The sequence below is a fragment of the Nyctereutes procyonoides genome, unplaced genomic scaffold (assembly GCF_905146905.1).
Source record: "Nyctereutes procyonoides isolate TBG_1078 unplaced genomic scaffold, NYPRO_anot_genome, whole genome shotgun sequence".
Lineage (NCBI taxonomy): Eukaryota > Metazoa > Chordata > Mammalia > Carnivora > Canidae > Nyctereutes > Nyctereutes procyonoides.
In genome coordinates this window covers 63,106,298-63,178,386 of record NW_026575133.1, presented here as the reverse complement: position 1 = coordinate 63,178,386, position 72,089 = coordinate 63,106,298, and the positions used below count along the sequence as shown (strand labels likewise).

Sequence of the window (72,089 nt, the reverse complement as noted above, 5' to 3'; positions counted from 1 at the left end):
ATACTGTCCACATCCAGGCATTTCTTGGAACTTGGAACAAAATGCTAAATGAGTCACAGTCTTTACCTAAAGAAACTGTCAACTATTGGGAAGAAACAGACATACAGACATAAACAGAAAAATGCAGTGCCATGTGTTAGTTTCTAGTTTAGAGATGTATGTGGTAAGCTCTCACAAGGTTGAGGTACCAGGCGTTGATTAGAACCTGAAGGATAAATGGGAATTAAAGGTAAGAATGGGTCAGAGAATATACCAGGATGAGGGATTACATTTGCAAAAGACAAAATGTGAAAGAAAACATATATGCACCTAGGTGAAATAAGATACATATTATTTCAGGGCATGAAGTGTTAAGATTTGAGTGGGAGGAGATAAGGCTAGTGAGGCAGAATAAAATAATGGTCTCAAAAATGCCAGTGAGGCTACACTTTCTTCTAAGAACGGGTGACTCTGACAACTGGAGGATGACATGATTAAATTTGTACTTCAGCAGGATCACTGATTGAAGAACTCGAAATAAGTGAGAGAAAGGTAAAGTATGTTTTGATAATTCAGGTTCATGAAGAAAGTATACAGAAATCCAAAATGGAATTAGGTCCACAACAAAAATACTAAAATATAGAAGAAAAGAGGGGAATTCTGTTAAATTTCTAGGAAAATTATTGTTAACCCACTATTATATACCAAGCTAAAATTGCAATTAGGTTTTGGATAGGAACATGATTTTTCAAAAGTGGAATACCTAAAAAATTACCTTTCATACATAGGAAAGCTATCATGGAATGTGATCCGAAAATGGAAGATGAGGAAGGAAGAGAGGGAGGGGGATGAGAGAAGAGTGGAAGAAGGAAGAAATAAGATAAGCAGAGGATCTAGGAAAAGGAGATATAAAGAGAGAAATAAAGAAATTTCTACTGTTAACAATGAAGAGAATGTCCAAGATGAGAGGAGGACAACTCATAAAACTCATATAATTAGGGTAAGAAGGTAAAGGGCTCCTCAAGATTGTTCTGAGAAAAAGAAAGCAATGGATCAATTACCTTTTGTGCCTGACCATGTTAGGTGAGTCCTGTAATTATTGATTGATACTTATGTAAAACAAAACAAAACAAAACAAACAAAAAACTAAATTAAAAGTTGAAGTAGTTACTAACTTCAGGGAAAAAAAATGATGGACAAGAAGTAAAATGTAATCATATTGTAAAAATAAGTTGTTATTGAATAAAATTTACTAGTAAAATAATGCAAATATTGAAATTTGATATAACCATACATTTTAAACTAACATGAGTAGAGGAACAGAAGGGTGATGGGTTTTGGAGAAAAGGGGACAATGATATGAAAGAACAGAATTTGCGTCCTTTATATTTTGAAGATATTAGATAGTATATAATATTAGAATATCAAATACCATTTATTACTTAGCATCAAGAAGTAAATAACAGGAGAAACACCAGAGAATGCAGAGCGGTTGACTATGGATAGTAGACTTTGCATGTGGAAATTGGGGGGTTGGGGTAAGGTATTGATAATTATTAAATTTTAGATGTGTGGAACTATTCGACTTTTTGAACCATGTATTTCAATGCTAAAATGAAAAATGAACAGATTTTAAAAGATAAAGGACTTCTAAAGAAAAAATAAAGGACTTATAGGCTTACTTGATAACTTTCCTTTTGAAAGTCTTAGCAGTAAAGGATCAGAAATGGAAAAAAATAGCTTGAAATGATTACAAGTTATTTTAAAATTTTTTTCAGGTTTTGAATATCTGAGCATATGTGGAGAGGCAGAGGGAAAGGAAACAACGGTGTTGGAAATATTAAGACAGAAAAGAGATCCCGCTAATTGAACCACATCCCCTGGAAAGCATTTAAGACTATAATATGCATACACATCCTCTTAATTAGTTCTCTTTGTTTGCTTCAACTATTGTTTAATAGCAATAAGGAAAAATCTGCCACCCTCCTCTTTATTTTTCCGTTTTACTTTGTTTGTAAATAATAAGCTTAAACATGCCATTGGGTTAAACGGTCTATATCTAGCAAAAGAAAAGTTACCGATTAAAGTGAGAATAATGATAAGACCCCCAAGTATCATTTGATGTGTGTAAAAGATTTAAAAGATAAATCTAAAGGCAGTGTGTAGGGTGAATATGAAAGAGAAAGTAGTTCAAAAGGATGTTTCTGACTCCTGGGGAGAAGCCCCCCTCCCCCCTAAAGTCATTGAGGAAAGACTTGGGAGAAACTAAGGAGGACAGATACTGCCTGCATATTAAAGGACAAATGTAATAGATTGTAGAAGAAGAGATTACTTTTCCAAAGGAAGTTTATGCTGTATTTTTTCCCCAGGAACTTTAGTGTCCCTGTAAAGGCTTCACATTTCAGTTACAAGAAAGGGGGTTCTCTTGAGATTCAGCTTTTCAGTTTTCTTTCAGAAGCTCTTCATTTTCTGATACTCAGTAAGATCGGAGGTTTTGCATATCCTTTCTTTTATTACTTCCCTTGAGGAAACTATCTTTTACCCTCTGTTTTTCTCCAGAAATACTGAAAGAGTCTATAGTTTGGCATGTCTTGTGATTTCCTTCTTTCAAAGTAAAATTGTTCCAACATCATCCTCAAAACAAACTGTATATACTTTTAAGTCAAAACAAATCTCACGTATTTTCTTCAGAATCTCCACTGCTAATTAATCTTATCTATTTTTCACAAGCCCACACTGCATATTAGAACAAAACTTTCATTACTTCCTGTTACCTAAGTATTAAGTTAAAAGTTGTCTTCTTTTCTCTCAGAAGATAAACCAGAGCAGATTCATCTGTTCACCTGTTTCTCTAGGGTGCAGGAAGATAACTTGCAAAACTCAGGTTTGCTAACACCAATAGATGTGGGTTCCCAATATGGCCTTCCCATTTATTAAATGTGGCCACAGGAATGTCACTTATTTTCTGTGAAGACATAATATTACTTGTCTCAACGGAGTATTGTGAAGACTGTGTTCTTCTTGAGAGCTGGTACAAGCATCTTTTATTTTTATTTTTATTTTTATTTTTATTATTTTTGTTTCTACACCTAACATGAGACCTCACAACTACTAGGTAACTCAACAAATGGCTTTTCCCCCTAACTGAATGATCATGACTGTAATGCATGAAGCTGGTATCTAGCACAAGTTGGAGGTTCCATGAGAACTATGCTTTCTTTTCCTTCTAGAATTATCTATAAAAAGACTAATGGCTAATTTACTCTGTTTTACTCCTTTGAAAAACTGTGTTATCCCTTTGTGGCCTAGCCTGACAAACTTTTGAGATATATTCTTTATACCAAGGAGTAAAAATAAGGATTTTCACTTATTGTTTAAAAAAACATGCAATTCTGTTTGTAAACTGGAGACTGTCTCAATTATGAATAAATAACCAGAGATACATTCTTTTCCTTTGACTTTTTAGATTACATATATGTAAGACAATATTACACTGAAAGGAGATTCAAAGTCATGCTTTTGAAGCTCTGTGAAAGGAAACCAATCTCCCTTCTGGTGTCCAAACTCAAGCTAATGCTGAAGAACTAGACAGTAAGAATGAAGGAGAAAGTTTGTACAAACTTGAGAAATCTCAAATCTTAGCCTTTGAAAGCTGGATTGTTGTGATATTTATGTCTGATGTGCTAAACTAGAAGCAACCAAAGGCCAAGAGACATGGGGAGAATATGGCATATTTGTAAGGTTAGGATAAGGTTGTCTGAGAGGGCAAATGAAAAGCATAACATAAGGATGAGGAATATTGATGTAATTTATTTTAAGCACCTTGAATACTTGGCAATGTGCCAGGTGCTATGCTGATTATTAGACAAAAGGGCAATCCTTGATTCAGTAAGCTTACATTTAATTAGGAGACAATGCATTACAATGAGTACTTCTATAGAGAAATCTGTTTTCAAAAAGTTCCATTTGAGGAAATCACAAGTCTTAAAGAAATAATATTTCACTGGGTAACAAGAATTGCTGGAAGTTGAAGAAAGAGCACTTAAAACTATATAGGGGTATCAAAAGGCAAAGCAAGAAATACAAGCAGTGCTCAGCTGACAACCCTAGATGCCATAAAGGAATCTAAACTTGAATTTATTGAAAATAGGATGAGGGAAGAAATCACTATGTTCTTTTTCCTTTTACAACTAACACTGGCAAAAAAGTGGTGTATGGATCTGAAGGTGTTAAGACTAGAGTCATGAAGATAAACTACTCTGCTTTAGTGTTATCAATCATTTCTTTTGTCAAATAGTTATTGATTGCTTACATTGTGCCAGGCATCAGGTAAGCTGAATTTCTTTTTACAAAAGACTTTAATAAAGGCAGTTACTGTAGATCACAGAGTTGCTGAATATTTAGAAGGTCGAATTAATAAGACTCTGTCATCATTTTTGTAGAAGGAAGATCAAATTTTCAGAGGTCTGAGGCTGGCCAGTTAGGATGGTGATAGTGGTCATGGTGAGATCGAGAAGTTGTCACCTGAAATCTTAAGTTAATTGAGAGAAAGAGGAAACTGGTACAGTCTGAGTAGGTAAGCCAAGATAGAGAGGTGAAGAATACAACTAGGAAATGCAATCAGAATAACATATGGTACAAGTTTTCACTCTGAGATCAGCCCTAATAGAGCCTGAGTGAGCTGAGTATTATAAATAGAACTGAAGTCCTGCTATCTGATAAAAGAAGTACTTCAACACTGTGTCTATGATAAGGAGCCATTTAGAGATCAGAGCAGAGAGGAAGTCAGGCAAAAGCATGTTAGGATTCCGGTGCTATAGGACCACCACATGCTAGAACCTAGCTTTCTCTTTAAGCCTCCTTTCTTAACTGGATGGGAGATGACATGTCTAGGGGTTTAGCATGTTTGTGTGTGTGTGTGTGTGTGTGTGTGTGTGTGTGTGTGTGTGATGATTACAGCACAGACAAAATGCTAAACCATCTAAAGTGTTCTTGTCATTCTTGTGCCAGATGTCCACAGTGGTGCAGTGCTCAAAGTAATGCTCAGAAGATTAAAAGAGAAAATTCTGGCCAGGGCATTCCTTCAGTGTGCACAGCGAGCCTTAGCTCTCAGCTGTCAGCTGTTCCATTAATGCCTGTTGTGGGATGGAGGCTAGAATTTCTGGTGCTAGCCATCTGTTTGTGTTTCGATTGTGAGGAGAATTTGAAAAATGCAGAGGGTGACTTTCTTTACCTTTGAGGGCAGAAGAATGTTTTATGTAACCTTATTCCATGAAAATATCAAAAGATTTAAAAATGTGTGTGAATGAGGTAGCCACACATAGAGATTATATCAGTGACCATGGAGCATTTATCGGGAAGATTATAGAGTTTAGTTTTTTACTTTCTCTCCTTCCTTCCTGCCTTCCTGCCTTCTTAGCTCACTTCCTTCCTCCATTCCTTCTTTTTTTTTTATCAAGAAATGCATTATTCCTATAAGTTAGCATAATATTGATGATATAAGGATAAATGTGTTATGGCCTCAGGAAGTTCTCAGACTTGTGGCAAAATGGCATGTGAGCCCCACAGAGGAGACTTACATAATGTGAGATCTACCAGTGGCATAAGTCTGTTCCTATGACGGTTCCTAAAGAAATAAGAAAATACTTCACAAAGTGACTTTTAACCTGGATTCTTTAGCTGTGTTTTTCACCCTCCAAAGAGAGAGAAAAACATCCTGGGCAGTGAATGACAAGGAAGAGAAGTTTGAAACTATATGATGTTTTCAAAAAGGATTTGCCCATTTTGTGGTGTTAGAACATAGGGTGTTGCAATATGATTTAGATAGGTTATCTCCAGGTTGTGAATGGGCTCATTTATCATACCAAGTACTATAAATAGGAAGGACCATACAGACTGTTTTACGGAAGTGTGACACGATCCAATTCTGTGTATATGATTTTTTCCCTTTTTTGTTTTGTTTTTGTTTTTGTTTGTGAACCTAATATTTAGATTTGTTCTCAAATCCAAACAGCATGGGAGGGAGTGTACTTCAAGGTGATAAAAGGAAGAAGATTGACTGGGCAGGTATTTCTTAAGCATAATGGCTAGAAATGGAAGAATATAAGAGAAGAATATTTTAGATACCTAGGATGAAGATCAGTGGCTTCACTTGTGTGTTCTTTCAAGACTTAATTGTCTTCCAAGTCCCAAAAACTAGAAGACACTAAGGATAATATGCTGAATAAGAAACTGTACTACTCTATTAACCAAGCAACCTAGAAAACCTTGATAAATTATAAATGCAACCATAAAAGGCCATTCCTAATTAATTGAATGCCTCTGGTGCTCTCTCACACATACACCATTTGACCTTAACCTCTAATTTCAGATCTGGCTCCAGGGGATAGTTTTTAAGCATCTCACTTCAAGCATATGTTACTTGTAACTTCACCTTTTCTACTGAGATTTCTCATATGGTATGATACAGAAACTTGCTGGATTTCTCTCATCAGACATGTGTGACCAAAGGTGAGGAAAATCCAGAATAAGTGGTAGAAGATAGAAATGATGAATATCAAAGCCTTAGGACCAGTTACAGTCAGATTATTTCATAAACTTTTCATTACTAAATCTTTTAAGGAATCTCATATCTCTCCTGTACTTTTGTTCTGTACATGTGTGTTTGAGTTAACACCTCTGGAGGAAAATCTCAACTAGAGGGAAGAAGCTCTGGTGGATAAATACTTGTCAAGGTCAATCTTTAGGTTGATAATTCTGAGAGAGATGCATCTTACTTTCTGAAGCTCTCAAAGAGGAATTAAGCAACAGTTGTCTTCAGTGTTGACTTCAGTTATCACTCGTATAGTTGCTTTTCATTATTTATCTCTTTTTTTTCTTCATTTGTTCTCAGGCTCTGGTTTCATATGAGTCCCTAAAAAACTCAAATATAAAAAGCAATATTTATATTGAACTCTAAAATCCTACAAAGGCTATAGACAATGTTGAAAAGAGGGAATTTTATGAGCAAGTGAGCTAACAGTGAGTGTTTTGCAACCCAGAGCAGATTATTCAGATGAATTTATCTCTAGACACATTCCAATTTAGAATGTTTATACTTCCAGTTTAACTCTATTCCTAATTAAATATCATCAAAAGTTATCCTTGCTAAAAAGAAAGATTCTACACAAACTATTTAATTGACAGCCACTTGCAAATCATCTTCTTATGACTTTGGATCACATAAATGTCAAGATTTTTATCAGACTGGTTGAACTGGGAAAAGCAGTTTTGTTGTCAAAAAGGTGACATTAACAGTAGGGCTTTTCCCACCCTGAATTACATGACAACAACTTTATAGAGAATCTGGGAGATATGGAAATTCCTTTGGAACTTTGTCAGAAATATGAGTATCAAAAAAGTATTGAGATATATATCCCTACATATTTAGCCTCCTTAATAATCCTATAACATTAAAAGTAAACAAATAAAACATAGTATAGTGAAATTGAGAGTGCAAATAGTAAAGCTATTCAGCAAATTTTAAATCATTTGGTTGTATTTGCCTTTTATCTCTGAGAATTTCAGAGATTAGAAGAAGAAAGGAAAATTGATATTTTCACACATTTTCTGTTATTGAAGAAAATAATGGTATTATAGACCATGAAAATGATTTTCATATGGATGATTTTTATGGTGATACTTGATAAGATTTGAGGGCTTAATGCTGAGTTATAACACAGTAAATTCCATGGAAAATGCATTGAATTGTGAGACTATAAATGGACCATATTTAGCAGGCAAGGCAATCATCACATCCACTTATTTTCATACTGTGCATATTCCATCATGCTTTGGAAGCTACATTTAAAATGCAGAGCAGAAATGAGATATAATATTTGGAAGCAGTAAAAGACCTTTATACATTTTAGTCATTAGATTTCTGGTCCTATTTAAGGGAACATGACTATATTTTATAACAAGAATTACTACTTCCAGTAGAATTTATGGTAATAAAATCTGTGCCAATTGTAGAGTCAAAATTCTATCAATTCAAATAGAAGCAAAATCTATAAAAGCACTAAAATCTATACGGATATGAAAATATTAACGTTTGCCTAGCTGTTGTGTCATCAAGTATATTTCGGGGGGAAATTGAGTATGTTTTTCTATGTTGACTTGTGTCATACTGAATGCCACTAAAATGGCAAAAATATAGTTTAAAATATTTAAAAAAATGGTTTTCCAGCTAAGTTGTTCAAAAATACAGTTAGTCTGATATTTATATTGAAATATATTCAAAACAAATACCACCGTGGGGAATTTCATACCAACATTAGAGAAGAGATTATTTACAAAATGCTATCCTCACTCTTATTAAGAACTCTGATGAATTTATCTATCTGTATATTTGCCATTTCTAATGTTATGTTATAGACATATTGAAATTAACCTGGCCAATACAGAACTTTATTATTCCATAATCTACCAGTCCCACAGTCACCACGTTAGTAAATAGTGCCACTGGCCAGTCTCCTAAATCAAAAACAGATGGGTTATCTTTGATTAAATTATTTTATTAGCTTATATTCATTCCATTTTCAAACCTTCATGATAAAAACTCTTAACAAATGGGTATGGGAGGAAAGTATCTCAACATAATAAAGTCCATATATGATACGTCCATAACTGATATCATACTCCATGGGGAAAAGCTTTCACTTTTTCCTCTAAGACCAAGAGTAAGACAAGGACATTCATTCTTACTGCTTTCATTCCAACATAGTACTGGAAGTGCTAGCCCGAGCAATTAGACAAGGAAAAGAAATAAAGGCATCCAAATCAGAAAGGAAGAAATACAATTGTCTATGTTTACAGCTGACATGGTATTCTATATAGAAAACCCTAAAGTGTCCACCAAAAAGACTGTTAGAACTAATAAATTCAGTAAAGTTGCAGGGTACAAAACCAATATAAAAAAATCTGTTGTTTTTCTATATAATAACAATGATCTATCAGAAAGAGAAATTAAGTGGGCAATCTCATTTATGATAGCATCAAAAATTTATATAACCAATAATCTAATATTTAACTGAGGTGAAAGTCCTGTACACTGAAAACTATGACGTTAATGGAAGATATTGAAGAAGACAAAAATAAATGGAAAGATATTTCATGCTCATGGATAAAAGAATTAATATTTTTAAAATGTCCATACTATTCAAAGCAATCTACAGATCCAGTGAAATCCCTGCCAAAATTCCAAATAGCATTTTTCTCAGAAATAGAGCAGACAATCTTAAAATTCGAATGCAATAGCTAAAGCAGTCCTGATAAAGAACTAAGCTGGGAGCATCACACTCCCTTATACCCAAGTGTATTGCAAAGGTGTAGTAATTAAAACAGTCTGGTATTGGTATAAAAACAGACACAGAGATCAATGGAACAGAATAAAGAACCCAGAAATAAACCCACAGATATGGTTATTTAATTTATGACAAAGGAGCCAAGAATATACAATGGAGAAAGGACATTTTCTTCAATAAATGGTGTTGAGAAAACTGGACAGCCACATTAAAAGGAATGAAATTGGACCCCATCATATACCACAGACAAAAATAAATCAAAAGTGGACTAAAGACCTGAACATAAGACATGAAATCATAAAACTTGTAGAAGAAAACATGGGTAAACTATTTGACATCAGTCTTGAAAATGATTTTTTGGATTTGACACCAAAAGCAAAGGCAACAAAAGCAAAAGTAATAAGAAGGACTCTATCAAACTGAAAAGTTTCTGCACAGCAAAGAAAGCTATCAACAAAATGAAAAAGCAATCTACAAAATGAGAGAAAATACTTGCAAACCATATGCCTGATAAGGGGTCAATGTCCAAAATACATAAAGAACTCATACAACTCAATAGCAAAAAAACCAATGTGATTGAAAAAATGTAGAGGAGGAATTAACTCTTTTTTTAAAAGATGTACAAATGGTCACCAGGTACATGGAAAGGTTCTCAATACCAGCAATCATCAGGTAAATGCAAGCCAAAACCCCGAGTAAAATATCTCATTCTACTGGAATGGCTTTCAAAAAAGGCAAGAGATAGCAAGTGTGGGTGAGGATGTTGAAAAAAAGGGCAGCCTTATGAGCTGTTGATGGGAATGTAAATTGGGGCAGTTACTGTGAGGCAGTACAGAGAATCCTCAAAAAACAAAGTAAAATTACCATATAATCTAGCAATGCCATTTCTGGGTAGCAATCCAGAGGAAATGGAAACAGGATCTCAGAGAGATATTTGAACTCCCATGTTCATTCCAGCATTGTTCACAATACCAAAATACAGAAACAACCTAAGTTTCCATCAGTGGATGGAAATGGAATGTAGAAAGTGGAATGTAGAAAGAAGATATGGAATACATATACATATATATACATATGTATATATATTCATAATGGAATATTGATCAGGCATGAAAACTAAGGAAATCCAGTCATTTGTGACATGGATGAACTTTGAGGGTATTATGCTAAGAGAAATAGGTAAAGCATAGAAAAACAAATACTGTACGATATCACTTATAAGTGAAATCTAAAAAAGCTGAACTCATAGAAACAGAGACTAGAATGGTAGTTACCAGGGGTTGGGGAATGGGGGACATGGGGCAATGTTGGCCAAAGAGCACAAACTTCCAGTTTAAGATGAATTAGTTCTGGGATCTTATGTACAATAGGGTGAGTATATCTAATAATACTGTATTCTATACTTGAAAGTTGTTAAAGAGAGTGGATTTTAAATTATCTCACCATAAAAAAATGATATTATGACATGATGGAGGTGTTAGCTAGTGTTATGGTCATTTGCAATCTGTAAGAGTATCTAATCAACATATAAATCTTAGGCTAACAGAATGTTAAATTTCAATTATATCTCAATAAAGCTAGGAAAAAATACTTTATGATATATTAGTCTTTATTAAGTTGCCGCATCCCAATTTTTACAGCCTAATATGACCTATTTTATCTATTAATTAAGGAAGCACCTTGAGAAAGGAAACTTATGTGTATTACATACCACTGTATCCCTAGTACATAATAGGTGTGTACAAATATTTGTAGATAGAATTTATGAATACATTTTCATATAGCTCTTGTCATCATTAAAGTATTTTTTTCATACAAAATAAAACACTTCTATTATGTCTCCTCATCTGGAAAACTATTCATTAAGAAATTCTAAATTTCTTTGTATTCCTAGTACTCAAAATGATACTCAGTATATTGAAGGACAAAATACATTTTTTAAATTAATTAAATTTAAAACCTGTTATTCTAGTTTAATAAAGATGATCAAAATACCGCTAGTGTATCATTGCTTTCATTTGTTTACACCCCTGAGAAATGAAACTATTTTTTTGAGATACAAAAGGTACAATTGTCTTACAAGATTCATGAGTTAATTAAGCTGGCATAAAATTCAAATACAGATCTATATCCATAAAATTCCAATTAATAATTCATATATGAAAGTTAAATATTAATTCAAATTCATAAATTGATATAGTTATAATATTTAATAGAATTTTTTTCTAATTCAGACAAAATTCTGTCTCCAATATTAGATATGACCGTAGACAGTGGGAAACTGAATTTTGTCTCAGTAGTAACAGAGATAACACTTGCCCAGCCCCTGCTTTCATTAGGGAGATGGTAAATATTCTTTGTCCATGTTGCAGAGTTTGACATAGATTAGGTTATACATGACATTATCTGAAAATTCATAATATGAATTAATTTTTGGGAAGAATAGCTTGAAGATAAAGCTAAATTAATATTTGTTTTAGAGTTTATATAAGATATATATGGTTACCTATATAAATACACACATATATATAAGATACTTTGATAAGGTATTGGTATATGTCTTTTACATATCATCAACCATATTAAGACTTTTGTGTTCTGTTTCTTAGCATAGATTGCCATGTTAACCGTAGCGTCCTGCCCCCAAATGTATAACTTCATTATATAGGGATGGAATGTTGTTGATTCAACATAAATCCTACCATGACTGGAAATCTTTCCAATAGGAAGAAAAAACAAGGTCAAAAATGAAGAATTAAAGACTGTAATAGGACAGAAGCAGAATCCCTTACATTTTAATGTAGTTGTTAAAATCAGATTTCTTTAGGAATGGTTTTATAAGCAAAATAGTTTGTATGAAGTTGGAATTCCACAAAATGTTAAAGCTATTTAATCTCCAAATCAATTATTTGTTATTAACAAGTCATATGCCGTTCATTACTTGCACAGTAATGAGTGCTTTTGAAGTAAGATGCTTAAAACACCAAAAAGAGAGAGACAGTTTGAAATTTGGATATGAAGAGAGGTCAAAAGAGGACAAAGCAATCAAGGCATAAAACCTCATTCAGGGATCAAACTCTTTGGGGAAATGAGTAACAGCCAAACATAAGAAGACTGTGAAATGGGAACTGTTAATGTCTTTTCTCACTTAGCATGTTTTCTTTCCTCTAAACCCAGGATCTCTCAACTTCTAGTGGAAGCCTTTCAATCTTATGACATTAGAGAAACACATATTATGGCACTCTTTGACTTCAGATAGATCATTACTTAGCATTATGAAGCAAATGACAATGGATATGCCATAATCCATAAAAGTATGCTCTCTTTAATTTTCTGCCTCTAAATTTTAAATAAGCAAATAAAAGGAGAGTCCCTTCAAATACTATCTTGTATGTGTTATTTATTAATTATTTTATCACTCCTAAAGTAGACTTTCCATATTTGTACCAGGTTAGTACTTAGTCTACTTCTTTGACAAATATCTTTCTTTTGTATTTATTTATTTATGTAATTCTCTCATTTCACAATTAGAAAACAAGTTCCTTAAGGTCTTAGTTTTAAGACTTAGTTTTAAGTCTCCCTTCCTTTTATATCCTATGTTTATTTTTTTAAAGATTTTATTTATTTATTCATGAGAGACACAGAGAAAGAGGGAGAGAGGCAGAGAAATAGGCAGAGGGAGAAGCAGACTCCAGGCAGGGAGCCTGACATGGGACTCGATTCTGGGACTCCAGGACCACGCCCTGGGCCAAAGGCAGTAGCTAAACCGCTGAGCCATCCAGGGATCCCCTATATCTTATGTTTAGCAATTGCTCAGTAAATATATTTGTTCAATCATATTGGTTAAATAATATTTAAGCTCTAAGAGTTTTAAACAATATAAATATATTAATATTTTCAGTATTTAACTTGCCTTAATACTGATGAATACCAGAAAAGAAAAATTTATCATAATTACAACTGTTTCCTTTTTTTTTCATTAAAGATTTTATTTATTTATTCTTGAGAGACAGAGAGGGAGAGAGGCCAAAACACAGGCAAAGGGAGAAGCAGCCTCCCTGCAGGGAGCCCGATGCAGGAGTGGATCTGAGATCCTGGAATCATGCTCTCAGCCAAAGGCAGATGCTCAACTGCTGAGCCACCCAGGTGTCCCTTACAACTGTTTTCTAAACAACTATCATTCTGATTTTAATTAGTATGATAAAGGTAAGCAGCAAATATATCATTTGTCATATAACATTATTATTTACATATTTTATAATTAAAGTAGATGAGACAAGATAGAGTCAGGTTTATATTTTTTATTTAAATATCAAAATGGCATCAATCTTATTTAATTTATAGACTATTAAAGGCATTTATGCTCTCTTTTGGTTGTATGAGTTAACAGAATCTTAATGTCATGTTGGCTTAGTGTTTGCTGTTTGAGAGAGGAACATGCAAATACTTAATTTTTGCAAAATATAGAATAATTGCTTGTCAAATGAGCAAAGTATTTTAAAGGATAGAATTTATTTCTAAATAAATTAGTTAAATTCAACCATCATATTGATTTTCATCTTACCTCAATATTTAACAGGCATAGAGGAAGACACAGATATATTAAGTATTTTTTTTATTTTTAACTAAATTTTTATCAAAGAACACTGTTTTATCATTTCCATTAGCTCAAGTATTTTATGTCCTCTTGCACTAAAGTGCCATGCTACTCAAAGCAATTTCATCTTCACTGAAGATGGTTTTAAATCTTTACCTTGTTCAGCTGCACTTTAAAATGTCTAAATATAAGGGAGGCAATTTAGCAGTAATTTATGGAACACATATGTGTATGTGAGCAGAAAATCTAGAAGCCACAAAGTTTGATCTCATCGATTTAAATAATTTGAAAAATTAGAAATGTCCAAACAAGGTAGCAGAGTAACTTAGCTTCTTGGGACATTTTTTAATCCTGAAATATTATTCAGTTGGTTACATAGGAAACCATTGTATGGGAATATCAATATCAGTAGTTTATGTGATTGCAACTTCTACGTGTAATGAAGATCTACCACATTTTATTTATCCATTTATCAGTTGATGAGCATTTGGGTTGTTTCCATCTTTTAGCTATTGTGAACAGCACTGCAAAAAACATTCTTGTACCGATTTTTATGTGGTTCTATGTTTTAACTTGTTTCAAGGAGTGAGTTTGTAGGCTAATATGTTAATTCTGTTTAACATCTTGAGAAATTGTCAGATTATTTTTAAAGTAGCTGCACAATTATATATCCCATCAACATTGTATGAGGGTCTCAATTTCCACACATCATCATCAACACTTGTTATTGTATTTTGATTATTGTCATCCTACTAGGTGGGAAGTGGCCTATTCTTCTTGTTTTTACTTGGATTTCCCTGATGACAGATGTTGAGCATATTTCACATTATGAAATATATTATTATCTCTTCGTATATCATCTTTGGAGAGGTGTCTATTCAATTTTTTTGTCTATTTTAAATTAGGTTGTCTTTTTATTTTTAAGTTGTAGGAGTATTGTTTTTATATTATAGGTAAAAGTCACATAGTTTACAAATATTTTCTTCTGTTCTATGACTTGTATTTTCACTTTCTTGACAGTATTGTTTGCAGCAAAAAATTTTAAAAATTTTGATGTAGTCCCCTTTATCTATATATGTGTCATTTCTGCTTTCCTCATTGTATTTAAAAAAGGCTTTGCCTAATACAAGATCACAAAGATTTGTTCCTATATTTTCTTCTAAAAGTTTTCTGGTTCTTACATATAGTCTATACTATTTTGAATAAGTTTTTGTGTATGGTGTAAGGAAGGGGGACACCTTTATTTGACATTTTGGCATACAGTTGTCCCTGCAACATTTCTTTCTTTCTTTTTTTTTTTTATTTATGATAGTCACAGAGAGAAAGAGAGAGAGACAGAGACAGAGACAGAGACAGAGACAGAGATACAGGCAGAGGGAGAAGCAGGCTCCATACACCGGGAGCCCGACGTGGGATTCGATCCCGGGTCTCCAGGATCGCGCCCTGGGCCAAAGGCAGGCGCCAAACCGCTGCGCCACCCAGGGGTCCCCCCTGCAACATTTCTTGAAAAGACTATCCTTTCTCATTAAAATTTCCTGACATCCCTGTCAAAAATCAGTTGACCAAAAATGTATAGGTTTATTTCTAGGCACACAATTCAACACTTTATTGTAGAAAATAAGTAATGATGGAGTACTGGGGTGGCTCAGTCAGTTAAACATCATCCCACTCTTGGTATCACTTCAGGTCATGATCTCAGGGTCCTAAGATCAAGCGCTGTTTGGGGCCTGCTGGAAATTCTTTTCTTCTCCCTCTGCTCTTCCCCACCCACTAGCATTCAAGCATGCACATGCGCTCTCTCTCTCTCTCTCTCTCAAATAAATTTACAGATCAATAAAGTCTTGAAAATCAATAATGGTAGAACATTCAAAATAGCATATTTGATTGAATATACTACATAAAGTGCTATAGAAAATACATCACTTAAAAATCTATCAATTGAGGTTAATGACATAGATTGCCTACATAGTTGGGCAAGCTGGACTGGATTTATTTGTAATGAAAATTTCCAAAATGTCTTTAGTTGCCTAGGTCTTCAGTCTTTGAAAAAAACTAACCATTTAGCCCTGCCTCATCTTGGCTAATAGCAGAATACTGTGCTAAAGTATTCAGCCGCATTAAAACCTTAGATTTCATGTTCCCCCACTGTAAGAACGAAAACCCCAAATAAAACCATTAAAGAAAACAGTACTTAGAAATTTGATTATTTTCTCTTAATTTGCTAGCTCACATCTCTGCCACTTTCTTAGGCCTTCCTAAATCTGCTGAACCTTTGGACTCAATTTGACTATTCTGGACACAGAACCCATTAGGAGTAATCTTAAAGCCAATTTTCATTCCTTCTTTAGTAAGGTAAAGAATGTCCCTTGGACTTTTATAAAATCAAGTAGGGCACATTTAAGCTATAAGAGAATTCTATTCAGGAAAATGCATTATCCTAGCCTCTCATGGCCCACTTTGCTCTGCATTGTTCAGTATTCCAGTGAATTCCTTGATTATCCTATCATTAGCCAAACATTCCATCTTTCTCAAAATCTCAAATAGCTCTGAATCTTCTGTTTCCCCCAGCTTCTAGTATCTCTCACCTTGAATATCTTAAAAGGATCCCCAAAATCCATCAGCATCTCAGTGTACTCTGAAAACCCTTGAATTTGTATTTACTTATAAGTTTACTTATTTATTTAGTGTTCTCCTTTATGGAATTTTCCAGTATTGGCCAAAAAAATTCCTCTAACATCTACATAAAGTACATGATTTGAAATTCCTTTTCAGTATTTTTAGTAGATGTATTATATTTAAAGACAATTTGTTTTCTTCTCCCACCTTCACACCTTACTGCCAAAATCAAAATCAGATCACTTAAATATAAAAATTACTAAAGGAAGAAAATCAAAAAAGAATACATTCACATTTAGCGAAGAGAAGCAAAGGAAATTGGAATACAAATTCATTATTTTCTATACATTATGGGATATTTCTTGAGGAGTATGTGAAAGTAAAATTGTAAGATGACAGTTTATCCGCATTATGCTGTAGGACCCAACCTTTCATCATTCCTTTAAAAAAAATGAAGGCTAATATTAAGAAATATTGAGAGAGTATCCTTGAGAAATAAGAATCTAAAGTTGATACCAAAAACTGTCAGCCACTAAACTATGATTAAATATATTAGGTCAAGCACTGTTTTATTAGCTATATTACAAGGGAGATGACATATTGAAAATCTTTAACACTGGTTTCCTGTCAGTAGTGAAAAATCTTATTTTAACATGAAATCTACCTCTCCATTCCAAGAATTATTTATCACATAAAATAGATTGAAGTTGGTGACCAGATGACCAGTAAAATAGATTGATTTTGACAGAAAACCACCTGGATAAAAAATGAATCAAACAAGCAGGTGAATTTTCACCTAGGCTGAAGCCTGGTTTTAGTAACTGAAAATGTTTAGCCAGCAAAGGAAGTGGAGTATGAGGATTTTCATTGTACAGTTTGATCAGCACACAAATACAGCCTGCTACAGGGATAGGGAGGAGTCTGAAGTGCTGAAATCCTTGATACTCATCCTAGGCACAAACAACCAGTCCAGAAACCTGGGTTCATCCATCTGTCAGTAGAGAGAGTAGATGCTTCTGGTATCATGTTTGTTCAGAAAGGTTCCTTAGGGATCCCTGGGTGGCACAGCGGTTTAGCACCTGCCTTTGGCCCATGGTGCGATCCTGGAGACCCGGGATCGAATCCCACGTCGGGCTCCCGGTGCATGGAGCCTGCTTCTCCCTCTGCCTGTGTCGCTGCCTCTCTCTCTCTCTGTGTGACTATCATAAATAAATAAATTAATTTAAAAAATATTTAGAAAGGTTTCTTAGTGACCTTTTTATTCAGAGATATGGCCATTATTAATTGGTTTGCTTAGAAGATTTTTATATTTGTGACCAAGTGTCCCAGATCATTTATTAGCAACACAGGCATGTTGCTTTTCATTACTGGAACAGATTATTGTTTTTCTTGGTGTATACATGTCACGTCTTTCTCATGTTACATTGACCTGAAACCTCAAACCTCGGTTCTACTTCTTAGACAGAAGACACCAGATTTGCACTCATTTGACACTTATGCAGTGATCCTTTTCTCTTCTTCAGTTTCAATGGATATAGAGTCTGTTTTCTAAGACTGATCTTTTTATTTGTGCTTTGTGCAGAATACTCTTCTATCCTTAAAGATTGTTCTCCACCTTTCCTTTCTTCCCCCATGTATTCATCATCCACCTCTTTATAGGCCATTTATAGCCCCCATTTAAAAAAAAGGTATACAAACCTCTTAAATCTGTAAAATATATTAAAAATAGAAAAATTGTTTCCTCCCACTCCTGGTACTACACTAATTTTGCTTAACAAAATTTATCAAAAGGAATTACCTAGAATTAGAGGCTTGATTTCTTTATTTTCCATACATTTCTCAACCTATGTCTGTCTGCCTTCTATCTCTCACCCAAACCTGTTGGAAACTGCTCTTTCCAAAGTCACCAAGATTTATTTTTATTTAATTTTCAGATACGTTTGATACCTATTTCTCACTCCTCACCTTTTACTGACTTTTTCCAACATTTTAATTTATGATTTTACCATGTTTCAGAAGTTTCTCATCCTTTGGTACCCACTCTTTGGCTTACTACATTCTAGCTAAATGACTACTGTCCTCATTTTTTCACTTATATTTTTGTTTCTCTTGATGTTCTGACTCAGGCATCTCACTTTCCCCACTTACCATTCACATAATTATAAAGATGTTCTTAAACTTCTATGACTGTAGTTGCTATCTCCTCACCGTTGATTTCCTACCTCAATCTCTAATTAAGATTCCACTTAGTAACATATGTGCATATGTGACTGCCTTTAGAACATATCCACTAGGATATCCTAGAGGTATCCCCAATGCATATTTAAAAGCAAAATCATAGACAAGTGTTATTCAAATCTCCTCTTCCTATCACCATGAACAGTATACCACAATAGCTAACATTAAGTGAACATCACCTACCAGGCACTGCGTTAAGTACTATAAAGTGCTGTAAACACGTTAGCATATTTAATCATTTAATTTTTGAGAGAGGCTCAGTTATTATCCTCCTTTGTTGGGTAATATAATTGATGTACAGGCAACACTTGATCCAAGTCACATATCTGATAAGTAGGGAGGCCTTGACTCACACACCCAGACAGTCTGGTTTCACAATCCATCATTATCACTACTTTCTTCTGCATTGCTCAGGTCAGAAAGTCAGTCAAATACCTGATGCTATTATGTTTTAACCAAAATAAATAAATCACCAGTCATATAGAGCTACTTATAGATAACTAAAAGTCATATGTTTTTCCTTTTATATGCTTATTCTTTTTCTCTTCCTCTTTCTCTTTTTTTAACTGGAACATGCTTTTATTTTTATCCTTTAAATTAATCTTTCAAATCCAGTTGGTTTCCTCCAACTGTCATTGTTAGGAATCTACTTCCTGTGTCTTAAATCTCATTACTGAGTTTACTCTATCAGCCTCTTAACTCTGGTCTCTGTATTTATTTCCCATGCCAATCTGGGATTTTCTATTCTTTAGTTAGAATGAGTTTTTTTTTTTTTTTTAAAAAAAAGTACATCTCATTTTACTACACATTTGTATAAAAGAATTCAATTAAATTTTGAGCAAAATTTGAAATCTTAACACTTTATACTACTAGTCATGACATGTCCCCTATAGGCAGAGTAAAGCCTATATAAGTCAAAATATGATCTGGAAAATTAATTTCACAAAAAGTGATTTTTATTTTTAAATTATTCATTACAATTAATTTTAGATGATTAACTATTGTAATTTAATTAAGTTAATGCATTTTAAAACTACATTTAATCCATTTTTATTCTATAGAATAAAGGATTTTTATTTGTTTAGAGACTATTTAAATGAATGATAATTTCATAATTGTGTATTTTTTTGGTATTTAAAGTAGAATTCTCTTAGGACAGTATCTCTGATTGAGTTCCTCAGTTAGGAATCTGCCTTTCTTAGAAGTCTAAAGGTATTGGTATTGATAAACAAAGTGCTTAAAATATATTCTCTTGCTTTTCAATTTCCTGGTTAATTCAGTTTAGAAATTTATATTAATATTTCAAACCATAAATTGATAAACTTTAAAGTTAGAACAACGCTTTAATAAAAGCAATTATTAAAGAACTGAGAATTTGAAATGGTGGTAATAATTAAATCGAAAGTAAAATTTTAAGTCACAAGAAACATAGTTGATTTTTAATATGATAAATCACGATATTTGTTTCCTATAGTTATCAATAAGATTTAATACTTAAATACTTAAAATCACCATTTCCGCTTTGTGTGTGTGTTGGTATGTGTTTCTTTAGCTAAATAAATATGGAAATAAAATGGAAGTTCTGAGAGAAGAAATATTTTCTGGCTTCAATCTCCTTTTACAATATAGCTGAGGCTTACTTACAAAACATATTCTTTGTCCCATCATATCTGTTATGGACATAATTTATCAAAAATGCAAGAAGGAATTGTATTACTGAATAGTTCTGTTTTCTGAGTCTAGTGAGTTTCGAAATACAGTTTCCAAATGACAAATGTATACTATAAACTCCGAACACTTTTTATTTAGGATTTTTAAAGCTGTATTTGATGATATATTTGAAGTTTAGAACTAATAATTCTGTGGATATGTTTAGATTTTTATACTTTGAATAGAACATGAAAGTGTTTTTAGAGATCAGTTATAGGACCCTGTCAGAATTCCTTTGCCAAAAGGTAACTTATAAGGTTGAAATTACCAAGATTTTGGATATTATGCACTAAGGATTGTGTACTTGATTGTGACAGTCACCAAACAAAAGCTGGTTATTTTGTAAAGCTCCAGTTGTTAACTATCTTATTAGCCTTCTTAGTATTCTGAAACAGCTCTATTTAGTCTGGAAATGTTCTTCATTTATTACGCTAGATCTTAATGTCTCAAATTTCAGCATGCTATTTTGAGATATAAGTAGATGTGTGTCTTAATCCATTTAGGTTGCCATAACAAAGCACCATAGACTGGGTGTCTTATACAAAACAGAAATTCATTCCACACAGTTCTGGAGGGTGGGAAGTCCAAGATCTTAGCCCCAGTAAATGCAGTGTCTGATGAGAGCCTATTTCCTGCTTCTTGAACCAATCCGCGTCTTCCCAGTGTCCTCATGTCTCAGAAGCACAAGGGAGCACTCTGGGCCTTTTTATAAGGGCACTAATCTAGTTCAAGAGGGCTTTCTCTTCATGACTTAATCATCTCCCAAAGGCTCCACCTCCCAAGACCATCACATTGTAGATTATATTCTATGACATAATGATTTATAAGAAATATATATTTGGTCGTTTGGATTATTATATTTATATAAATTATAATTTGATCATTCAAATATATATTTCTCAGATATATTTGTTCTTCATTCACAGTTAGGGCTTCAAATTATGTATTTCTTCATCTGGTTGTTGATTCATTTCCTTCATGATATCCTGTAATAAACTGATAAACATGTTTCCCTGCATTCTATGAGCCTCTCTAGCAAATTAAAAGACGCTAAAGCGGAGGCCATTAGAACCTCTGTCTGTAGCAGATTGGTCAAAGCACAGATAACAGCCTAAGGCTTGAGACTGGTATCTGAAGTGGGGGTGGATAGTTTTGTAGGACTGAGCTCTTATGTGGAATTTGATGCTATCTCCAGATATATAATGTCAAAATTGAGTTAAATTCCCAAACATCCTGTTCGTGCCTGAGAATTGCATTGTGTTGTGTATGGGGAACACCCCCCTATCTCTCTCTCTCTCTCTCTCTCACACACACACACACACACACACATTGTTGGAGTTAGTGAAAGAATGCCAAAAGAAATTTCAACATAGGAATTTTGGGAACATAAACATTTAGTCCATTACAAAAAGGATAGTTTTACACACACACACACCTACGTGTATGTGTATTAATCTACTCAGGCTGGCATAACCAAATGCTGTTGACTCAATTGCATAAACCGCAGAAATTAATTTCTCTCAGTTCTGGAGGTTGGGAAGTCCAAGATCAGGATGCCATAATAGTTCTGGTGAGAGCTATCCTTCTGGCTTGTAGACAACTGCCTACTCACTGTGTTTTCATATAGCAGAGAAAACAAGCTCTCTGGTCTGCTCAGGTATACTAATCCCATCATGAAAGCTCTACCCCTTAGGACTTCATCTAAACATAATTATTTCCCAAAAGCTTCATCTCCGAAAACATCACCCTGGGGTTTTAGGCTTCAACATACAAATTTAGACTATTTTAGTCTATAGTAATATATATGGGTATCTACATGTGTGAGTATGAACATACATAGTCATGTTTTTTAGGTAGTTCCTTCACTGGATGGAGGGGAAAATGTATCTTTTCAGCTTTTCATTTTTTTTTAAAGTTTAAGAACAGTGAAAAGGAAGAAGTAAACCTGTCTTTATTACAAGTTACAATCGACATGGTTCTTTGCACAGAGAATCTTATGTAATCTACAAAAAAGCTATTAGAAATAACAGGATACAAGATCAGTGCAAAAATAAATTATAGCTTTATATGCTAGCAACAAATAATTAAAAGTTAAAAATAATATTTACAACTTTAAAAATGTGAAATAGAGATAAGTCTAACAAAAAATGTGCAACTTCTGTACACTGCACACTACAAATATTGCTAAGATAAATTAAATAAGACCTAAATAAATGGAGGGTTGGAGAAGTTGATATTATAATGATATTGCTCCCCAAATGTATTTATAGATTCAGTGCAATTCTAGTTGAATTCTAGCAGCCTCTTTTTATATAATTGACAAACTGATTTTACAATTCACATAGAAATGCAAATAAACCAGAATAGCCAAAACAATTTTGAAAAATAACTATTTTGGAGGATTTAAAGTATCTAATTTCAAAGTTATAAGACCACAGAAATCAAGACAAATAATATACGAAGAGTAAACAAAATACAGAGTCCAGAAATAGACCCATATATATGTGGTCAATTGATTTTCAGCAAAACTGCAAAAGTAAATCAGTCGACAAAGGATAGACTATAGTCAATGGCTTTAGAAATGTTAGATACCTGCACGCAAAAAATAAACTGTTTCATACCTTACACTATTCAACTAAAAAAATGGATCATAGATCTAAATGTAAAACCTATAAAACCTGTAAAAACTATAAAACTTCCAGAAGAAAACCTAAGGGACAATCTTTGTGACCTTGGGCTAAGTGATGTTTCTTTGCGTATAATACCAATAGCACAATCCATTAAAATAAACCATAAATTAGGCTTAAGACATCTTAAAAGAATAAAAAGACAAGCCACTGACTAGATGAAAATAATGACAAGTCACATACCTGATAAAAGACTTCTATTTAGGACTTATATCTAAAGTACTCTCAAAACTCAGTAATTTGTAAACTATGCAATTTTAAAAAGTGGGCAAACAAGATAGGGAAATATCCTAGATATGCATGGACAGATGAATGGATAAATAAAATGTGATACACAGACACATACACAGTGGATATTATTCTGCCATAAAAAGGAAATCCTGCTATTTGCAACAACATGAATGGACCCAGAGGGCATTATATGCTAGTGAAATAAGTCAGAGAAAGACAAAACCTGTATGATCTCACTAATATGTGGAAGCAAAAAATATAGAACTTTTAGAGTAGTTGCCAAGAGGGGAGGGTTGGGAGAAATGGGGAGATGTTGGTCAAAGGATACAAACTTACAAAGTTTGTATATATATCATTATCCAAAATTATATAATGAGTAAGCTCCATGGGCTAAGGTGCAGATGGTAGCTATAGATAATATTGTATTGTACACTTTAAAGTTGCTGTGAGAGTAGAACTTTTTAAATGCTCTCACCAGAAGAACAAAAACAAAATTGCAATTATGTAAGGTGAAGACTAGTTTAACTAACATTATATGGTAAACATTCTGCAATATATCTGTGTATCGAATCATCACATTGAATACAAACTTGCACAATGCTATGCTGATTATATTTCAATAAATCGGGGAAAAAAACTAAAAATTGAAAATAGGCAAAAAATATAAACAGGCACTTTACCAAAGAAGATATATGAATGTCAGATAAGCCCATGAAAATATGCTTGACATGATTAGACAATAGGGAATGCAAATAAAACCATAACGAGATACCACTTCACCTATAAGAATAGCTAAAATGAAAAATGATTAACCCTACCGAGTATTGGTAAAGGTGCTGAGCAATTGGATCATACACTGCTGATGAGAACGCAAAAGAGTACAAATACTTTGGAAAACAGTTTATCAATTTCTTAAATAGTTAAACACATACCTTCTGTTTGAATCAGCCATTTAACTCCTAGGTGTTTATCCCAAAGAAACAAAAGCATATACAAGTATACAAAGACTTGTACATTAATGTAGACTTATTTTTAAGAGTCAAAAATAGGAAACACCCCAAATATCCCTTACCAGGTGAATGGATATGCATACTATGGTTAGCTGTACAATTGAGTATGACTCAGAGTTAAAAAAATAATGCACTATTAATTCATGCAATATGGATCTATGCCAGGATACTTATATTGAATGAAAGAAGCCATGCTCTATCCCCCTCAGAAAATAATGCATGCTGTATGATTCTATTTAAATAAAGTTCTAGAAAATACAAACTAAAGAAGGCAGATCATGATCACCTGAGGTTTGGATGTGTCAGTGTGGAAGGTGCTGTTAATTGAAAGGAGTAGAGAAGAACAGAGTAAGAGATTATATAGGGTGCAAAGAAACTCGGTGGTGATTAATTATCATAGTTGTGGTGAAAGTTCCATATATGTCAAAACTTACCAAAGGATAGTATTGAAAAATAGCAGTGTGCATTTCAGTTAAATTTTGGTAAAGTTGTTACACAAAACTTTTAAAAAGATCTTAATGTATTCAGTTAAGGAAAATCTAAATTATGTCTATATCCTATATTAAAAAAATTAAAGAGGACATATTTTCAGAAATGGATTTTGTTATTGTTGTTACTTTCTGGGACAAAGTCTGTGGTAGTGTAGATTTTGTCCAAGGAGCTGAGCTGCAAAACTTTTTGTTTATTTCACAACTTAAGAAAAATTTAACAATAAATTGTGTGTGTGTATGTGTTCTAAGTTTCTTTACTTCAAAACGACTTATTATGGCATTTTGTTTAAAATGACCTTTAGATTATTTCAAAAACATTGCTGTAGAAGCATTTTTCATGATAACTAAGGTGATAGTAAAGAACTATAAAAAAGAAAATCTGGCCTATTCTGATTTCCTTTGGAACCAAGGATATTTCAGGTTAGAAAAGAAATGAAGGAAGCAATTTCTCTGTGCTGGGATCAGATTAAGTTCATATTCAAGCCTGTAATCCTTTCTTAATTGTTCCAGAAATACCTTATAAAAATGTAGTCATTTAGAAGAAGTGGTTTCATATGAATTATTTCCCTTGTACCCAGGCTTTTGTTTTCCTTATATACATATATACATATATATATATTAAGATTTTATTTATTTGTTTATTTATTTATTTATTTGTTTGTTTATTTATTTATGAGAGACATAGAGAGAGAGGCAGAGACACAGGCAGAGGGACGAGAAGCAGGCTCTATGAAGGGAGCCTGATGTGGGACTAGATCCTAGGACTCCAGGATCACACCCTGGGCAGGAAGGTAGGTGCTAAACCACTAAGCCACCCAGGGATCCCATTTGTTTTCCTTTTAAAAGTAGTTCCTACTTCACCCTTAATTTAAGTCAGAAATAAAAACTAGCTGAAAGTTTCATTGGAGTGGTGATGACACTCCCTCATAGATAATTTGAATGTGAATAATGAGCTGCTGTAATACACGTTCATGGCTTCAGTAGACTGTCTAAATTCCCTTTAAATAGTGAAGTATGTTGGCTGCTTGACTGCTGTCTGTTCTCTAGCAGTTTCCTAGACAGGCTATCTCTCAGTGAAGTCAGACTCTATCTTCATAGTGTGGGTCACATGTATATCAGCCAACTGTTAAAGCTCAAAGTGAGGGGATGGCTGCCAACTTTACTAAGTGCAGATTTCATTTTCATTATCTGTAGGTTAACTGCTCCCTGAGTCTCTTATTAACATCCATCTGATTCAATAGCCTGCACCTTTCTTGAAGCCAATCTGCCTTCTCTGTTTTTCTCTCTTTTTTTTTATTATTTTTATTGCTATTGTCTGTTAACCAGGTGAATGCCATAAACAGACTTTGTTCAGGGGCAGATATCAGAATTTAGTCCTAATATTTCCTATGTATTATTTCCATACATTTTCAAATTAAAGTTGTGCTGATAATAATCATTTGGGGATTTTCTGGGTTATTTAGATCATTTATAGACAGTTTTTTTAAATAATTCAGACACGTTAAATGAAATAGCAAGTGTATATTTTCCAAATCAATTCTATTTCCTTCTATTATCAGAATTGATATTCTGTGTAGAAATAACTAGGGTCTGTAGTTAGTTGCAGTCTCTTCTTCTAATATCTCGTTTATGGAGATCAAGGTTTAAGGAAAGGGAGAGGAAGCTCATGTCTTGGAAAGTCATAGGGCAGTAGAGTGGAAATAGAGTGGAAAGCGGTAAAGCACGTGGAGTTTAGGAAAATGTACAATGCAGAATCTATTATGGTAATTTTCGTTATATAAATATGGCATTCAACTTCTGTTTGACTTTCACTTGGTCTTCTTTTCTCCACACCATCCAAAAAGAAGAGATACAGCTTATCAGTGAATGAAGGAATTTGCCACAAGGAAAGGAGACAGGGGAATTCTTTTGAAGGGACAGAAGGAACAAATAAAATATTTCATTTAGTTTTATCACTTAAATTGAAGTACTTGCTAATTGTGTGGTTAATTTTAGTAATCTCTGTAGATAGAATCATGTGTTCCTTTTGTCCAGCTACCAGTACTCTGACCACAATAAATACCTCAATAAATACTAACCTCCTGTTGAGGATAGGAAGCCTCCTTTTCTGTTACTAAGAATCAAAGTTCAACTCCATTCTGAGTGATGAGGAAAACTTGAAGTCATCTTAGGACATTTCATACTGTGAATCTATTGTCTACTTGCTATTGCTGTTGTTTTTATTTATGCAGTTCTAGAAATCTATAGTGGTTCAACCTAATCTTTATTGACTGTCATTTTACCATACAGTGCACCTATTTTAAAAATTAAAAAAAAAAAAGAAAAAGGATTCCACATATGTGGAGAAGACATAGACTTCACATTGAAGTAGAGAAGCAAAATGAATTTAGTGGTAAAGAGTGCATGTTTTAGAGTAAGATAAAACTGGATTCAAAGCCTTATTAATTCCTTATAATCTTGGGAAGACAGATTATATAAAATCGCTGTTATGTAATTTCTTGATGTGGAAAATTAAAGAAAAAAAAAAGACTGCGAGATCCGTGGGTGGCTCAGCGGTTGGCACCTGCCTTTGGCCCCGTGGCGTGATCCGGGAGACCCTGGATCAAGTCCCACTTCGGACTCCCTGCATGGAGCCTGCTTCTCCCTCTGCCTGTGTCTCTGCCTCTCTCTCTGTCTCAGTGTGTCTCATGAATAAATTAAAAAATAATAAAAAATCTTTAAAAAAAGACTGCCATTTAGTACTGTGGCAAAGACTAAGATAATTTTATTAATATTCAATTTTAGCCTTAATTTTAGCCACCACTGCCAGTTATTGTTTTGAATTTAGTTATAGTTTGTTCTCAAGTTCCCAACTCATTTGAAATGTAACATTTGTAGATGTGGTGCAAGGGGAAAATGTTAATATATCAAGAGCTTGCATTTATTTATTTATTTATTTATTTATTTATTTATTTATTTATTTACTTACTTACTTACTTACTTACTTACTTTCTTACTTACTTATTTGAGACCGAGAGAGAGAGACTTATTTATTTGAGACTCGATCCCTGGTCCCCAGGATCAGGTCCTGGGCTGAAGACGGCGCTAAACCGCTGAGCCACCCGGGCTGCCCAAGAGCTATTTAAATTGAGATGTTTATTTGCCTGGTTTGACTGAAAGAAAAAAAAAATGTTGTTTTGGGGGAATCAAATGTTTTATTTTTGCTTGAAGAATGCTATAAAGTAAAAATAAAATAAAATAAAGAATGCTATAATGTGAAAAAAAAATTACCATTTATTCAACCTCTGAGCCCTGCCAGCATCCCTGCCTTTCTGAAGCTACATGGATTCTTCATACAGCTACAGTCATAATGCAATGCATCTGAAGAGAATGCAGATTTGTTTCAATAGTTATATTCAGGGGCAGCCGGGTGGCTCTGTTGGTTAAACACCTGCCTTAGGCTCAGGGTCCTGGGATGGAGCCCCACATCAGGCTCCTGACTCAGTGGGGAGTCTGCTCCTCCCTCTCCCTCTGCTCCTCCCCCTGTTCCTGTGCACCTGAGCACACACTCTCTCTCTCCCTCTCAAATAAATAAAAAATCTTAAAACAAATTTTTAAAAAGTCATATTCAAAACCGGTTCTTCTGAGAACAAGCATCAGTTTCTTCTTTAAACTTTGGAGATTCCCATCTTGAATGTTTTACAGATAATATTATGGTAACATGAGTAGTATATTTACACATTATTAATGATTTTTATTGTGCCATCCAGTAAACAAACATCTCTAGTCATGTCTTTATTTTCTTAAATTTCATTTCAGAAAGCATCTTTTTTCTGTATTTGCATAATATGAAAGGTAGCTTAATCAGTAGTCCCATATTTACTAAGTAAATCTTATATTTTCAGAATTGTCTTTTATTATTTCCCACTGATAAGTTCCTTTTTAGAATGCAAAAAAAGTTCTCAGAGAAAGATGAACATTCTGAATTAAAATTATAAAAGGATTATTTAAAGAGTAAAATTTGATAAACAAGAAAATCTGTTCATATTTGGAATATCTACAAAGGAAATCCTGTGAATCTAAAATTAATCAAAGTGGTAAAATGACAGGATAATAAGAGTCTGTCATACAGTAAAGATGCTACCAGAGAAGTGATATTTAGTGCTCAGTAGAGTTTGGGAATTCATTTTTCTTCTTTTTCCTTTTGTTTAAAGGAAACAAGCCCTTATAGAATAATTTTGGGGAGGAATGGGAAAAGTAAATTTGTTTTACAGGAGAATATCTTTTGCTTGTCACTTCTAATTAGCTGAGAGTTTAAATATATCTTTAGTTAATGGAAGCATTAAGAAGAAGAAATCAATATACATAACATAAAATTAAAATATTAGCAGTTCAGGAAAATCATTAGAATAATAGGATCAATGAAATGATAAAACAAATAAACATACTGATCATAGGTCTTTAAAATTCCATGTCTAACTATTTCAAAATTCTGTCATTTCTGAATCTGATTCTTGCTTTGTCTCTTCAGAGTGTATTTTTCTTACTTGTTTGAAGTGTCTTGTTATTTCAGTGAAATCTGAACATGACGTATCAGGTAACAGAAACTGAGGTATGAGACCTTTAGTGTGACGATTTATGTTAACCTAGATAGAAATTGAGTCCTGCTGTATTGTCCTTGTTTTCATCTTCTCCTTTGATTTTGAGCTTTTGTAGGTACTCCTTCAAAGAGAGACTACATGTTACAGCTCTTTTAGCTATGTACCATTGCTTTTATACAAAGGTCTTTTTTTATGTGGTGGTCAGGTGTGGGTGAGGGAAAGTTTTCTATTGTTTTATGATTAAACTCATTCTTTTAGTTGTCCTGTGCATCAAGACTATGACATTCAAACTATTTTTTCCACTGGTATAGATTCCTTTCCATCCATCCAGCCCTTTGATGGGACAGAAATGCTAGGAGATAGATTGGGGGCAGACTCTAATAAAATAGAACCTGAAGGTTATGCCTTTTTATGGAGAAGTTTAGAAGAAATCCACAATGATCACTTTTTCTTCTTCCCCTGTTGGTGTCTGGTGGGTATCTTTCTCTGACTTCTACCATCATACCTGATGGAACTTCTGGAGGTAAAGTCTCTGAAAGTGTAGGGGACACCACTGACACCTCTGCTCCCAGGAAGTTCTCACTTTTAAACTAATACACATTCAATCTCCAGCAGTTTGTTGGGATTACCATTTCAATTTATCTACTAGTTTATGACTTAAGCAACTTCTACTCCAAGTAAACAGATCTTGTCTGTGGCTCTCTTAATGTGCCTACCTGTGTCTTCAGATTTTAGAGTTGTGGTTTGTTCTGCAACTTTAGTTCTCATGGCTCGAAAAATAAAGTAGGCTATGTTTAGATGGCTTTTTTCTTGTTGATACATTGGAAATGACAACTTTCAAGCTCTTCACATATTGGGACTGAAACAATAAGTCCTCCAGACCATCAATATTTAAACCTTCTTCTTCTTTCAAGATGTTAAAGCTTTTCTTTCTAAACATTGCTTTTGCTAAATCGCACATATGTTCATACAGTATTTTCATATTCCTTTAGTTGGCAATTTTTCTAGTGTTATTTGATATATGTTTTATGAAATGATTAAGAAGAAATATTTTATTGAGATTGCAAATATTGAGGCTTTCCCTCATTTTATTTATTGATTTCTAATTTAATTCTTTGATTGTAGACTTAAAGTTTGATCTTTTGCAGTGTAGTATGTTTTCATTTCCCACCATATGCTCTGTCTTGATGAGTAGTCAGTGTATAATTTTTTTAAATATGTATTCTGGGGCTGTTAGATGTTGAGATCTTTAAGTGAGTTTTGTTCATAGTGTTGCTTAAGTCTTCTGTATGTTATAATAATAGAATAGATATAAATATATACATAGATATATAATATAAATAGAATAGAAATAGAATAGAAATATAATAATAACTTTTTAGTTGTCCTATCAGTTACTGAGAGAGTTGGTGAATTTCCCCTCTGTGACTGCAGATTTATCTTAATTTTCTGCTTAGTTTTTGTTTCATATATTTGAAAGTCATCCATACACACACACATACACACACATGCAATCTTCATGATGAATTAAACCTTTCAAGATAATGAAATATATCTTATTAAATTTCCTTAATGGTAATAGCCACACCGGCTTTCACATGATTATGTTTTGCAGTGTAAAATTCTTTCATCCTCTCCTCTTTTTTTCCCTTAATATTTAATGTGCATTTGTTTTAGAAAGCATACCATTGTTAAAAAATAAATAAACAAATAAATAAATAAATAATAAAAGCATACCATTGGTTCCTACATCTGTATTTGTATCCAGTCTCCCAGTCTCTGCCTTAAATCGGAAGTTTTAGGTCCATTTACAGTTAATCCATTTTTTTAAACAGTTGGGTTTAGCTCTTGCACTTTATTCTCTATTTCTGTTAACCTATTCCACTTTTTATTTCTTTACAAATGCGTTTTTTGCCTAATTCAGTATTATTATTGTTACTGTCTTCAAATCAATCAATTCTTTATTGGCTTTTTTGCTATGTATCTTTATATTATTTTTAATGGTTGCTGAAGAGATTGAAGCATTAAATTCTTTTTGCGTCTTTCATACTTTGTGCTATTTTTGTCATATATATTATTTATACATATCTTTTTAACCCCAACATATATATGTATGCTATTGTTTTTCTTGTACATTTGTTGACTTTTATCAGTAAAGTTGCAAGGAATGTATGAAAAAGTCTATTAAAACTTTCTCAGTTCCAATACTTTTTGTCACATTTGCCTTATAATTTCTCTATATCATTTATGGATAGATAGTATGTGCCAAAATTTTAAGTGTCTCAAATTCGAAAAAATCTTGTTCACTTAAGGAAAAGAAACACAAATTGGAATGACAATATGGAAAAGCTGGTTTGGCAGTATATGCCTGGTGTCATCTTAAAATTATTTAAATCTATGACTTCCTTTAAAACAAGGATGACATCTTATAAATCACTGTCAATAGCTGGGGTCTAGCATAATATCTAACATCTAATAACCACAGTTTGAATATTTGTAAAATCAAATATTTGTAAAGTTTAATTAAACTTTAAAAATATTCTCTAGTATTAATAGTGAACATGTATTGAAGATTTATAAACCATTATTTGATAATGGTGTTTATCAACCATTATTCTCATTTACTATGTAATTAAAGCCATGTGACAACACAATGAAATATGTACATAGAATATTCCTATTTTACAGAAAAACAAATCAATACATAGAAATGTTTTTTTTTTCAAAATATACAGTTGATAAGTGACAAAGGCAAGAATCAAAGCAAGCATACTTTTGATACATTTCTTAAATTGTCTTTCAGTATACTAAAATATATTACATACCTCTTGACTAATGAAATACTATGTTTCTGCTTAGATCATGCATTGCAAACTTGTATAATGGTCCATTATTTCTTTTTTTTCACTGTTCAAAATTTATTTGGTATTTTAGTTGGTATGACAGATAGTTGGTTGCATTGTCTTTTTACATTATATGGCAATGTACACTATATTCTGACATATATAGTACACAAAATAAGATCCTTTAGAAGAGTTATGCACAATACATGCAATATTGAATTTATACATTGGATTCCAGGATGTGACTGAAGAAAAAAAATGGACTAGGCATGTTGGGTATTGAGGTGAAGGAATCAGAAGTTACAGAACACAGTAAATACACTGGTTTGAGGAGTAACTGCAGCATATGTGACATTGGCAGTGGTGCCTCTGAGATAGTAAAACTATATTACATTAACCAATTTAGGACTACACAAGACAGGTATCATCCAGCATCAGGATATAACTGCAGGGTTTTGTGAACCATTCCCATTTGTAACTTTAGGAAACTGATGTTTTTCTTAGGCCATTTTAATATTACTACTTGAGTGACAGGTCAGATAATAAGGACAATATACACAACCTCCAACTAAAATCTTGTAGTCTAGACAGTGACATGGAACATTAGAAAATTTTAAAACTGCAGCTCCTTTTGGATCCCCCACAGTGTATCTGCACTCTTATTCAAATGGGCCTCTTCCTCGGGAGTTAGAGTCACCTTCACAACATCGAAGATTCCATTCTGTCCCAAGATGCAAGGAACACTAAAGAGGACATCTTTTATTCCGTAGAGACCCTTAATCATGGTAGAAATTGGATGCACCCGCCAAGATTCTTCATTATACTTTCTGCCAAATCTGCCACAGACAGTCCAATGGCCCAGGAAGTGTAGCCTTTCAGTTTGATCACCTCATAGGCACTGTCAACCACCTGTTTGTGAAACTCTTTCCACTGTTCCTCATCTGCATCAGTGCCTAAGTCAGGGTGCATTCTTCAGAGAGACACCAGCAACATTTACTCCACTCCATACAGGCATACTGGAGTCTCCATGGTCTCCAAGGACCCACCCATGACAGCTTAATGGGTGAACTCCCAGCCTTTCCCTCATTAGGTAATGGAACCGGGCTGAATCCAAATTGCAACTACTTCCAATAACGTGGTTTTTGGAACAGCCATTTATCTTCCAAGCCACCTAGGTCAAGTTATCCACTGGATTGGAAACAATAAGCAACTTGCAGTTTGGGCTGTATTTGACAATATTAGGAATAATGAATGTAAAGATGTTCACTTTAAGCTGGACCAAACTAAGACAACTTTCTCCTTCTTGCTGACATGCCCCAGCCATGATAATAACCAGTCTGGAGTTTGCAGTCACATTATTATCTTTGCCAGGGACAATTTTTGGTGTTCTAAGGAAAAGGCTGCTGTGCTGGAGATCCATCATCTCTCCCTTCAGTTTGTCTTTCATGACATCAACAAGAGTGAGTTCACCTGCCAAGTCCTTCATTAATACTGGTGGCACAAGCCATGCTGACAGCACGAACCCCAACAACTGTAATCTTATTCCGGGGGATATGATCTTCCTTAAGAAGATTCTGAATCAGCTGATCCTTGATCGTTGCCTTTTGGACTTAGAACCAAAAGGAATCGGGAGTGCACATTGGGTGGTGAGTGGCAGCAGCGGCTCCAACTCCTAGTCTATTATTTCTAAAAACAAAATTGAAAGGTGCCTGGCTGACTCAGTTAGTGGAACACGAGACTCTTGATATCAAGGTTGTGGATTTGAGCCCCTAATTGGGAGTAGAGATTTCTTAAAAATAAAATATTCGAAAATAAATAAAGGGGCTCCTGGGTGACTCAGTTAAGCATCTACCTTTAGGTCATGATCCCAGGGTCCTGGAATGGAGCCCTGTGTTGCACTCCCTGCTCACCAGAGTCTGCTTCTCCCTCTCCCTCTGCCCTTCCTCCTGTTGGTGTGCACTCTCGCTCTCTCAAATAAATAAATAAAATATTTAAAAACAAATAAAAATGAAATTGAGTCTCAGAGAGGAATAAAATGTCAGAGATCTTGCTGTATCATTGATGGATAGATAGATGGTATTGTTCTGGTAAAGAAGAGGCACAATCTTTAGGCAAATGGAAAGCCTGGGTTCAGATTATGGAATAGTCCAGTAGAACCATGAGCAACAGTCAGCCAATACCTTAGTTTTCTCATCTGGAGAATGACTTAGTAATAATAACTAAGCACTGGATTGCTGACAAGGTTAAATTAACTAATATAACTAAAGCACTTAAAACAGCACCTGGTATAGAGTCAGTGCTACCTGTATATATTAATTGGCAGTGTATATGATATAACACATCTAATTGGCTAACAAAAGAAAATTTATTTTATTTTATTTTATTATTTTTTTAAAGAAGAGAACTTTCTTTTCTTTTTTAAGATTTTATTCATTTATTCATGAGAGACACAGAGAAAGAGGCAGACACATAAGCAGAGGGAGAAGGAGGCTCCATGCAGGGAGCCCGATGTAGGACTCGATCTCAAGACCCCGGGATCACGACTTCAGCCAAAGGCAGATGCTCAACCACTGAGCCACCCAGGTGCCCCCAAAGGAAAATTTATAAGCAAATACTAGCTGAATATAAAGACTCACTATGAATCTAATGAAGAAAATTTTAATGTTTAAAATCTTTAGAATTATGGTGATAGATGTGTAAAATACTTAGGAACTTTATATTGATGACAAAAATATGTTAGTTATAGAATGAATACTATAATACGATGACCATATATCCCAATTTTCTTGGATAGTCTTAGTTTTTGTATGTTACTCTGAGGAATATGTTAATAGCACCTACTTTTACTCTAAAAACTATCTTGGCTTAGATACTAAAGTATGTGCTCACCTTAGTTATTACATTTCTTAATCTCCATGTTAACTTATAAAATGGGAAATGCCAACCTTCATAATTAAATCAAATAAGAAAAAAAATACCAACAAAACTTTAACAACTCTCCAAATGTAACCATTAAATTTCCTACTCATATTTACTGTGCCCAGTCTTTCAATTTACATGTAATATTATATGACTGGAAGTAAAATGGTCTTTTAAAAATCCCAAGGAGTATTACTATGGAGATTACAAAGGAGAAATATATGTATAAACATACATATACACACATATTTGTATATATACATCATTACCATGATGTATAGAGAAATACTATTCTCAAAGGAAGCCATTTACATTTTGATTCTCCTCAGTTCAATACTTTGTTAAAAGCAACCCACGAAAAAGAGATCTATATGACTACTTCCCATTCTTCCAAATTCACTTACTCCATAAGCCAAGTGTTTTTGTTGTTGTTGTTCTTATTTTACTATTTTGGCTTTTATTTTTTTCAATAAGAAATGAAGACAGACCAGATTTGTTTTCCTAAAAAACAATTTTAAAGCAAGGAATGTCCATTATATTTCTGTAGTAAAAATCGTCAGTCTGTTTACAAAAAGTTACTTCTTGGTTTCTATTACCTGCATATTGGACCACTTAATGTTGCCTCACATGTCAAAACAGAACTAACTTTGTTTTTTTGTTTCTTTCAAAATATAGAACACTGAACAAATTTATGTGTCATCCTGTGCAGGGGCCATACTAATCTCTGCATTGTTTTAGTTTTAGTATATGTGTTGCTAAGTAAGCACAAAAACAAAACTACTCAAAAAAAAATATTTCCCCTATTATTCAAATCGGATATCTATTAATCTGTCTACAGTTTCACTGATCATTTTGTCATCCTCTCTCATCTTCTATTAAGCCTATTTAATGAATTTTTCATTTCAAGCATTGTAATAGTCCCTTCTAGAATTTCAACATAATTATTTTTAACCATATCAATGCTAGGATTCTAAATCTATTCAATTATTTTAATCTTGGTTTCACTTATGTTATTGACTGTATTTACAACAGGGAATATAAAATTTTTATCTGTTAATTTCAATATTGGAATCATCTGAGTCATCTCTGGGCTTGTTTTTTGGTTTGTTTTGTGTGGTTGTTTTTTTTTTTTTTTTAATCTTGAACAATGGCTGTCATTTTCCTGTGTCTTTATGTGTTAAAAAACTTTCTATTTATTTTGCTTATCAGCAAATATACATTATAAAGACTTTGAATTTTGTTATCTGTCTTTTAACAGTGTTGAGTTTTGTTCCAGAAGTCAGATAAATTAAGAACTGATCCTTTTTGTGTGGAGATACATCAGATAAGTCTGTTTCAGTTTTGCTCTTTGTTCTCAATGAGTCCCTTAATTCTGGGACACAGTCTCGTCTAAGCATGGACCTTTTGGAATGCTTTTAAATGAAACCTCAGAATGTGCACTTTGCTTCTCTAACTTGTGCTATTCAAACTCCAAACTCTTTCTCTTCTGCCCTGGTGGCCAGCAGAAGTATCAGCTTTTTAAACCTTCTACCGCTTGCTTTCCTTTGGAATACTGTGAATCTTACCAAACCAAGCACTATTCATGGGGCATTCATAGTTTTGAGGGGTGTTTATATCCAGATGTCAGGCACAATCCTCTGTAGCTCTTTATATTCCAGGACTTTCTTAGTTTATATCTGCTTTGGGACCTCTGAATTTTGTTATTTGATATATCATATCAATAAGGTAATCTTCTGTATTTTGAGGTGCCGTGTACTATGTAGACTAAAGGGGAAAAGGTGATAAAAAGTTGGATTAATCAGTGAATTACCATCACTCAAAAATTAAATCCTCCCTAGTTTTTCCCTTATTTTTAGGTCTCTCCCAATTGTTTTAAATATTTCTCTTAACATATTTTAACCTATAATTAATAATTAAATGTTATATCCTTCAGGAGATAACTAGAACTGGATCCTCTTTTTTTTTAAACATAGCTTTCTTCAAATTTCATGGAGCAAATAAATATAGGAAATCATTAACAATATAGAAAATGTGAAGGACAAAATTAGCAAGCCTGACAAGTAGAGAAATAGCATTCAACGAACATTTAAAGAGTACACAAGGTGTCCAAATGTGTGTGAATAATTAATCAAAATTGACTAAGCACTGCACCATAAATAAAGACTCGACAATTTCAAGGAATATCAGAGTATTTCTTACATGGGAATAAAGTCAACTTGAAATCCTCAGTTGTTTAGAAATTCATAGATCAAAGAACACTCATAGAAATTACAAAATATTTGTAATTGAATGATTATAAGTGGTAATCAAATCTTGTGGGCTATAAGTAGAGCTGTGTTTTACATGCATATGTTGAAAATACATAACATTTAATGACATCTTATATCTGGAAAACATAATGAGAAAGTAGAACTAATTAATTTCATAAAGTAAAAGGGAAAACATAGTAGCAATAAGAGCATCAATTCATAAAACTGAAATTAAATTTACTTGAGATGGGCTCAACAAAGCAGAAACATAGTTATTTGAAATAGCTTAAAAAAGTGATAAACTCCTGGAAAGTGTCTGGAAAAGAAAGACCAAAATTTGGAGCATATGTGTCAAATTTAGAAAAACACATCTATTGTGACTAACTAAAAGAGAAATTAAAAATCCATGTAATTGGGCAGCCTGCATGGCTCAATGGTTTAGTGCCTGCAGGGTGTGATCAGCCCAGCGTGTGATCAGCCTAGGGTGTGATCCTAGAGACCCAGGATCAAGTCCCATGTCGGCTCCCTGCATGGAGCCTCCTTCTCTCTCTGCCTGTATCTCACCTCTCTCTCTCTCTCTCTGTGTGTGTGTGTCTCTCATGAATAAATAAAATATTTTTTAAGAATCCATGTAATCTAATATCTGGTAGAGAAATTGAATTTGTATCAAAAGTTTTCTCAAAAATAAAAATCTAGATCCAGAAGGTTTCAATTGTTAATTTAACAAAGCAAAATAAATACCAAGCATTACAATATTCTTTTTTTGCATTACAATATTTACTTGATATTTTACTTGATACTTTTGAAGAGAATCATACAATGTTTTTTATGAGTACATAATAACATTACTATAAAACCTGGAAAGGAAGTTACAAGAAAGTTGGCTTATTAGTCAGTTTTATCCATAAACATAGATTCAAAAATCCTAAGCAATATTTTAGCTAAATAAGTACAGTGTTATGTAAAAAGGGTAATACATCATAACCAATCAGAGTTAATTGCAGGAGTGCAAGTTTAGTGTAAGATTTATATACAGGATGATATTTTAACATTAATAAAATAAATTTTAAAAATCATATGATTAATTTAACATTTGCAGGGAAGGCAAGATGAAGTTAAGTAATTCATTATCAAGTCAACTGCCAAGTTAGGAATAATGAGAGTTTGAACTCATTCCAAAACCATGGAAATTTGTTTGGCAATATCTACTAAATACAATTTTAGTAGATATGATTTACAGATTCACTATATACAGAAATTCCACTCTTCAGTAAAAGCCCAATGGAAATAGGTGCAAATATCCACCAAAATATATGCACAAGACTATTGATAAAGATAATTTGAGGAATATTAGAATTTTTTAGTTTACTTGGCCAAACATAGATTTGAATTGGGAAGCACCAAACTGGAAGTGGTTAGGAGCACTCCACCCTTAGGCAATAGGGGAATAATGTTTACAGACAAGATGTGGAAGCAAAAAGGGATGTATTTCATTGACTATAGCTTAAGGAGTTTCCTTTTATGGGAAAACCTAGTTGGGCTGTTTGTGATTGGTTGTCCTTAAGTTTGATTTCTTAACCTTGACATATTTAAATGCTTAGATTTGGGTTTCCTTACTTAGGTTGCTAAGAAATTAGAGGGACCTTAATCTAATGGCTTCTTTGTTTAATTATCTTAACAGTTTTAAAATTGTTTAAATGTTTAATTATTTTTAAAGGAAATGTTAATTTATTTATTTTTAAGGATTTATTTATTTGACACAGAGCAAGCTCAGGGAGGGGTGGAGGGAGAGGGAAAGAGAAATTATAGCAGCCTCCTTGCTGAACTTGGAACACAATGTGGGTCGTGACCTCATGGCCCTGAGATCATGACCTGAACTTACACCAAGAGTTGGGTGCTTAATCGACTGCACCACCCAGGGACCTCTAAATTTTTAATTATTGACAATATCAGTGTACTCATAATTGGAAACAACACAAATTTTCATAGAGATGATAGATAAATTATTTTCACATAATGGCAAACTATGCTATAATACCAATGAAGAAATAAGAGCACACAATTTAGAACAGCGTTGATGAATTTCAGAATTAAATGAGAGGGAAAAACTACACAAGTATAAAAATATGTGTTGTAAACAGAGTTGGCTTTGTGAGTATGCAACCTCTGTAGTTGCACAGGGCCGCCACTTGGCTTAATGTTTTACTGTCACCATCTTGAAGTTCTTAATGCATTTTGAGCAAGCACCCCAGCTTTTCATTTTGGACTGAGTATCTCAAATTATGCAGCAAATTCTGACCATATAATTCCACATACATAAATTGAAAAATTAGGTCCTACTAATAAATGGGTTATAAGTCTGGAGAGTAGTTAATTATCTTGGAAAAAAAGAGTTGATTACTGGAAGAAGTCTCTGGATATATATGTAAATATAATTTTTCTTGATGTAGTTTCTGATGATATGAATACCCTTACTTCATGATAATTCATTGAGCACTTTTATGTAGATATGATATACTTCATTTAAAAATTTTTTTTTACCAAAGATTTAGTTGATGCTGATGTTTTCATATCATTTATTGGAGTTTAGGTGCCTTAAAATTTTCTTTAGATAATGTCAGTTATGAGGTCCCAAACTCTGATATCAATGATTCTTTTTTATTTTCTATCTCTCAGAAGAAAATCTAATTAGTGAGAGCCTGATTCAGGTTACATTATCTGTATCTTCCACTAAAATATAATTTTGTGGGCTGGTTATTTGTAATTAACTTTGAAAGAGAAGTATATTAACTAGTTGTCACATTGGCATGTTAACATATATGAGAATTAGTAAAAGGAATAGGAATTTTATATTTGATTCCTTTTCCTTTATAATATACATGTCCTTAGTTATGTGAGATTCAAGCAACCAGTAATGCTCAAAATTCGGAGGAAACAAAATAGCATTCTAGTCCATCCAGGCAAAACAGTTGTGCTTAATGGCCCTAAAGACATCTTGTGGTGGGACTTGAAATGGGGTTCTGCTCTTTGTGTCTCTTTGGAAATTAGTGTGTCATTTGGGAAAATCTTAAATGGGAGACAATTTCAACAAGGTTTTTTATAGATGAGAATTTTCGTATTTAAGCCCTCTATATTATACTTCATGCTTTGAACCTGTGGTTTTATGGCATATTATGGATTTATTTTTCAGAAATGGTTGCATTGAAGAAGAAAACTTTAATGGATAAATCAATAAAACTAGATAAAATTAAAACAATGAAGAGATACAGGTCATTTTAAACTCTTCACCTGTCAATCATTACCAGATACATCAAATATTAAGTACCAAAAGAGTTTTTAAAATTCCTATTAAACTTTTAAAAATTTCATCCTGCTTTGTATATATACAAATCTGTGCCTATGATATACAGCCATATTAATAGAATTATAACTTATTGTAGCAGAAATTGTAGCAGAAATAGATTTATTTTCTTTAATTTGAATAATCAAAAAGTGAATATAACTGAGGAACATATATTATTCTTTTTAAGATTCCACTTGGAATATTATAGTGGCCTTTGTGTACAGAAATTGCTAACACAATTATAGTATTAGCTCTAAAGATTTTTCTTAGATTTGAAATTTCAGGCAGTGTTGGTAGAACCTGACAGTCTTTGAAATCCTGCTTTTTTCCCTCACAATCAGCCTATAGCTATAGATCAAAAATACCCATTTTATCTCTGATTGTAATAGCCAGGGTTCTATAGTTAATGTTCTGATTTCCCAGCAGGGATACATTATTGGAAGCTGTGCTTTGGGGTGTTCCTTTTTTTCTCAGGCATACTACTCCTGGTTGACCCACTTCAGCTCACACTAAAGAAGCTGCTTCAGTTTTCAGCAAGATGGCAAAGCATTACAATATTATGTTTAGGCAATAATGACTATCAATTTCATAGTCATATGGTTAGCTGTCTCAGCACTACCCCATCCCCATCCCTTAGGTCAGAGGAGGCAATTAACTTGAACAGAATAGAATACAACCTGATTATTAAGCTTCCTTTCTCCCCCCTCAAAAAAAAAAAAAACAGCAAAAAAAAAATCCAACCCCCAAAACCCATTCTACTTCCCAAAACAATAAGGATCATTTGAATATTGTGTGCCATAATGTATGCCATACTAGGGAAATAGCTGTAATTTCAAGTAAAAGCCATCTAATAATAGCACCAGAAGAAACAAAAGAAAACAATGACAATAGGGGATGCTTTGGGTCAGTGATAAATGAGCAAATTCAAGGACAGATGATTCTTTGGTCAAATCCAAGAATATGGTGTGTGCATGTGTGTGAGTGGAGAGAGAGAGAGAGAGAGAGTGTAGGATTTAAACACTATAAAAAGGCATGCACAGTAAAGTCTAAATTTAGGAAACTATAGTTTTAGAGAGCCAAGAATAGTATGCAAAAAAGAGATAATTTGTAAATTTGGCTTCCTTGAGGCTTTTAGAGGAGGAAAGGAAACATTATTGGTAAGAGAACAAGAGAATAAGGGTGTTGAAAAGAGGATGGCTGCTGTGAGTGCTTCCCAGGAAGAAGAATTCTCAGAGACATTTTTAAGAGCATGAGCTTCAGAGTTTTTGATTTCTATTCCAACTGCAATCATGAAAGGCCAATGACGTTTCAGAATCCTTGCACATGCTTAATTACATATAACATCTGTTAAATTTTTGTGGTGGGCTAAGGAAGAATTAAAAGAAAGAGAAAGATAATCACTAGATTGAACCAGAAATTTTAATATACATATTGTTGTAATGGCTTCCCTGACGTATTGATTTCTCTTCTAATTATTCTTTTATTTTTAATCTCTAGGTTGAACTTTTTCTTCTGTCTACTGAAGTGAGATTAAATGCGAGTTCGGCTATTCTAATTGTCAATATTGTATTTCTGTGGGTATGAAAGCTGACTATAAATGAAATAATCATTGTCTCACTTACCATGAGCAGGACACTATGACAGACACAAGGCAGGAGTGTGCAGGAACTTATAAATTTTGAAAGTTCTCAATTTAGTTGAAGATTGAACAGGTCAATCAAGCCTTCATATATACTGCCCCTGAGCAGTTACTTCAATTTTTTTTAATGTTTAAGTTTTTGTTTAATTTCTAGCTAGTTAATGTACAGTGTATTATTAGTGTCAAGGGTATGATTTAGTGATTCCTCACTTACATACAAAACCCTTTGCTTGTCATGAATGCCTTCCTTAGTACCCATCACCCATTTAGCCCATCCCCTGCCCACTTCTCTCCATCAACCTCCAGTTTTTTCTCTATAGTCGAAAGTCTCTTACGATTTGTTTTCTCTTTTTCCTTTCCCCTTTGTTCATCTGTTTTAGTTCCTAAATTCCACATATGAATGAAATCATATGGTATTTCTCTCTCTCTCTTTATATATATTTATATATATATAAAACCTCTTCTTTATCCATTTATCAGTCAATGGACATTTCTGATCTTTTTATATTTGGCCATTGTTGATACGGCTGCTGTAAATATCAGGGTACATGTGTTCCCTCGAATCACTAATTTTGCATACTTTAGTAAATATCTAGTAGTATAATTTCTGGGTCTTAGGATAGTTCTATTTTTAACCTCCATACTGTTTTCCAGAGTGACTGCACCATTTGCCTTCCCACCAACAGTTTAAGAGGGTTCCCCTTTCTCCACATAGTTGCCAACATGCTTCCTGTGTTGTTAATTTCATCTATTTTGAGGATGTGAGGTGGTATCTCAATGTAGTTTTGATTTGCATCTCCCTGATGATGAATGATGTTGAACATCTTTTCATCTGTCTATTACCCATTTGGATGTCTTTTTTTGGAAAAATGTCTGTTTGTTATCTTCTCCCCATTTTTTAAACTTGATTATTTTTTCAGGTGTTACATTTGATTAAGTTCTTTATAGATTTGGGGTACTAACCCTTTGTCAGATATGTCATTTGCAAATATCTTATCCCACTCTGTAGGTTGCCTTTTAGTTTGTTGATTGTTTTCTTTGTTGTGCAGAAGCCTTTTATCTTGATGAAGTACCAGTAGTTCATTTTTGCTTTTGTTTCCCTTCTCTCAGGAGACATGACTTATAAGAAGGTGTTAGGTCTGAGGTCAGAGAGGTAGCTGCCTGTGTTCTCCTCTAGGATTTTGATGGTTTCCGGTCTCACATTTAGGTTTTTCATCCATTTTGAATTTATTTTTGTGCATGGTATAAGTGGACAAATCTCATTCTTTTGCATGTCACTGTCCAGTTTTCCCAACACCATTTATTGAAGAGACTTTTTCCATTAGATATTCTTTCCTGCTTTGTCATAGATTAATTGCCCATACAGATGTGGATCCATTTCTGGGTTCTCTATTCTGTTCCATTGATCTATATGTCTGTTTTTGTGCCAGTAGCATACTGTCTTGATGATCACAGCTTTGTAATACAGCTTGAAGTCCAGAATTGTGATGCCTCCAGCTTTGCTTTTGTTTTTCAAGATTGCTTTGTCTATTTGGGGTCTTTTGTGGTTCCATACAAATTTTAGGATTTTTTGTTCTAGCTCTATGAAAAATGCTGGTAGTATTTTGATTGTGATTGCATTAAATTTGTAGATTGCTTTGAGTAATATAAAATTTTTGACAATATTTGTTTTTCCAATCCATGCTTTTCTATTCAAAAACATTCCATGCTTTTCTATTTCTTTATGTCATCTTCACTTTCTTTCATTGGTGTTTTATAGTTTTCAGAGTACAGATCTTTTATCTCTTTGGTTAAGTTTATTCCTAGATATCATAATGTTTTTGGTGCAATTGTAAATGGGATTGATTCCTTGATTTCTTTTCCTGCTGCTTCTTTATTTGTGTGTAGAAATGCAACAGGTTTCTGTATATTGATTTTGTATCCTGTGATTTTACTAAATTTGTGTATCAATTCTAACAAATTTTTGGTGGAATTATTCAGGCTTTCTACATAGAGTATCACATCATTTGCAAATAGTGAAAGTTTGACTTTTTCCTTGCTGATTTGGAAGGCTTTTATTTCTCTTTATTGTCTGATTGCTGAAACTAATACTTAAACTATCATGTTAAATAGTATTGGTGAGAGTGGACATCCCTGTCTTGTTCTTGACCTTAGAGGAAAAGCTCTGTCCCCCCCCCCCCCCACTGATGATATTAGCAGTGGGCCTTTCATATATGGCCTTTGTAGCATCGAATATGTTCCTTTTATCCCTCCTTTGTTGAGGGTTTTTATCAAGAATGGACGCTCTTTTTTGTCAAATTTTTTCTATATCTGTTTAGAGTATCATATGGTTCTTATCCTTTCTTTATTAATGTAGTGTATCATACTGATTGATTTGTGAATATTGAACCAGCCCAGGAATAAATCCCACTTGGCCATGGTGAATCATTTTTTTTTTAAGATTTTATTTATTTATTCATGAGAGACAGAGAGAGGCAGAGACATAGGCAGAGGTAGAAGCAGACTCCCTGTAGGGAGCCCAATGCAGGACTCTATCCCTGAACCCCAGGATCACGATCTGAGCTGAAAGTAGATGTTCAACCACTGAGCCACCCAGGTGCCCATAATTCTTTTAATGTACTCTTGGATTCAGTGAAACAACTACATTCTTATTGTTCAGGTAAAGCTTTACTATATAAATATGTCTTTGGCATATTAATTCTTATGGAAAAGTTGTATATCCTGCTTATATGTTAACCAGTGGAATTAATGATAAAAGTTATTCTTTTATTTCAGCCTTATATAGTTCAAATAAGCATCTTTGTTTAAGTTGTAATCTTCTTAAAGTTCTCATTATTGTCCTGCCACTCCTCTTAGATTGTCCCCTAGATTGTCCCCTCTATATGTCTTTTAGCCACTGGGAAGCTGAAAGAAAATTCATTATGATTTTTCAAAATTCTTATGTTTTATTTGAATAGTTTATCTTACCCATATGGAGAATTTATGAAATTGTATTCAGAACAAAGGTAACTTATTTCATACCTACTGAAGTTGAAAAATATTACTTTTGTGGTTTGCAGAAACCACAGAAATACCAGCATTATGAAGTATTAAAATAATTACAGTTATTTTAAAAGTGATAAGTTTCTTATTGATTATAATAATGGATTGAGGTGAGGGTATTTTCTTTGTACCTAAGAAGCTTCAACATATAATGAAGTATGGTACTAAGAAATAATCATTTAAGGAAACAATTTCTCACTGTAAAAAATAAGGCTATGTTATTAAAATTATGTAAGATACTGAAAGATTCTCTTTTCCAGTAATATGGTTGTTAATCAATTTCTGGTAAGAGGATGGATTAATATTAGTTGTTCCCATTTTTTTCCTCACTTGTTTCTAGATGGTTTTAAGCACTTAGAATTCATTTTTTCTACTTTAAAAAGTCATCTGAGTGTATTGGTTTGCTCTTCTGGGTCACAGAGCATATCTGTGGGTTTTGTAGGCAATTCCTTGCCAAAGAATTCCCAGTATTATTCTTCTTTCCACGGGAAACTTGGTCTCTCTTGATCTTACATCTCATATTAACCGCTATATGTGGTGTTATGTTTGAATAGAGCCCTTGGATTGAGCACATGAACCCTTCTAATTCTACGTGCTTTCTGACTGGGAATTGAGGGGATACTTATGAGTAGATCTGTAGTATAAAATTACAACAAGAGTTTCATGATTTCAGCTCTTTCCTTTCTGCATACTTACTCCCCTCCCACCTTGGAGGAATTCCCTTCATCCTCGTTGCTTGTGCACTCATGATATCTCTCTTCACCTCCATTTGAAAATGTGTTCTTAGGGAACTATTCAAAATTCAAACAGCAGTTGGCAGTATCCATCAGCTCATGATAACATTGACATATGAAATAAGTAACACTTTTCCTCCAGTTTTTCTTTATGAATAATGGATTAAGCTAAGTAACAGATTCGGTATAAATGAGACAAGTAGTAATTTAAAATATCAATCACTGAACTCTGCCTCTTTAACTAAGAATACACTAATAATACACCATATGCTAAATTATTGAATTTAAATTAAAAAATGAAGTATCTACAATTGAAGAATATTTATATTTTAACTAACATCACATAGAGATCAAAGATTACTGTCAACAAGTTATCATTCTAAGTTCTAGTGAGCAGTTGAGTTGTTATTTATAATAAAAATAGCAAAACATGACATAAATGAAATCCCTAAAACTATGACTTTCAATTAAGGGAAGATATGGGTACTTGGTACTGTGCATGGCTTTTATTTATTTTTCTGACTTATAAGGGTTTTTTTCAAGTTTGAATAAAATCTTGTACAGAGTAATATTGGCAGTTTAATAGTCTAGCACCCCTTTTCATAGAATACTATTAGTAAAAAGGGAGAGTCAGGTCATCTTCTGCGGTTAGTATATGTCTCTGAGAATAATTGAAAGAGAAATCAGTGGGCATTTGGGCATAACACAGTGCCATAACTTTTCTTGGCATAACACAGTGCCATAACTTTTCTTGAGTCTTGACATGTTTAAACATTAATTCATTCATACATTCATATAAATAAGAACAACAACAACAACAAAAGATTACTCTGCAAGGCGCTAATTTTGGTCCCCAAAGAAACATTGTTCCTACATTCATAAAGCTTATTTTCTAACAAAAGAGTAGCCATTAAGCAAAGACCATAGAATTAATGTATTTGAGAGTAATACTGTAAAGGTAAAATACATAGTGCTATAATAATAGTATTTATCAGTATTACCTAAAAAGGATTCTTTAGGTTATATTTGTACTGAAGATGAAGTAGGATTTTCCTACGTAAAGGCAGTTGAAGCATAAAGCACACATATAGGCTTTACTGCCCGTGGCCTGAAGCAGTTTGCAGAAAGAAGGAAATGTAACCTTGCAGACCTCCAAATTGCATTGGTTCTTAAGGCTTCTTGATGGTCTGTGTAACTCTTAAAAGAATTCTTAAGTCAAGTCTATCTTCATTCATTCATTCTTTCATTTATTCTATGTGCTCTCTTATTTTCTTCTCACATTTGTTTAATGTGAGTCTTCTGAAATTATTATACCAATCTGTCATTATGTTTAGAAGTAAATTGAAAATAACTTAATTAAAGCAGGACTGTTAGGCCTTACATTTTTTTCTCTGTGCCCTGTTGCATTCCACCATTCAACTGTGGTGTCCATTGAGAGAAAGCATGTGTGACCAAGAGGAGAGAAGACATGGCTTACTTTAGGTTTCACAATAAAGTTGTTTTTAATTAATATTTTAAACTATATTAATGAGAATGTAATCTAAAGTTCACATTACTTTTATTTTTAAGAGCTGGACACTTTAGAGAGAGAAGATATTTATTTTTCTTTTATATTTGTGAATCTCTTTGGCCATAATACTTCCCTATGCTGTTAATGGCTACTAATCAGTGACATAAAACAATAAGCATAAGTTTGCTCAGACATCAACAGATTTGCTGGAAATTGGCAAACTGAAAATTGTTTTGCGCTTGGTGGCTCTGCTGCCCAGAACCAGCTGCCTAGTTTAGCTGCCCACTCAGCTAAACTCCTCCATGCATCTTCAAATTAGATGAGGATCAACTGTTCTAAACTGTCCACAGTAAGCACACACACACACACACACACACACACACACACACACAATTTCAGTGATATGTAACAAAAAGCATTTATTTAGTTCATGCTTCTAAGTACTCTCATTGTTAAATGGGGGCTAACAGACCTGGCTGGACATAGTTGGGGGAACTTAGGTGGTGAACCTTTGGTCCATGTTTGGTCCATGTTTCTCTCTTATATCCATCCCCTAAGACCACCAGGCTTATTCATCCATGTTCTTATGGTGATGACAGTATCATAGTAGCAAGCTCAATTGCCCAAGCACTTTTTGAAACTTTGCTTGCATTATATTTGTGAGTGTCCCAATGGATAGAGACAGTCATGATGCTGAGCTCAGAAACAAAGTAGGAGGACACTGCACTCTCACATGTCAAAAAGTATGAGTGTAAAATGCTTTTACATGAATAGAGTCAAGAGTTGAAATAAGAAGAAAGTGTACTGATTTTCATTGTTTTTTTTTATTTTTTTAAATTATGGTAAAATAAACAGAACAAAAATATACCATCTTAACTTTTGGTGATATTATTAACTACATTCATATTGTTGTACAACCATCACCACCATCCATCTCTGAACTCTTTTATTCGTGCAAAATTGAATCTTTATACTTATTAAATGGTAATACCCAAGTACCTCTCCTGTTTGTTTTGCTCCTGGAAACTACCATTCTAGTTTCAGTCTCTATGGTTTTGGCTACTCAAGATACTTTTTATAAGTGGAATATAGTAGTTGCCTTTTGGTGATTGGTTCATTTTGCTTAGCAACATATCCTCATATGTTGTAGCATATGTCAGAATTTCCTTCCCTTTTAAGGCTAAATAATATTCCGTGGGATATATATACTATATTTTAATGATCTATTCATCCTTCAGTGGGTTGTTGAATCACTTCCACATTTAGCTGTTGTGAAGAATGGTGCTGTGAACATGGATATCTTGTTGAGAACCTGCTTTGAATCCTTTTATGTACATACCTAGACGTGGAATTGCTGGAATATATGGTAATTCTATTTTTATTTTTTGGAAGCTGCCATACTCTTTTCCACTGTTTTGGGTATAGTATTTTGCATTCTCATCAACCATGTATAGGGATTCCAGTTTCTCCACATCCTCACCAACACTTATTGTCTGTTTGGTTTGTGTGTGTGTGTGTCTTTTCTTTTCTTTTCTTCTTTTCTTTTCTTTTCTTTTCTTTTCTTTCCTTTCTTTTCTTTTTCCTTCCTTCCTTCCTTCCTTCCTTCCTTCCTTCCTTCCTTCCTTCCTTCCTTCCTTCCTTTTTTGACGGTAGCAATTCTAATGGATGTGAGGCAGTATCTTATTGTGGTTTTGATTTGTATTTCCTTAATGGTTAGTAATGTACAGCCACACCTACTCCTTTTTGTTGCTACTTTTTTTCCATCCTTTTACTTTCAAACTCTTTGTGTCTTTGTATCTAAAGTAAGTCTCTTGTGGACAGCATACAGTTGGACCATGTATTTAAATATATTCTGCCAATCTTTGCCTTTTGGATGGAGAATTTAATCTATTACATTTAAAGTAAATTACTGATAAGGAGGGACTGATCTTTTTCATTTGGCTATTTTTTTCTGTATGCCTCTTGTGATATGAATGTGTACTTACAAAATTATACATTGAAATCCTATTCTCCAGTGTGATAGTATTTAGAGGTGGAGTCTTTGGAAAGTATTTAGGATTAGGTGAGGTCAGAGAGTGAACCCTCATGAATGGGATTCATGCTCTTTTATGTCATAGGAGAGCTTGCCTCCTCTCCCTCTTTCTGGTATGTGAGGGTACAAGGAGGAATTGGCAGTCTGACACTTAAGAGAAGGCTCTCCAGAAAATCTGACCATAATGACACCCTGACCTCAAACTTCCATTCTCTGGAACTATGAAAAATAAATTTCAGTTTTTAAACCACCCAGTCTATAGTACTCTGGTTTAGCAGGCCAACTAAGATAATGCCTTTTAGCTTTTCTGTCACTCATTTCCTGCATTATTGTCTCTTTTGTGTTTATAACTGATTTTTTTTTTGTAATGAAATATTTTAGTTACCTTCTAATTTGTTTTTGTGAAAAAAACTATTTAGTTACCTTCTAATTTTGTTTTGTGAAAAAAAAAACTATTTTCTTTGTGGTTATCATGGAGATTATATTTTTCCATCCTAAAATTATATCACTCCAATTTTACTTTACATCAGCTTAACTTTGATAATATGTAAAACTTCCACTCATTTACAATTCTATCCTCATCCTTTTCAGTTATTGATGTCATAAAATTACATCACTGTACAGTACATGTCCAAAAAGTTACATTAATAATTGTTTTTTAATATATTTGTATCTTAAAATATGTAGAAACCGAAATGTAGAGTTGTAAGCCAAAGTTACAATAATCCTGGCTTTTATAATTGTCCCTGTATATATCTTTACTAAGATCTTTTATTTCTTCATATAGATTCTAATTATTGTCTAGTTTCTTTCAACTTCAACCTACAGGACTTTCTTTAGGATTTAATGCAAGGGGTCTGATAGTAATGAATTCCTTCAAGGTTTTATTTATCTGGAAATGTCTTAATTTCTCCTTCACTTTTGAAGGAAAATCTTGGCAGGTATTGAATTGTTGGTTGGCAGCTTGTGCATGTGTGTGTGTGTTTTTGTTGTTTTTTTTTTAAATCATATCAGTCCACTGCTGTCTGGCCTTCAAAGTGCCTGATGAGAAATCTGCTGTTAATCTTATTGTATCATCATATGTGACAAGTTACTTCTCTCTTGTTGATTTCAAAAGCCTCTTTATCTTTGGCTTTTGTTGATTTAATTATACTGTGGCTGTATGGGTCTCTGATTCATTGTGCTTGGAGTTTGTTGAGCATTTTGATGTTTATATTCATATCTTTCATCAGAATGGCACCATTTTCACATTTTTTTTTCAAAAAGTACTGCACCTCTTATTCTCTTCTATTTTGGGGATTTTTTAAATGTGTATGTTCATCTGCCTGATGATATCTAACAGGTCATCCTGTTCATTTTTCTTTAATTTCTTTTTTTCTGTTCCTCAAAATCACTTGTCCTGTCTTTAAGTTCACAGATTCTTTCTTCCACCTGCTCAAGTCTGCCTTTGAGTCTTTCTAGTAAATTTTTCTAAGTACTCTCTACTTATTATTGTATTTTCAACTCTAGCATTTCTTTTATATTTCTTTTTCAGATTATCTATCTCTTTATTGGTATTTATATTTTGTTCATACATAGCTATCTTGACTTTCTCTGCATCTTTCTTTAGTTTCTTTGAGTATCTTCAGGATATTGTTATTGTAATTTTCAACTCTAGCATTTCTTTTATATTTCTTTTTCAGATTATCTATCTCTTTATTGGTATTTATATTTTGTTCATACATAGCTATCTTGACTTTCTCTGCATCTTTCTTTAGTTTCTTTGAGTATCTTCAGGATAATTGTTTTACAGTTCACGTCTAGTAGGTCTGTTGTCTTTTCAGGGAAAGTTCTTGTTTCTGTTTTGTTTTGATTTTTTTCCTTTGAACGAACCATAGTCTGTTGTGTCTTTGTATGCCTTATGACTTTTTTTAAGAGTTTACTTATTTATGAGAGACACACAGAGAGAGAGAGGCAGAGACACAGGCAGAGGGAGAAGCAGGCTCCATGCAGGGAGCCTGACATGGGACTCGATCCTGGGTCTCCAAGATCACACCCTGGGCTGAAGGCAGTGCTAAACCGCTGAGCCACCTGGGCTGCCCTGCCTTATGACTTTTAATTAAAAACTGGATATTTGAATCTAATATTATGGTAACTAGAAATCGATTTTTTTTTTTGCTTGTGATTGTTGTAGGCTGTCTACTTGCTAAAGATCAGCATAAGATGTAAACTTAAACTTCTCAGATTTTTGCAGGCCTGTGCCTTTCTCTGAGCATACGAAGCTTCTACTGTATCTGCAGATGCTTTTGAGTATACACAAATTTAGTATCTGACACCTGGAAGGAGGAAAATGAAAATGAAGGTTAGGAGGAGTACCAGCATTTTAAATCCCATAGATATTGCCAGAGAGTCCTGCTACAATGAATGGGTGCAACTATGGTTGCTCACTACTCTGTATCTCCATCAATATCAGCAGTCAGGGGATCCCTGGGTGGCAGAGCAGTTTGGTGCCTGCCTTTGGCCCAGGGCGTGATCCTGGAGACCCGGGATCGAATCCCACATCAGGCTCCCAGTTCATGGAGCCTGCTTCTCCCTCTGCCTGTGTCTCTGCCTCTCTCTCTCTCTCTCTCTCTCTCTCTCTCTCTCTCTCTCTGTGTAACTATCATAAATAAATAAAAAATTAAAAAAATATATCAGCAGTCCGTGATCAGAACACAGATCCTCCAGATTTGGAGACCAATGTCCTTATTGTCCACTCCATACCATAAATTGCATAAAAGTTGCTTCATGAATACTTGCAGTCTTCCTGCTATGTGGCTGGGTGTTGGGAGCTGGGTAGCCTCTGCTGAGCCAGAACCTGAAATTAACCAAAATTAATTGCCTTTATCATCCAAGCTTTCTCTTGGAAGTTGCAAACCCTCAGTAGAAAAAAGAGTTCCAAAATAATTAAATCAGAGATTTTTTAGTCAGTTGTTGCCTAGTGGGGAGACAGATCCCTAATATTTTCTATACCACCATCTTCCTAAAATGTTTTCTCCAAGCTTACTTGTTTTTGTTTTAGTTCATTTTTGTTCTGAGAAAAAAAAAAAAAAAAAGCTTTGCAAATCAAGAATTACTTCTCATTGGTCTCTGGGCATGCAGTTTATCATAGTAACAGGAAAAACAGCTTAGTGATAACACAGTAGTGTTCTTAACATAGAAAAAAAAAAAGAAAAGCTAATGCCCTTTATTGGGCAGGGGCAATGAATTGGGATATTTGTAAAAAGAGAATTGAGAATTGTGGCACAAGTGGGGGGTCTGATTGCTGCTTTTAGGGATGAAATACGTATTGGAGGTGATTAAAACTCTAGCTAGTTAAGATTGGGAATCTCAATAAAGAGGAGATTTTTTGCCCTACTTATTGAAACTAATGGAACAGGCAACCTAGATAAGTGACCTTCTCCAACATGGGATAGATATCTGCATTAGAATAAGAGTAATTACTTAGCAGGTCTACCTAGATAGAAAGTTTATTGGTCTTCATCATGATTGTCCTCAGACAAATAAATGAGGAAAAGAGAAGATTCACTGATAGACATTTTCTATAGATTCCAAAGATAGTCAAGAATTAAGAACATATGTGTCTCTTCCATGGTTACTATGGTACAAGCAAGAAATCTCAGCCAGAGGCTGAGATTATGGACACACCAGGATAGGGAAAGTTGGAGGAAGAATTTGAAGATCAATGGTACAAAGAGATCTTTGGCAGGGCTGAGTCAGCAAGAGGAGACCACCAGCCTCCCCTGAAGCACCAATTTTGCATTGTTTGTACTAAGGGAACAGATGATAAAAACACCACCAACAACCAAGAGCTGGGGGGGTTGGGAGGGAGGTTTAGAACTGATACCTCTCCCATAATACTAGAATGATATATGAGGTCTTTCAAGACATATCATCTCTGATAACCAAAGAAAGGAATGGAAGGCACTGGAATATTTTTTGGAGGTGAAAGGGTATTTAATTAGGGGTTAAACAAAAGAGAATGAGTTTAAAACTAAAGTGCTTTGAATAGTAAGAATGTATTTTGGGTTGTCATTTCTAGAAATGGAAAAATAAAGTAACTTTCATCTTTATTCATCTTTTGTACTATATATTAAAAATTTCCCTGATATGAAAAATGGTTGGGTGGCTGGCTGGCTTGCTTGCTTGCTTGCTTTCTTCCTCTCTTTTTTTTTACCTTTCACTTTGTATTTACTGCATACATTCATATATATGTATACATATATATGTATATAATTTAGCTCATTATTGTCTTCTACATATAATTGTGTGCATGATTTATGGATATAATATTTGATTTTGTCATTAATAAATAATAAATAGTCACTATCTAATAGGGATATATACATTATACATCATATGTCCTTATGCATTTTATTATATGTGTATATATGTATATTACATATTCATTAATAAACATTCCTAAATATTTTATTATAAATGCTCTTATATGCTTTATATATACACATACAGACACACACACAAATACCTTTAAAAACAGGTGATGCAATGTATCATCTTTTTATACCAAATAAACAAAATGCTTTGAGACTATTTGTGTGATTAGGCTTTGTCCTATTTCAGTAGGTGTCTATTTCTATCACATTAGAATCCTTTTTCTACTCTCTGTGTTACACGGTGAAAGTAGCACTGACTTACATGCTTCCTTTTAATGAAACTACATCTTAGAACCATTTTTACTACTTTTACCTAGTGAAATGCATCTCTGAGAAACACCATAACATGTAATCTTTACTCAGCACAATTTATGCCCATGGTTTTCTGCCACTCACCCCTTCTTTAGCCATTCTCATTAACAGTCTTTCACACCTAGGCCTGTCTTCTGTCCTGTACATTTTCTTATCTGACAATCTGCTGCTGGTACTATTTCTACCCTAAACTGAAGGAAAAGAGGTTTAGATGGCTTAAACATGCTCCACCTCTGCTCTGGAGGCACAAATAGCTGAGCAAGGCACATTAAGCAGACCATCGTAGCCTCACTTTATGATTCATTGGTCTATAAACTACTTTTCTATTATGGACTATGAGGGATCCGTTTTTATAATCTTATTATGTGTTATCAAACATTAAGCACTTTTACTAGAGAGAAAGTTAATTATGGGTTTTGTAAAAATATTTTGCCAAAGTGAGAAATGACATTTCTACTAACATTTCCACTTAGAAACTGCCAGAAGCTTGCATGTTATCCCAATAGCTTTACTACAAGAAGCTGCAAGGGTTTTCATTTTGAAGTTAATCTTATTTTAGCCTCAGATGCTCTCAATTAGCTGCTGTCTTTGTTTCATGAGAAATTGCTTTTGATTAGCAGGTTTCTTTGTTTACATGGTTGCTCAGACCATATTGCTGTAGAACAGCTAATTTGCTGTCCACCTGTCTCTCTCTTACATTAGAGATGGCTAGAGTATTACAGAGAATTTTGACTATGTCTAAGTAATTACAAAGTAAAAAATTCCAAATGTTTTATCAAATAGAGGTTATTCTTTTGTATAACTCTTACCTTATATCTTTCCTTAAGCTTAAATTCACTACTACTTATTTTTAAAAGATTTTTTTTATTTATTTGAGAGAGTGAGCGAGCAGGGGGAGGGGCAGAAGGAGAGAATCTCAAGCAGACTCCACATTGAGCAGGGCGCCTAACATGGGGCTCAATTTCATGACCCATATACCTTTTTACAAAGCAAAAGAACAAATCCTGTAAGATTTTCCAGGATCCCTCTGGGAAATTTCAAAGTCAGTGTGGTGTGAGAATAAGAAGATATTTAGGAATAGATTTTGGGAAGTAAAATTGTCAAAAATATAAGAAGATTTTAGCATTTGATTAAATAGGCTAACCAATTATTATGAAACAATACTTAGGTTCTCTTAAATAATTAAGAATATGATAAAACATAAAGCTCAGGAAACTATTCTGATAAGACACAGAATCTTGGTTACCTCCATCATCCACCTTGTAAAAACCTTTGACGAACTAGGAGAAGATCAATAATCCAACAAAACTTTGTTATAGTTTTGTAGCAGTACATTTTTTATATGAAGGTGCATTTTTAATAAAATAATTCATTTGAATATAAGCAGCTTAACTACACGAGAGAAGATTTCTTTTTTTGCAAAGCTTTTCTAAGTTTTTTACATACATTCAGGCTTTTTCCTACATTGTCTCCTTTCTAATTCAGTAACAACCAGCCATTCTGCTTTAGAATAAAATTAATTTCTTTTTTTGCTATCAAAACCTCATCCTACACATATACTTTTCATGCCATGTTCTCTTCACTTTTATGATTTCCAGTAGTTTCATTTACATATGTCATCATTTTTAACCATTAGTAAACTTTCTTTTACAAAGAAAACTAAAAGTAGACAATGATGACTTCTTTGTCATATACCAGGATTCTATATGAGCAGAGTAGCAAATTTTATGAATATATCATCTCACCGTTACAGGTATATATGTTCATAGTATGGATTCCTCATAGTACAATTTCTCATATTTATTAACAGACCCAGATATATTTAGCTCCTCTGTGCCATTTGGAAACAAGATGCATAAATATATAAACTTAAATTTATACCCATAAATGAATGTTTCAGTATTTCATCTCTTTGTTTTTTAAATATTTTATTTATTTATTCATGAGAGACACAGAGTGAGAAGCAGAGACACAGGCAGAGGGAATAGCAGGCTCCATGCAAGGAGCCCAATGTGGGACTCAATCTTGGGGCTCCAGGATCACATCCTGAGCCAAAGGTAGACGCTCAACCTGTGAGCCACCCAGGCGTCCCTCATCTCTTATTCTAGTATATTTTCTCTAATTAGAAATTATTTAGATGTGTAATGAATGTTTATTACTTAGGTTGCTTAACTTAGGTTGCAAGATACTAAAAAGATTTTGGAAATATCTTTTAAGTAGACCTACTAAAACACCAAACCAAGCTAGCCATTATCTCAGGTTATTTCCCCATTAACCTTATTTTTAACATTATTTGATTACTGACATTTTTTTTAACCCTAGTTGATTAGTAAACCCCAGTAAAATAAATGTATGTTTCTATCATACTTAATGCTGGTATGTAGAAGACACAGTTGTTTTTAGCAAACTAGAAATCTTTAAATAAGTATATTTTTCAAAGATTTATCCAAACCTCTGAATTTGAGAAACATTTGAATTGGTTCCTATTTTTCTGAGAGTTTTAGGAATATTTAATTTATATATTCATTCACTTATCTCTAAGCCAATTTGAATGGAACTCCTTTAAGGGATTGTATAAATTAAATTGATAATACCATCCAAAGGTAGAGAAACATCATATACATATACATGCATAAATATACATATAGATGCAAACATACATCTTCTAGCTTTCCATTCTAAAATTTTACTCATGAATTAGTCAATACAAGAATACAAAACTCAAGCTTATCTTTACCTTTTTATCGGTTTTGTCTCTGACAAAAGCAGAACAAATTGAAATTACTTAGTTAATATGTACTAAGCTTTGTGGGGTTTTTAAAATATTATTAGTTTTAACCAGTATTTGTGAAGACTTTTAACAAATTTTCTTTTGTCCTGGTATGAATTATCATGGAGGCTGTTGACTACATTTTAAATGCATGACAAAACATGAAGTGCCAATCTGAATGTCTCCAAAGCAATCTGAGCCAATGAAATACTCATTCTATTTCTAATTACCCTTTTTTCTTTTTCAGCCTCAAGTAATTGCTTTAAAAGAACCCTTTGAGAGTCCTTTGAGAGCCCTAAGAGAGTCCTTTGAGAGCCCTGATGGCAGCAGGAGGCCTAAAGTTCCAGTAACATTAGGGAGTTGAGTTGCTGGAGTGGGAAAGAAAAGGCCTGGTGGGGGTGAAGAGAGTTGGTAGAAGAGGTAGAGTTCAGAAGGGGACATAATTAAAGGATTTAAGTGAACTAAAAGAAAAACTGAAGGTGGTAAAAGGAGGAAGGAAGAGTAAAGGTGAAGGGAAGGTAGAGGTCATAGAGGAACTTGTTTGGAGAGATTTTAAGTTTCCCAGAGAGGCTACTGAAGATCAAATTATCCTTAGTAAATCATGTCAACAAGAAAGAGGAGGACAAAGTTGTTGGAACATATAGTCAGCAGGGTTTTAGGAAGGGGGTGTCAGTGATTGACAAGTTCTCATGAAAGGAATAGGATCAAAGGCAGAATAAAGAGGCCTTATAAACAAGAAACATTTTCCAGCCCAGGAGTCTAGGAGTGGATCTCCATTCAGAACAGGGAGTCAAGGAGAAGAACTTCTAGTCCAAGAGTCAGGTAATAATCCCCACTGGAAGCAAAGAGCCAGATGGAACTTCTAGTCCAGCGGGTGCCTTTCAAAAAGAGAGGCCTGGGCCTCTACCTCAGGTCTGAGGTTAGGGACTCTAACCAAGATTCTTAGAAACAGAAAAACCTAGGATTCTAACCAGCTTCTTTTTGTCTGGAACTCTAACTCAGCTTTGAGAGTATACTTAGATCTTAAAAATTAAAATTCATCCTTACCAGCTTCAACAGATGTTTGTACATAACAATGGCTCTGGAGTCAGATTCGCTAACGGATTACTGATCAAGGAGTTAGGAATGAAGACAAAGGCTTCAAAGGCAGACACTGAGGATCTTGGATAAGAGGTCTAGAGGTTCAATGATGAATATGATTCTGTTTGAACGGTGGCATCTTAACTGTTAAAGAAGGAAATATTCATTCTGATACTTGTTGAAGAGTGGTTAAAGCAGACCCTATTCAGGACCATTGCAATAGATGTGGGGACTACTACAGTGGAGTTTTGTAGTGGGATACAAAGATAGAGCTTAACTCCAAATACAACCAGGACAAGTAGGAATTTATAGCCAATGAACAGAGTGGGAGTCGGTGGATGGAAATTTTTTTTTTTTAATTTACGATAGTCATACACACAGAGAGAGAGAGGCAGAGACACAGGCAGAGGGAGAAGCAGGCTCCATGCACCGGGAGCCCGACGTGGGACTCGACCCCGGGTCTCCAGGATCGAGCCCTGGGCCAAAGGCAGGCGCCAAACCGCTGCGCCACCCAGGGATCCTGGATGAAAAATTTCTAAAAAGAAATATCAGGAGTAAGTGAGAACTCTAGCTAAACATGCCTAACAGGATTCTTGCTATAGTCAGGCCAAGGTAATCAGCACCCAGGGGATGTTGGAGGCTAAGAAACCTGATCAAATATCAAGGATGAGGGATTCGGCTATAACAGCTTAGCAGGATTCTTAAAACAAATTGGACAATGAAGACACAAACACAGAAGCCCAAAATTAAGGTCTAGTTGAAAAGGAGGTCAGGAAAATGTAACTAGAGTTTGGTCAAGGAGAGAATTTTTTTAACTAATAAGTAGCATGAATATATTTATTTTTTATATTTAATTTTTGAAAACATACTTAAATTGATTTAGTTTATTTACAATTAAATGAAATCAATGAGTAAAGTTTTTTAAAACCTTAGGATCCTTATTCATTTTTCCTGATTTTTTGGTGGAAATATAGTTGACAATATTATTTTATTATTTTTAAAATATTTTATTTATTTATTTGAGAGAGAAAACTAGAGACACATAGCAAGCATGAGTTGGTGGCAGAAGGCAGAGGGCAGAGGGAGCCTGATGTGGGGCTCTATCCCAGGACCATGGGATCATGACCTGAGCCAAAGGCAGAAACTTAACTGACTGAGCCACCCAGGCATACCCCCTACAATGTTACTTTAGTTTCAACATGTACAAGATAATGATTCGACAAGTCTATAAGTTGTGCTATGCTCACCACAAGTGTAGCTACTGTCTGTCACCATTGATTATATACTATTGACTATATTCTCATTTTTGTACCGTTTATCCCGTGACTTATTCATTCCATAACTAAAAGCCTATATCTCCCTCTCTCCTTCATCCATTTTGCTCATACTCCTCCCTTTCTCTCTGGCAACCCTCAGTTTATTCTCTGTATTTATGGGTATGTTACTGCTCTTTGGTTTATTTATTCACTTACTTTGTTTTTTAGATTCCGCGTTTACGTGAAATCATGCGATATTTGTCTTTCTCTGTCTCACTTCACTTAGCATAATACCCTCTAGGCCTTCCATGTTGTCACAAATGGCAAGACCTCATTGTTTCTTATAGCTGAGTGATAGATATCCCATTGTGCGTGTGCGTGTGCATGTGTGTGTGTATGTGTGTACACATACATGTTCTTTATCCATTCATGTATTGATGATGGACGCTTGAATTGCTTCCATATCTTGGCTATTGTAAATAGCACTATAGTACGTATAGGGGTGCCTATATCTTTTTGAAGTAGTGTTTTCATATTGGATAAATCCCCAGTAGTGGAATTACTGGATCATATGGTAATTCCATTTTTAATGTTTTGGGAAACTCCATACGAGTTTCCACAGTGGCTGCACTAGTAGTTTGCACAGTGGCTGCGCTAGTAGTTTGCATTCCCTCCAGTACTGCACAAGTGTTCCTTTATCTCTACATCCTCACCAACACTTGTTATTTCTTGTCCTTTTGATTCTAGTGCTTCTGCCATGTGTCAGGTGACATCTCATTGTGGTTTTATTTGCATTTCCCTGATGATTAGTGATGTTTAGCATCTTTTCATGTGTTGATTTGTGATCTGCATTGCATGTCTTCTTTGGAAAAATGTTTATTCAAGTCTTTTGCCTATTTTTAATTGGATCATTTGGGGGGATTTTTGGTGTAAGTTGTATAAGTTCTTTATGTATTTTGGATATTGACCCTTTATTGGAGTTATCATTTGCAAATGTTTTCTCATTCAGAAGATTGCCTTTTTGTTTTGTTGATGGTTTCCTTTGCTATGCAAAAAGCTTTTAATTTTGATGTAGTCTTCATTTTTCCCATTTTAAGTCTATGTCTTTATCCATAAGGACATTTCAATCATTTAAATTAAGCATTTCCTCAAATAGTGTGATATTTGGGGCCCTCCCTCCTTTGCTCCGTTCCTTCCATTTTTTCTTCTTTTCTATTTTTTCCTTCCTTCCTTCCTTCTTTCTTCCTTCCTTCCTTCCTTCCTGAACTACTTAGAATAGTAAACAAGCAACTCTAATAGTACATTTATTAATTTATTCATTGTATGTCCATTGCTGGAAAATGTGAAATTCTATTCCAAAAGGAATCACTTTCTTAAAAAAAATAGAGCTCATATGAATATTTATTTATTTATTTATTATTTATTTATTTATTTATTTATTTATTTATTTTAATTTATTTATTCATTTATGATAGGCAGAGAGAGAGAGAGGCAGAGACACAGGAGGAGGGAGAAGCAGGCTCCATGCCAGGAGCCCGACGCAGGACTCGATCCCGGGACTCCAGGATCCGCCCTGGGTCAAAGGCAGGTGCTAAACTGCTGAGCCACTCAGGGATCCCAGAACATTTAGTTATTTAATATGCTACATTTAAATTGGACATACAGTTATTGCCATATAAATGGAGAATTTATTTTGTTGTTGACTCTTGTAGCATAAGTTATCAAATATATAGTCTTATATATCACTTTAGCTCAGGCATTCCAGTCTACTAATTATATTTCTCCCTGTGAATGAGACACTCGGGGAAACTTAAGTACCCCATTGCTTTCTTCTATTTCAGACTTGAATTCAATTAATATGCAGTTTCCTGACAAAAACTCCTCATCTCTGCCCATATCTAGATATGGCATACAGATATAGCAAATATAGATAGTGTAGAAGCAATCATTTTGAATAAACTTTTGGAACTGAGTGGTAAAACTTAGTTAACTGAATGGTTGGGAAACATAAATAAAAGTAAACAGTTCACTTTATTTAAAATACTTGAATGCAATCTATGAAGGTGGTATCTCAGCATAAGAAATACTTCACAATGTCTATAATAGTGAATGTGCTTCTAGATAATATAAGCCTACGTTAATGGAATTTATAATTGCATGTATACACACACATATTTGATAGTTATGAGGATTGATGTTTTGAAAATCAATTTGTCCTACAGTCTTTTCTTGATGGACATATGCACTTACCTTACAAAGAAAATGTCTTCTCTTTTAATCTCATTGTGTCTTCAGCAAAGAAGAAAAGTTGATTGTTTTGATATTTGCCCAGTGAAGTGTCTTATTTGCTTTTTAAATCTTTGAGAATCATAACTTTAAATTGAGGCTTCCTATTGAAAAATACTTCTAAACTTTGCTTAGAAATATAAATTATTCATTCTTAAATTGAGTTGAAAAGTTATCTGTATGGATATCATGACTCTTTTACGATGCTTTCTGACAAATAGACCCTAGGTAAATTTTAGCCGTGATTTTGTCATTGCAAGGCCTAAGTGAAATTGGAAGAAAATGAAGTTTATCTTTTTCTCTTCTATCTCATTTCCATACTTCATGCCTATTTCCTGAGACCTAATTCCTATATCCCCATGCTATATTCTACTTCATTAATAGCATTGCTCTTTTGAGGTTTAATGTGGGATTTCACATGCTCAAAAGAATGAAAAATCAATGATATAATTTTAAGCACCAACGATCAATCTAGGTAAAGGACATTTTACTTTTGAGTAGAGTTCTTGTATCTTCAAAATAAGGTTGTGAGGTCCTGCTTATGGTGTTCAATTATAAGGCCAAACCTAGTCTGTGACCTTTATTACCCTTCAAACAAGTGGACTGAGGAAAGAAATAAAGAATACCTGTCAACAAAATAAAGAAAATAAAAATAATCTTTAGAACTTTCATCTAGGGAAAATTGTTGTTGATAATTTGGTGTGTAAGCATTTTTACCTACACATGGAAACACACATTCAGACACACATTACTTATTGTAATAAATAATTGTATTGTAATAAGTGAGGCAAAATTGGCTTTAAGTTTGTCACTAGTACATTTAAACATTGTACATTTAAAGAGATAATATAGACATCTTGTAGGCCAATAAATATTTGTAGGCCATATTTTTCATTGAATTTGTATATTTTATTATTTGGATGAGCCTTCATTTACTTTATGACATAGCTCTTAGAACTGAATATATTATTTGATTGGAAGATTGCTATTTTATACAGTGCTTCTAAGAATATCTTTACAGCATATTTTTGGTCTACTATTTTCAGATATATCTTTTAGAAAATCATCCAAAAGTTAGAAATACAATTGCAAATAAATACTTAAATCTCTTTGTAGACAAGTTTTTGAGACTATTTGAAGATAATTGCACATTATTATTAAGTGAATTTTTTCAAAGGAATGATTCATTTTCACCTTTAAGTTTTGGTCATTTAGCATATGGTTGCTTTAGAAATGAGGTTAACAAAGCAATCAATGAATTTTAATAAAAGATTTAACATTTGCCCTATTTTTCTAGGTCCTAGCCATGAGTGAGATGTACTTATTAGAAATACATCCCACTATACTATACTTACTGACCTATTGGTTACATAGCACGTGCTCTCCTTTCTTTCAGCAACAGGAACAATAATAAAGCACATTGAAAAGAATTGCTTGATTTTATTTTATTTGCATTTTGAGGATCCATTCTTATATTGGACATCAATTACAAAGTAGTTATTTCTAAAACATAGCATTTCCCTGCATTCAAATGTGCAACAAGGAGTTTTAATTTTAATTCCCAGTATTTTTGCTCATCTAAACTAACATACAGGTTGAACAGTTTTGAACAAACACATTATTTAGACTAAAAATAATTCATAATTAGAAGGCAGTTATTTCATTTTGAATAATTGAGCATTTCTCTTTGATTGTGAATGTGTATGTGAATGTGCTGGAGTGAGAGAGAGAGAGAAGGATTGATTAATTAAATGAGAAAAAAAGCAAATATAGACACAGAAAAAACATTGTAACACCATTTATGAAGTGAAAGCATTTCTATTTAAAAAATTTTAAAAGGTGTTGGATTGTGTCTTGTGTTAAAAGAAATAGTTTATTTTAAGATAGGAAAACAGGGATCTTCCTTACCAAAAATATGACTAGAAAAAAAAAAAGAAATAACCTGTAAATTTATTTTTTAAAAGATGTATATATATATATATAGTATTTAGAGGAATAGAAATTTAGGAGAAAATGAAAAGCAAAAGTTACAAAGATTGTTTTAGGCTAGTAAGTGTAACTATTAGGACAGTAATAGAGAAGCTAATTAAAATTCAATTTCCTAATAAAAAGAAAGTAAATAAAATGAATTTTTAGACTCAGATGCCTCTGTAGTCCAAGGTTAAGTCAGATTCCAGGTGCATCTATTTATGGCTTAAATTATGTCTGCATTCTCCATCTCCATCATGGATTACATTGACACTCTCATCTCTTATTCCAGAAGAAAATTTGGATAATTCCTTAATAAATTATACAAATTCCCAAAATGATGGGAAGAACAAAGATGAATCATTCTTCCATTCCAGAATCAATAGGTATAAATCAGCAAACCCTAAGGTACCTACCACCTTGGTCTAAGTCCTGTTTTAGACCAATAGTTTTGGGCTGAGTGTGGGAGAAGATATATTTCTCTGAAGTGAAATTTAAGGAATGTTCCCCAAAGAAACTGTAGTAATGCTGAGGAAAACAAAGCAAAAAACACCCAAAAGTCAACATAACCAGGAACGGATCAGTTATATTTTAGAGTGTATATTCATTGAACAAACGTGAGTGGCACGTTTATTGCATAGAAACTGTAGATTCTTCTCAGATGAATATGTAGGCAAACATAAACTAAAATATCCCAAAGTGCAAATCACTATCAGGATTCTGTGCCTGGAATGTCTTAGTTTTGAGAAAGTTGTTGGCACTGAGTAGTAGGAGGACTTTGCACCCTAGGACATGTGCAATGAACATGGAGCTATTCTCCTAGAGTTGAATGTACCTCTAAAAATTATAGAAATTAAGGAATCTAGTTAAAGTTTCTACCACAGGAAAAATATCAAAATCTTCCATGCCAAACCAAAGGTAAGGATTTAGTGAGGAAAATTTCACATGTCGTGTTAAGGAGAATAAACAATGGTCCCAAAGGTTTAATATAACAGCTCAGTAAAAAGATCTGAATATTTTTAAATTTCATAGTAAGATATTATCTTCACCCAAATTCAGATTGTAATTAATCTCTAGAAGAGAGTTTATATTTATGAAATGGGTAAATTTTACTCTTGATAAAGTGACTTGGTAAGCAACTCCTGAGAAAGTAAAAAAGAAGTGAAACTAAGCAAGAAGGCAGCAGAAAGGCAGATCTGAAAGTGAAGCTTAGGAGATCTGCATAGAATAGAGAGATCATAGGGAGTAAAAGAGGAAAGGCATGTCCCATGAAGAAAAGAAGATGCTCAGGGAATGAGGAATGTGTAGGTTAAGACTGAGATGGTATAAGAAGACAAGATACACAGAAGGCAAGCTAGTCCAGCTCATACCACAAAGTCCAGATCTAATTTAGATGCTAGACTAACAATGGATAGATACATTCTGGGGATTTATTCAGTCCACTTGTGGAAATAAGAGGATTGTTTAATCCACCAACACTGCCTTTTCCTCTTCTTTATATGTATTAATTTCTGCCTCTTTTGATCCCTTTATCCCTGAGACCACAGTACTAAACAAAATGTGACCTCTGTCTTGAAGATCCTCTACTTTATTATGAGCCATGGTTCTTTTATTTACATCAGGAAATTATTTTAATCCGGAGTCAATATAATTTAGTAGTTACCAGATAGAGTCAGATTTATTGAATTGAGTTCTCTGATCTTTAATTTGGTAATTATTACTAGTTACTTAATTGCTCTGTTATCTCAGGTTTTCCAACTATAAAACATATAATAAGGGATGCCTGGGTGGCTCAGTGGTTGAGCATCTGCCTTTGGCTCAGGGTGTGATACCAATTCCGGGATCGAGTCCCACATCGGGCTCCCTGCAATTGCAGAGGAGCCTGCTTCTCCCTCTATGTCTCTGCCTCTCTCTGTGTGTCTCTCATGAATAAATAAATAAAATCTTAAAAACATATAATAAGTATCAGTGCCCTCAGGTTGCTTTGAGGATTAAGTGAGATACAACCTATAAAGTGCTAAATTAGGACAAGCCATATACAGAGTAAGTTCTCGATATTTTTAGATTAAAAAAAATTTATCAAGATTCAAACTCTTGTAGTCTTACACAATGCAATTTCTTTTTATTTCTCTTTTTCTTGAAATATTATAATGTTTTCATAAATCTAAGCTACAGTACATATACAAGTCACCACTACTGCTATGTTTTCCCCCAGAGATTCTTTAAATCCTCCCTACAGGGTACAAACACAACTATTTTTTCTCTCTATTCCCTTCTTCTATGACAGGGAGTGATAGAATGCCTTCTCAGCTGGGCTACTACCTTCCATTTTGCTTGTCTGTTGTTTTGGTCTTACCTGTTGTATCTCATTTAAGAAGCTTGATCACAAAATAATTCTGGCCTCAGATTTCAGTATAGGGAAAGAAGGATGAAGAAAAAGAGAAGGTTCTGTGCTTACTATATTGTGAGAAGCTTAAGTAAATATGGCAAATGGTGCCCTTCTTGTCCCAACCCAGTGAACGAGAGTTTTCTGCAATGAGAAATCAAGCAAAACCCACACTTAGCAATAAAACAACACTTTGGTTAACTTAGCAACTCTTTTGTGCTAGCATCTTCGTGTAGAAATGTTCTGTGGCCTAAGGCAGATTTAATGTTCTTTATTCTTCTTGCTATAGAATACAGCTCTTTTACCAGATTTTCTCATTTAGTTTTCTACATTTAATATCCTGATTTATCTCTTATTCCCTAAGATTCATTGAAATTACTGGTATTTGATTAATTGTGTTAATTTCAATTTTCCTTGGGACCATGGGAAAAAATTCTTCAGAGTCAAAAATTTGAACTCAGAAGGTAGATACTAACTTTACTTGTCACTTTCAGGTTTTCTTTCCCCTTATAAATGTTTATCTACTTATTTTGTAAAATACCATTTATTTATTTGAGAGAGAGAGAGTGCACACAAGCATAGGGAGGGGCAAAGGGAGAAGCAGACTCCCCACTGAACAGCCAGCCTGACGTGGGGTTTGATCCATGGGTTCTGGGATCATGATCTGAGCCTAAGGCAGACGCTTAACCCACTGAGACACCCAGGCAGTCTTATAAATGTTTAAATTACCCAGTTCAGATATAAAGTTTAAAAATATTTTTATATATTTATTATAGTTACATTTATAATATCCAATCTTAAAACAATAAAATGAAAGCACATATATTTGATGCTAAAATAAATAAGATTTCAAAGAAAAATGATAAACTTGGAGGAAATGTTTCCAACAAATTTAACTAAAAATGGCTTATATATTTAATAAATAACATTGGATTAGATTTTATTTAAATAATCATTAGTAATATTTCAACAGACAAATGGCTTTTAGAAGTTAAAAGCCAGAGACAAGCAGTGCATACATCTCAATTGACGTGGTGATTTTTGTTATTTGATTGTTGCTGCATATGGCAAAATTTCCTTCTTTTTATGGCTGAATAATATTCATATTCACATCAACATGTATTGGTATTCTTTTCTTTTCTTTTTTTTTAGAGGGGGGGAGAGAGAACGTGAGTATAAGGAGAGGGGCAGAGGGAGAGGGAGAAAGAGTATATTAATCAGGCTCCTTGCTTAGCACAGAGCTACACATGAGGCTGGATCTCATGATTCTGAGATCATGACCTGAGCTGAAATCAAGAGTCAGACACTTAATCGACTGAGCTACCCAAGTGCCCCCATGTATCGATCTTTATTCATTTTCTTTACATGTTTTATCCATTTCAAGTTTCCTTTATCCATCCATTGATGGAAACTTAGGCTGATTCCATATCTTGGCTATTGTGAATGATTTTGCGAAGAATGTGGGAGCACAGATATTTCTTGAGATCCTGCTTACATTTTATTTGGATATATAACAAGAAATTGGATTACTAAATCATATGGTAGTTTTACTCTTTTCTTTTTGAATACACACACAGAGGGAACACACACACACACACACATACACACACACAATGGGATATTATTCAGCCCTAAAAAGAATTAAATTACACCATTTGTAATAACATGGATGAAGCTGGAGGACATATGCTAAGTGAAATCAGCCAGATGCATAAAGGCAGATACTGCATAACTTCACTTTTAAGTGGAATCTGAAAGAGTTTAACTTATAGACACAAAGAATGGAATGATGGTTGCCATGGGCTGAGGAGTGAGGAAAATGAAGAGATGTTGGGCAAGGGTACAAGTTTTCAGTTCTGGAGATCTAACTTATAGAATGTTTACTATAGTTAATAATATTTTCTTGAAATTTACTAAAAGAGTAGATCTTAAATGCTGTCACCAAAACAAAATGAAACAAAAAAAACCTCCATGTGAACTGATGGATATGTTAATTAGCCTGATAGTGGTAATGACTCTAGGATGTATACCTAAGTCAAAACATCACATTGTATTCCATAAATATATATAACTTTTGTTTGTCAATTATACCTCAGTAAAGCTGGAAGAAAAAAAAAACAGTTGTGAAAGAGGATTTCTCTTATCACAGTAATTTCAGGGAAGATGATAAGGAAAGAATTTGCCTGTGGATGAATGCAAATTAGAGAAAAACAGATTTGAGATGTCAAAGGAAAGAGTTCAATCCTGTTAATATTGTCTGATTCATTCATGCCTATGAAAGAGATATTCACTTTCTAAGGGCATCAGAGAAGAGGCAGGACCTAGACAGAAGACAACTGTGCCATCTGTATTTTGACAGGGTCAGAAAGTGAAGTAGCTAAGTGAAAGAACAGAAATCCATGTAGCCAAATGTCATGATAATCAGTAAAAAGCATGTCACAAAATTCCTGTTCAGACTGGTAGACCAGGATCAGATTCCAACCCAAACCCTAAATGCCTTTGCACAAATAAGTTCACAACTCCTGGAAAACATACTGATAGTAGTAGGTTTGGGCTGGACATAAAAATTAAGTTATAGAAAAAAACAACAACAACAACATCATACTTGTACACTTAGTGGGTGGACCAGGATCTATACACAATATGTTATGTAGCCTTCTCTCAGGTTGAATACAATTTTGAAATATTTGGAAAGTTTATTAAATATTTCTCTGGAGGCATGTAGCATCTCATAGTATTTTGGCGAAGATCTTTTTTGAGGCAAGAGATAGATTAAATGTTCCTTTGAAATACATTTCAGATTAATGATTCAATGGTATTTGCTTTTATGTTCAGTATGAAAGCCAGTACTTATACTTCAAAACCAGTGGCCTTTATGATTTTTTTAAATTCTGTGACAGTTTTATTATTTATATAGAAAAAATCTCCTTAGGCATGGCATAATAAGAATTATGTAGTAAAGAAGAATTGAATTTTCTTTTTATCTTTGGTCACTGTTATTTTGGGTAGCACAGTATAGATGTCTACAGTCCATCCAAAGCAGCAGGCAAAACGTGTTAGATCTAAACATCATGGCTTTGGTGGCCTTCTCTTTGCTTAAATTATAGCTAGGTATCTGTAGTCACCATGATACCTTTTGCCTGTCTTCATTCCAATACAGTGGCTATGTAATATATTATGTCACACTTGAGAGTCTGGTAAGATGGGATCATAACCTATTTTTCCAAGTATTAGCTGTAAGACTGGGAGAAATAATTTATTAACTATAAAATTCTGTTTCTTCATAATAAATTTACCTGAGTTAGTTTATTAAAATAAAAATGTAAAATAAAAAATAGAGAAAGTAGATACATATTTTATTTCATTTTTAAAAAAGATTTTATTTATTTGAAAGAGAGAACATGAGTGGGGACAAGGGTGGGGTGGAGGGAGAGGGAGAAGCAGACTCTCCTCTGAGCAGGAGCCAGACCTGGGGCTCAATACCAGGACCCTAAGATCATGACCTATGCTGAAGGCAAAGGCTTAACCCACTGAACCACCTAGGTGCCCTTAGACACATACTTTAAAGCTCTATTTACTCATGTGCATGTTGGCCATGTCTATGTCTTCCTCTGTGAGATTTCTCTTCATGTCTTTTGCCCATTTCATGATTGGATTGTTTGTTTCTTTGGTGTTGAGTTTAATAAGTTCTTTATAGATTTTGGAAACTAGCCCTTTATCTGATATGTTATTTGCAAATATCTTCTCCCATTCTGTAGGTTGTCTTTGAGTTTTGTTGACTGTATCCTTTGCTGTGCAAAAGCTTCTTATCTTGATGAAGTCCCAATAGTTCATTTTTGCTTTTGTTTCTTTTGTTTTCGTGGATGTATCTTGCAAGAAGTTACTGTGGCCAAGTTCAAAAAGGGTGTTGCCTGTGTTCTCCTCTAGGATTTTGATGGAGTCTTGTCTCACATTTAAATCTTTCATCCATTTTGAGTTTATCTTTGTGTATGGTGCAAGAGAGTGGTCTAGTTTCATTCTTCTGCATGTGGATGACCAATTTTCCCAGCACCATTTATTGAAGAGACTGTCTTTCTTCCAGTGGATCGTCTTTCCTCCTTTGTCGAATATTAGTTGACCATAAACTTCAGGGTCCATTTCTGGATTCTCTATTCTGTTCCATTGGTCTATGTGTCTGTTTTTGTGCCAGTACCACACTGTCTTGATGACCACAGCTTTGTAGTACAACCTGAAATCTGGCATTGTGATGCCCCCAGCTATGGTTTTCTTTTTTAAAATTCCCCTGGCTATTCGGGGTCTTTTCTGATTCCACACAAATCTTAAAATAATTTGTTCTAAGTCTCTGAAAAAAGTCCATGGTATTTTGATAGGGATTGCATTGAACGTGTAAATTGCCCTGGGTAGCATTGACATTTTCACAATATTAATACAAATCAAAACCACAATGAGATACCACCTCACACCAGTGAGAATGGGGAAAATTAACAAGGCAGGAAACAACAAATGTTGGAGAGGATGCGGAGAAAAGGGAACCCTCTTACACTGTTGGTGGGAATGTGAACTGGTGCAGCCACTCTGGAAAACTGTGTGGAGGTTCCTCAAAGAATTAAAAATAGACCTGCCCTACGACCCAGCAATTGCACTGTTAGGGATTTACCCCGAAGATTCAGATGCAATGAAACGCCGGGGCACCTGCACCCCGATGTTTCTAGCAGCCATGTCCACAATAGCCAAACTGTGGAAGGAGCCTCGGTGCCCATCGAAAGATGAATGGATAAAGAAGATGTGGTTTATGTATACAATGGAATATTACTCAGCCATTAGAAACAACAAATACCCACCATTTGCTTCAACGTGGATGGAACTGGAGGGTATTATGCTGAGTGAAGTAAGTCAATCGGAGAAGGACAAACAGTGTATGTTCTCACTTATTTGGGGAATATGAATAATAGTGAAGGGGAATATAAGGGAAGGGAGAAGAAATGTGTGGGAGATATCAGAAAGGGACACAGAACATAAAGACTTCTAACTCTGGGAAATGAACTAGGGGTGGTGGAAGGGGAGGAGGGCGGGGGGTGGGGGTGAATGGGTGACGGGCACGGAAGGGGACACTTGACGGGATGAGCACTGGGTGTTATTCTGTATGTTGGTAAATTGAACACCAATAAAAATTAATTTATATAAAAAAAAAAGCTCTATTTATTTCAGACATCTCTCAATCAAAATTTGCTGAACCTATATTTATTTATTTTATTTGATGTTTGGTTAAAACAAAATATTAAATTTTTATTTAATTAATTTAATCTCTTTGCTTGTCAGAACATTGAAAAAATAATAGCATACCATTAAATGCTTTTACATTATATTGCCTCCTTACAACATCCCAAATAAGCCAGTAATATTATTTTCCTTTTACATGAGAATAATCTGAAGAACAGTACATTAAGTAACTTGGCCCAACATCACAAGTCTTGAGCAGCCAAAATAGGATGTAAACACAAGTCTATATCCACAACACATATTCTCAGCTAAGTACTCCATGATAGTCTTGCTTCTACTTCTAATTGTCATAACAGTGATCTACACTTTCTCTGCTTCAGAATTCTCTTCTATAATGTAGATATTGGGACCACATGATTTCTAAAGTGCCTTCTGTCTCACATATATTATTCTATGTCTCAATAACTGGGTATATTTTTAAGCATTTGATATGCCAGTGAACATTTCCACAACCAAAGATAATTTCTGACATATTTTGCTAATTAATACCACTTTGTACATATGGAGGTAATGTAGCTTTAAGTAGTTTCCTTTGGAATGAA

The 72,089-nt window shown here is 33.9% G+C and overlaps 1 non-coding gene and 1 pseudogene across 1 annotated transcript; both read right to left on the bottom strand.

Annotated features, from left to right (window-relative positions):
* Nucleotides 1-32,939: 32,939 nt before the first annotated feature.
* Nucleotides 32,940-54,802, bottom strand: LOC129523218 (L-lactate dehydrogenase A chain-like; annotated as a pseudogene).
* LOC129494021 (U6 spliceosomal RNA) lies at nucleotides 35,911-36,012 on the bottom strand. The gene has a single exon (XR_008661279.1). It is a non-coding gene; the product is annotated as a U6 spliceosomal RNA (small nuclear RNA).
* Nucleotides 54,803-72,089: the final 17,287 nt, after the last annotated feature.